Genomic DNA, 71024 nt, shown 5'->3' with positions numbered 1-71024 from the left:
TTTTAGAAATACATCAGCTATAAACATGAAGCATAAATAATAAACAATCACATAAATTAAAAATGGAAACTTTTTCAGTAAAAGCAGAACTCGGTTTTAACCTGTTAAACCCCAAAAACAACCAGATTAGTAAAGTGTGTCTTGTGCACACATGCAGATGCAGACTCACATCTCTTGTATTGTAAACAAGTCATTGTAGCTTTTTCATAACTGTTTTATGACACAAGTGGATTTAATGTGTCTTGTTTTGTCCTCACAGGCATCTTCATCGTGGAGCGTCCCGTGACTGCAGGGGCCCCTGAGGTCATCCGGATTCTCGATGAAGATGAAGGTAGGTACCCAGCCCTTCACATTCCTGATGATGATGTGGTGTTTGTGGGTCATGGTCAGGCTCCTCCAGTAGAGGCAGAGTTTGCTTTTTGAGGGTCTGAGTAGCGATGAGGAGTCGGAGGAGACGGACATTAGCTCAGTTTGGTCAGCTTTAGATGTTGTTATGGCTTCTAGTGAGGACTCTGGTTATGGTAGTTCAGTTCTGGATAGAGATGAAGTCCAGCAGCTTCCACCACCAGACTTCTGGCTGGCGGTAGCTCCTCCGGCCCCGCCGGGAGAGCTTCCAGAAGATCCCAGGCCTGCCCACGGGAGCGCTGAAGAGGTCGAGGATGTAGAAGAACCCACTCCTTCTACCTCGGTCCTTGGATCCAGCCAGAAGTGGACTGGAGAGCGCTTCCCGTACATCCCACCGAAGAGACCAAGATGGGACGACTCGGACGACTCCGACTCAGACTAGAGATTTTTTTTTTTCCAGTGCAGCACGACTGATTATCATTTCTGTCTTTCTTTCTTGAACTGGTCGACTGGAAACGTTTGTCTCAGGTAGCTTGTTGCACCAGGACTGTTTTTTACCAGGTCACCAGATGTTTGTTTTAGTCACCAAGTGTTTTATCAAGTCAGCTGAACTGGTGATGTCTTAGGTAGCGTCTGGCACCAGGAAGAGCTGGTAGAACTGGAGATGCTGATGTGGACGTTTCACCTGGGCTTCTGTGTCTGGTTGATAAATCTTCTATTTTATTTGGGTCCTGAGAGGATTTCCTTTCATCTGATGGAGCAGGCAGTCTGGTTTAGCATCACACATACACACACACACACACACACACACACACACACACAGACACACACATGCATATATATTAGTATATGATATTCTAACGTTCACTAAAAGATGTAAGCCTGGAACACAAGAGGCCATCGGAGCAAACAAGATCCCACCTGAGATGGATGGTGAGAGGTGGTAGAAGATAAACAAGAGACCAAGGAGGGCAGGAAGATGGAGGCTAAACTACAACTACAGTGGTGCTTCTGATAATCTGGTAGAGCAGATAGAGCAGGTCTTAGTGAGAAATGGGACGTTTACTTGGTGACATGAGCATAAGCTGGGGTTATCTTTGATCCGTATGAAAGACGAGGACGATAACATCATCTTCGTCATGTCCTTTCTGTTTCACTAACTGTTCTGTCACAAGAAACTGTTCTAAATAATGTGTAGAAAAGTTTGATTCCAGGTTTAGGAGGAGCTCTCCGTGTCTGTTTGTGTCCTCACGTCCTGCTGGACTGAGCTTCTCTGGGCTTTGTGGTCCTGCAGGAACCAGGAAGGAGCTGAACAGCAGAGCTCTGACACAGACGGAGCAAACAAAGGTTTTAGTGTTTAAATGTGCACGCGTTTGAAAATAGCTCTTTACAAAAGTTAAACAATAAATACTAAAATATTAAAGGCTAATAAAATATAGTCTAAACATGTAAATGATTCAAATTAACTTGAATATTTTAACAAGTTACTGTGCTGTTAAACTAAAGTAATAAAGACTCAGATTATTTACATTCAACATAACTTTAAGATTCACGGCAGAATAAAATTACGATGCGTTTGACCGCGACTAAAGAACAGATAAACATCGTAAAAGAACGAGAAGTTAATGAAAAGCGTAAAAGTCAAAGGAGGCTCTAAATCTGTAAAACGTTTATAAAATACTAAAATTAATTTAATTAGAAATATTTTTTTATTTTGACGGTTTCTTTTTTCCTGCTTCAAGACAGAATTTATGTTCCAACATTAAATGCTGTGTTGATGCAGGTTTTGCTTTACCGTCTCCGGTCGCCCAAAGCAAAAGGCTCTGGTAACGGAACTCTCAGTTATGAGACGGGGTTCGATTCCCTGCAGGGCCCTGCTGCTTATGCCGACTGAGACTAACGCTGTTTCACTACACTTTACCATCTACATAAAGATAAACTAGGTTCAGTTATTCATTTTAAGGAATTTTGTCATAAATCATCATAAAAATCTAACTTCCTCTAAACAGTGAAGAGCTGTTTGTCATATGTCACTAAAAAGATGTCTTACAGGGCAGCTCATGCCGCTAGTACGTCGCGATTAGCTGTATTTTAATCAACTTCGTATTCAATAATTACAGAAATTTGTGTTTACAGTTGCAGCAAAACGTCTGAACCCTATGTCGGAGTCGTACACACATTGTAACAAACGGTTTGACCTAAAATAATAACCTAAATCTATCTGGAACCGCTACCGGTCCTTCTGCACTCCAGACGAGTCCCGTTAGCATGACTGCAGCAACACAGCTAACTGTGTTAGCAAGGGGAAAAGTAATTTGGAAAGCTACGACACACTCACACGGATAAGATCTAAAAGAGGATCCACTTATTTCAACAATAGATCCTCCAGAGACCGGTAGAACCTCAGAACCATCCTGGATTACTACAAACACAAGCTAGCGTGCTACTGCAGCATCCCATTCAGGAGGAATTATTCTGCTGATCTATCGATTAAATTTGTTCTGGAGTTATTTCAATATAAACACGCAGCGGTTCAACTGGCAGCACGTTGTTTTATCTATAGATTAGTGAATTATATTGGGACGGTATGAGAGGGCTAATGGTCAGCTAACAACTCGTCAGCTGAGGGCTACAAGCTTAGAAATGAAATATTCATCTAAAGTAAACAAACTGAACTGATTTTGGTTCTGAAGATGTTCAGCATCCTCCCTGGAGTCCAGATCAGGCTCACGGGTCTTCTCGCCGTATCCCAGATCTGACCGATCTTGTCATGTTCAAGAAGCCAATGTGAAATGATTTGAACTTTATGACATGGTGCATCATCCTGCTGGAAGTAGCCATCAGAGGATGGGTACATGGTGGTCCTGAAGGAATGGACATGGTCAGAAACAATGCTCAGGTAGCCCAAGGCATTTAAACCATACCCAGTTGGCACTAAGGGGCATAAAGTGTGCCAAGAAAGCATCCCCCACACCATTACACCACCACCTCCACCACCAGCCTGCACAGTGGTAACAAGGCATGATGGATCCATGTTCTCATTCTGTTTACGCCAAATTCTGACTCTACCGTTTGAATTTTCTCAACAGAAATCGAGACTCGTCAGATCAGGCAACATTTCTCCAGTCTTCAACTGTCCAGTTTTGGTGAGCTGGTGCAAGCTGTAGCATATTTTTCCTATTAGTAGTGCAGATGAGTGGTACCCGGTGGGGTCTTCTGCTGTTGTAGCCCATCCGCCTCAAGGTTGTGCGTGTTGGCTTCACAAATGCCTTGCTGCATTCCTCTGTTGTAACGAGTGGTTATTTCAGTCAAAGTTGCTCTTCTATCACCTTGAACCAGTCGGCCCCTTCGCTGACCTCTAGCATCAACAAGGCATTTTCACCCACAGGACTGCCGCATACTGGATGTTTTTCCCTTTTCACACCATTCTTTGTAAACCCTAGAAATGGTTGTGGGTGAAAATCCCAGTAACTGAGCAGATAGTGAAATACTCAGACCGGCCCGTCTGGCACCAACAACCATGCCACGCTGAAAATAGCTTAAATCACCTTTCTTTCTCATTCTGACATTCAGTTTGGAGTTCAGGAGATTGTCTTGACCAGGACCACACCCCTAAATGCATTGAAGCAACTGTCATGTGATTGGTTGATTAGATAATTGCACGCACACACACACACACACACACACACACAGTCATTTACATTTTTATTAGGGCTGCACGATAAAAGGAACACCTGCAATATTCGATAACAGTGATTAATATTGCGATGATGATATTACTTGCGATAAATAAAAACTTAACTCAGGAACAAAAATAATCAAAATCAAAGAAATAAAAAAATTGTAAAAATGAGAAAATTGTAGCAAAAGATGTGAGGAAAGGGAAAAATAAAATGAAGAAGAAAAGGCGATCAGTGGATCCCAGGAAAAGAAGAATCAGCAAAAAGAGCAGAACAAAGCTAACTCAGGTGTTTGCTAACCATCAAAATGAAGTGCTGCCTGCCTCGGGGGCGGGCATCTAACCTGTGAGAACCCACCAATTTGGCCAAATGGATGAAGAGCTCTATTTGATTTGTTAAAAAAACATAATACTTCCGTTTGATTGACAGAATGCATTATGTTTAGCAAACATTTGAGCTGACCATTTGTTGCGATATTTATCTGTTCTTTGCGATATGCTGACATCACAATAACGATATATTTACGATATTAATCAATTAATCAATTTCCCTTCGGGATTAATAAAGTATTTTTGAATTTAATTGAATTGAATATATTGTGCAGCCCTAATTTTTATCAACATGTGTGTTTTAAACAGGAAAAACATTACTGTGTTTTGATGTAACAATAAATGTATAAATTATTTTAATAAAAAATAAACGCACCAGGAGTTTATTTCCTGACATTTTTGTTACATTGTGATGTCAGTGGAGTAAGAGTGGTGCTGCATCCGTCCATCTCAAACCACCTACAGGTGCTGTAAGCTCCACCTTTCTCCTACAGGGGGCGCTGTAACACCAACACAACAGCTGTGAGAAGCAGGGGTGCCTCATTTTAGTCGCAGATTTGTAGGAATAAAATCTGAATTTTCTGCCATTTTCCTCTTTATCATCAGTTCTGTGTAACCTTGCATAATAATCACTGGATTTTCTAGTTTTGTACATTTCTCCTCACATAAAAAAGAACATGTTGGTTGTCCTGAGTAACCGGATCAATCATGTGCCTTTATTTTTCTTTGAATAAAACTAAAATCAGGGCATCAGATGTTTGTTCTTTAACAGTAAGACATCAGTGACGAGGCCTCCTAACACACTTTGTTTTGTAGAGATGCAGGATTGTTTATGGTTGTGTAATTACGCTCCTTGCCTTGTCTCTGTCCTACGTTTGCCTTTCTGACTGAATGAACGACTTCCTTTTCCTCTGAAACTTAAAGTGAGGGTCAAGCATCGACATGGGTGGAGACGTATTTCATCCACACTTCCTGTTAGGAAAACGCTTCTGAAAGAAGCGTCTCCTGGCGGAGCGAGAGAGCAGCACTGAGGCAGTGATAAACCGCACATGTGTTTAGCACCATTAGACACTCATGTATACAGGTTATCAGCAAAAATAAGTTAATTTGGGCGTTACTTGCTCTCTAAAAATGTCTTTTTAATGGGATTTTGCAGTATTTTACAGTGATCTGAGTCCTGTCTGTTTAATTACATTGTTACTATTTCTGTATAAACGTTTTCTTTTAATTGTATTGTTCGCATTGAAAGGCATTTAATGGTATGAGTAAAACCCCCAATCTCCTGCTGGAGCCTGTGGCGGGGTGCTGCACCCTGAAATCTATGGCGCGGTATGGGGGCCAAAATTAAGACTACTGCCCAGCAGCAGGAGGCTATATAAATTCTGAAGCAAACTACCAACCTGATTAATGATAAGCTGGCGCCGGTAACTGAGAGGCTGGCGCTGCTTACTGAGGAATAGCACCTTTACTGGCGTTACTAATAGATACGCTAGGGACTAGCAGCCCTCGGCTGGTCATTGACTGATTCACACACTCCCTCTGCTGTCTATTAGCATGGATAGGCTAACGTTAGCCTGGACAGGCTGGTGTTAGCATTGGAGAGGCTTGCCATTAGCGTGCCTAGGCTGGCCACTAGATGGATTTCCTACCTCCTCGATGGACCATTAGCATGGATAGGCTGGCATTAGCATCGGAGAGGCTAGCCATTAGTGTGCCTAGGCATGCCACTAGCTGGATTTCCTATGCCCTTGACGGACCTTAAGCATGGATAGGCTGGCATTAGCATCGGAGAGGCTAGCCATTAGCGTGCCTAGGCATGCCACTAGCTGGATTTCCTATGCCCTTGACGGACCTTGCATGGATAGGCTGGCATTAGCATAGGAGAGGCTAGCCATTAGCATGTCTCGGAGAGTCACTAGTCAGCTAGTAGCCAGCCTAGGCACGCTAATTGCTAGCCTCTCCAATGCTATTGTCAGCCTATCCATGCTAATGGTCCGTCGAGGGGGTAGGAAATCCAGCTAGTAGCTCATCCCCACCAGTGTGTGAATGTGTGTGTGAATGGGTGAATGACTGATTGTGTTGTAAAGCGCCTTGGGGGGTTCCAGGACTCTAGAAGGCGCTATATCAAATACAGGCCATTTACCATTTACCATTTAGGCACGCTAATGGCTAGCCTCTCCAATGCTAACACCAGCCCGTCCAGGCTAACGCTAGCCTATCCATGCTAGTAGACAGCAGAGGGAGTGTGTGAACCAGTCAATGACCAGCCGAGGGCTGCTAGTCCCTAGCGTATCTATTAGTAACGCCAGTAAAGGTGCTATTCCTCAGTAAGCAGCGCCAGCCTCTCAGTTACCGGCGCCAACTTATCATTAATCAGGTTGGTAGTTTGCTTCAGAATTTATATAGCCTCCTGCTGCTGGGCAGTAGTCTTAATTTTGGCCCCCATACCGCGCCACAGAATCTGACCCAGGTTTAAGCTCTCCCCGCTCGTTGGGAGGGCTGCCAGTGTTGATATATTTCCCTTTTCTGACCACCAGGGGAGCTGAACAAGCACATGGGGCCGTGTTTTGTAGTGACTGCGGCTGCAGCAAGGTAAGATGAAACCTTAGCATGTTCACATTCACGACAGTTTTCATTTGGAAAATTGTTTTCATTCATCAGATAGTATTTACTATAGATCAGAATAAAACAATAAACGTTGTTAATTATACAGAGCAAAAGTTAAGACTTCTATATTTACAGGTGGTGTGTTCATGCTTGTGGCAGTTTTTTGTCTTCATTACGCATTTATAAACCAGAACCATTCTTGCAAAATTAAACACTGTTAATTATTTAAAAACAAAGTTGAACCTTGTTCTCTTGGTGAAAACGTTTAACCAAAAATTAATTATGAGTTTTTGAAAACGTTTGTGTAATACCCCTTAATTTGACAAAAGGGGCGAAGTTTGTCCAGCATTGTATGAGAACATAAACGTAGCATTTTGTTATCAAGCACAGTGTGCACAATACATTTTTACCCTCAAAATTAAAACATAAAATTCCAAGTCTAATTAATCAGAAGAGTCCACTTTAAGGCTGGGTGATATAGCCTAAGATCAATATCACGATATATTGAGGATTTCACCTCGATAACGATAAATGGACGTTAACTACAGGTATGCGCACAAACAAAAGTTGTCCACTAGATGGGGCTGTCACATGTGTTACATTGAGTCACATTTTTACGTGACTCAAGGTGGTACAGATTCTTAAAAATACATGAACTTGGCCAGCCTACACACATCTTTTCTTCGTCTTCGTCTTCGTCTTCCTCCGCTTATCCGGGTCCGGGTCGCGGGGGCAGCATCCCAATTAGGGAGCTCCAGGCCGTCCTCTCCCCGGCCTTGTCCACCAGCTCCTCCGGCAGGACCCCAAGGCATTCCCGGACCAGATTGGAGATGTAACCTCTCCAACGTGTCCTGGGTCGACCCGGGGGCCTTCTGCCGGCAGGACATGCCCGAAACACCTCCCCAGGGAGGCGTCCAGGAGGCATCCTGACCAGATGCCCAAACCACCTCAACTGGCTCCTTTCGATCCGGAGGAGCAGCGGTTCTACTCCGAGTCCCTCCCGAATGTCCGAGCTCCTCACCCTATCTCTAAGGCTGAGCCCGGCCACCCTACGGAGGAAACTCATTTCGGCCGCTTGTATCCGCGATCTCGTTCTTTCGGTCATTACCCAGAGCTCATGACCATAGGTGAGGATTGGGACGTAGATCGACCGGTAAATCGAGAGCCTGGCTTTCTGGCTCAGCTCCCTCTTCCCCACGACAGATCGGCTCAGCGTCCGCATCACTGCAGATGCCGAACCAATCCGCCTGTCGATCTCCCGATCCCTCCTACCCTCACTCGTGAACAAGACCCCGAGATACTTAAACTCCTCCACTTGAGGTAGGACCTCTCCCCCGACCCGGAGGTGGCAAGCCACCCTTTTCCGGTCGAGAACCATGGTCTCAGATTTGGAGGTGCTGATCCTCATCCCAGCCGCTTCACATTCGGCCGCGAACCTACCCAGCAAGAGCTGAAGGTCAGAGCTGGATGAAGCTAGGAGGACCACATCATCCGCAAAAAGCAGAGACGAGATTCTCCTGCCACCAAACTCGACACACTCCACACCACGGCTGCGTCTAGAAATTCTGTCCATAAAAGTGATGAACAGAACCGGTGACAAAGGGCAGCCCTGGCGGAGTCCAACCCTCACTGGGAACAGGTCCGACTTACTACCGGCTATGCGGACCAAACTCACGCTCCTCTGGTAAAGGGACTGAATGGCCCTTAACAGAAAGCCACCCACCCCATACTCCTGGAGCGTCCCCCACAGGGTGCCCCTGGGGACACGGTCATAAGCCTTCTCCAAATCCACAAAGCACATGTGGATTGGTTGGGCAAACTCCCATGCCCCCTCCATCACCCTTGCAAGGGTATAGAGCTGGTCCACAGTTCCACGGCCAGGACGAAAACCACATTGCTCCTCCTCTATCTGAGATTCAACTATCGATCGGACCCTCCTCTCCAGTACCTTGGCGTAGACCTTTCCAGGGAGGCTGAGGAGTGTGATCCCCCTATAGTTGGAACACACCCTCAGGTCACCCTTCTTAAAGATGGGGACCACCACCCCGGTCTGCCACTCCCTAGGAACTGCCCCCGATGACCACGCAATGTTGTAGAGACGTGTCAACCATGACAGCCCTACAACATCCATAGCCTTGAGATACCCAGGACGAACCTCATCCGCCCCCGGGGCTCCGCCGCTGTGTAGTTGTTTGACTACCTCAGCAACTTCTGCCCCCGAGATCGGACAGTCCATCCCCAGGCCTCCCAGCTCTGGTTCCTCCTCGGAATGCGCATTGGTGGGATTGAGGAGCTCCTCAAAGTATTCCTTCCACCGTCCGACTATAGCCTCAGTTGACGTCAGCAGCTCCCCATCCCCACTGTAAACAGTGTGAGCGAGTTGCTGCCTTCCTCTCCTGAGGCGCCGGACAGTTTGCCAGAACCTCTTTGGAGCCGATTGATAGTCTTTCTCCATGGCCTCACCAAACTCCTCCCACGCCCGAGATTTTGCCTCGGCAACTGCCACTGCTGCACCCCGCTTGGCTATCCGGTACCTGTCTGCTGCCTCCGGAGACCCACAGACCAGCCACGCCCTGTAGGCCTCCTTCTTCAGCCTGACGGCTCCCCGAACCTCTGGTGTCCACCAGCGGGTACGGGGGTTGCCACCACGACTGGCACCGGCCACCTTACGACCACAGCTAGCAACAGCCGCCTCGACAATCGCAGAGTGGAACAAGGCCCACTCGGACTCAATGTCCCCCACTGCTCTCGGGACGTGGTCAAAGCTCTGCCGGAGGTGGGAGTTGAAGACCGTCTTGACAGGTTCTTCTGCCAGGCGTTCCCAGCAGACCCTCACTATGCGTTTGGGTCTGCCAGGTCTACGCGGCATGTTCCCTTGCCATCTGATCCAACTCACCACCAGGTGGTGATCAGTTGACAGCTCCGCCCCTCTCTTCACTCGGGTGTCCAAAACATACGGCCGCAGGTCAGATGATACGACTACAAAATCTATCATCGACCTGTGACCTAGGCTGCCCTGGTACCAAGTGTACCGGTGGGCATCCTTATGTTCGAACATGGTGTTCGTTATGGCCAAACTGCGGCTTGCACAGAAGTCCAATAACAAAACACCGCTCGAGTTCAGATTAGGTGGGCCGTTCCTCCCAATCACACCCCTCCAGGTCAAGCTGTCATTGCCCACGTGAGCATTGAAGTCCCCCAGCAGGACAATGGAGTCCCCTGATGGAGCACTATCTAGCACTCGTCCCAGGGACTCCAAAAAGGGTGGGTACTCTGAACTGATATTTGGCCCATAAGCACAAACAACAGTCAGGACCCGTTCCCCGACCCGAAGGCGCAAGGAAGCTACCCTCTTGTCCCCCGGGGTAAACCCCAACACACAGGCAGAGAGTCTCGGGGCTAACAAAAAGCCAACCCCAGCCCTCCGCCTCTCACCCGGAGCAACTCCAGCAAAGTAGAGTGTCCAACCCCTCTCCAGGTCTCGGGTTCCAGAGCCAATGCAATGTGTCGAGGTGAGTCCGACTATATCTAGCCGGTACCGCTCAACCTCTGCCACAAGCTCCGGCTCCTTCCCCGCCAGCGAGGTGACGTTCCATGTCCCAAAAACTAGTTTTCTTGTCCGGGGATTGGACCGCCAAGGCTCCCGCCTTGGTCTGCCACCCGATTCGCATTGCACCGGACCCTTCATGTTCCTCCTGCGGGTGGTGGGTCCACAGTTGGACGAGCCCATGTATCCGGTTCGGGCTGGGCCCAGCCGGGCCCCATGGGCAAAAGCCCGGCCACCAGGCGCTCGCTCACGGGCCCCAACCCCAGGCCTGGCTCCAGGGTGGGACCCCGGTAACCCTCCGGGCCGGGTACTCCGACTCTTCGTTTTAACCGCCATGAAAGATCCTTCGAACCGTTCTTTGTCTCACCCTTCACCTAAGACCAATTTGTCATGGGAGACCCTACCAGGGGCACAAAGTGCCCCAGACAACATAGCTCCTAGGATCATTAGGGCACTCAAACTCCTCCACCACGATAAGGTGACGGTTCAAGGAGGAGACACATCTTTTCATTTTTTTTTATTTATTATTGACACGGGAAAGATTATCTCGATAAGAGATGATACATTTTTGATTACCCAGCCACTGGAATGGCACCACCTGACCAGTGCTCACTCCTGGAGCAGAGGAAACAGCATCTGTCAAATTATTATTGTCAAATATGTTAAACAACAAACATAAGAACCCATTCCAAATGAACTCAACAACAGATTTAATACTTCTCAATCACCTTTATTAAATAATCTTGTTTTCCAATAATGAATTTAGAAAATGGACATATAAAAGTTTGACAAAATATATTATGAAACAAGGCAGTACAATATCTGACAGCATTTGAATAATCTACATATTTGACAAATGATTCTCCCAAAAAACAAATATAAAGTCATCATCATAAGAGGATGTGCATGTATAAAGTGTCAGCAGTGGGCGGTCATGCTGAGAAAAGACTCCATCAAAAATAAGCTTTAAAAATATGTCAACCAAAGGCTGGTCAACGTTTGGCAAAACAAAAGTTCATCATTTTACAATTACAGACAAAACTGAAGAAAAGACACATCTGGATTTAAAAAGGGCAATTCAGCGACTAAATTTGTGATTTGAAAAAATTAAACAAAAAGAAATACTTGCAGTTTCAACATTCACCAGAAATGCTAAACTAGCACCTTAATGCAGATTTTAATCCATCTGAAATGCCCTTTCTCACTGCAACCCTTTCACCTCCGGACACGAAAGGGAGCAGGGTCAGTTACAAAGACAACACGCTTGGACTCGAGCAGTAACAGGAAAAAATGACTGACACACAAAATGAAGGGAGGATCCTGCAGGTGTTTGACAGAGCTCATAAACCCTCCTGCTCCAGCTTTCAGAATAACAGCGTTAGGAAGACAAAGGGCCGTGTTAGAAAATCCATGTTATACTCCAGGAGTTCTGGAACAAATGTAATAAAGAGGTTACTGACAGAAAAAAAAAAACCCGGAATACTAATTTACGTTATTTCCAGCAGTTCTGAGGTAAACAATGTCTGCGTTGTTCTTTTAGAGAATCGGCCCTTAAATCTTCCAGAAAATTTTCTTTTTGTAGAGAACGTAGGAGATAAGAACCCAACAGGATGTGGCAACAAGGTTCTGGGTGAGGTGCTCGGTGTGCGACTGGCTGTTGGCCATTTTCCAGCGGAAAGGGAAGTACTCCTCAAACACCTCGTGGCCCACGTAGACTAGGATGGAGTTCATACCTGAGTCAGAGAGACGTGAATAAGAGCGACACAAAAGTTAGAGGAGTAGAATCCAGCCTTAAAAAGTGCTAGCTAAAAAGAAAGTCCATCCCATCATGTCTGATAAAGTCTCACCCGGGTAGCAGAAAGGAGCTCCAGACCACCACCTCTTCACATCCACGGTGTAGTAGAGCAGCACCAAGAGCACAAAGGCGAAACAAGCCAGTGTGGTCACATAGGACAGAGACCTGGAAGAGACAACAACAGAAATCTCTGCTGAATGTAGAGTGACTCCAGCCACAAGACCATAACATACATATTAAAATAGACTTGTATGAATGTGGAAACGAGACATTAGGAAAACATGCAAGTGTGATCCTCTTGTTGATGATGTCATCAGTTGCTTTGCACCCACATTTGTCTCCTTTTCTTCCATCAGGAGAACATGCACGCCCATCTGACTGTCTAATGAATGCCAATGCCAAGCTCACATTAATAACATAATTCGGTCAGCGTACTTCCATCTACGTTCCATAAACCGTCTTCGCCCCTCCCTTACCCCTCACACTGCCGCCATTCTCGTCCACAGCCTCGTCACCTCCCGTCTCGACTATTGCAGTTCACTTCTTTATGGTCTCCCCAACAAACTCCTTCATAAACTGCAACTGGTCCAGAATTCAGCAGCCCGTATTATCACCAGAACCCCTTCCTTTCACCACATCACCCCGGTTCTCCAGCAGCTTCACTGGCTCCCAGTTAAATTCAGGTCCATCTTCAAAATTCTCCTCCATACCTTCAAAGCAATCCACAACCTCTCTCCTCCATATATCTCAGACCTTATAAGTATTCACACCCCATCCCGTTCACTCAGATCTTCTTCTTCCATCCATCTTGCGGTTCCTTCTGCCCGTCTCGCTACCATGGGGAGCAGAGCTTTCAGTCGCTCTGCTCCTCGACTCTGGACTCACTTCCCCCAGACATCAGGAACATCGACAGTTTTACCCTTTTCAAAACAAAACTCAAAACACTCATGTTTAAATCTGCCTACAACCTCTGATTGTATTGAACTGTTTCTCTCTTTGTTTTTTCTTGTTTGGGTTTTATTGTTGTTTTATTGTATTTTATGAAGTATTTTCTGTCAAGTGACCTTGGGTGTTCTGAAAGGCGTTTTTAAATAAAATGTATTATTATAATGCACTGATGCCATGGAGTTCTGGATTTGTTGCTATTCTTTTCTGCTATATTGAGTTTACACACACACACACACACACACACACACACACACACACGCACGCGCGCACGCGCACGCGCACACGCACACGCACACGCACACACACACACACACACACACACACTAGTATTTCTGCAATTCAGTCATTTAAATGACTGAAAGCCTAAGCTACATATACTGATGATTTAGTGGCATGTGTTTACTGTCCAGCATGCTTTCAGACCCAGGAAGTTAATAATCACCCGATAAAACATTATGTTAATAAATACTAAAAAGAAAGCATTAGAGAAACTTGATCTTCTTAAGTTACTTCTAAGCAAAACAACGTACCACAAGTTCTTGTTTACAGGAATGAAACCTTCATCTGTGGAACATTTGGTCAAAAGTGCTGATATGGCTCCCTGTGTGACAAAAGAAGCCATCATTAGAGCAGAAAGAGAAAACACGACTGGATTGACGAGTCTTTATCTGGGGACTTTGGCTGATTTCTAAATGGACAACAGGCCGACTTACCAGAAAAAGGCCCCACATGAGAAACCTTGACATGATGCTTCTAGGGAGTTCTCTGTAGTGTAAGATTATCTTTCCAGCCTGAGGAGGATTAAAGAGTACAGCAGTTACTGTCCAGTGGTTTCATTTATCAAATCAGGGTATCTGCAGGTCCTTAAAAAGTCTTAAATTTGCTTTTCCAAATTTAAGGCCTTAAAATTCCTTAAAAATGACAAATAATCCTTAAATAGTTTACAAAGGTCTTAAATTACCAAAGACCCAATAAACGATTCTTTTATTTCTATAAAATTTTCGTGAATTTCTAGTTAGTTCAGCATTTTTTGTGTATGATACTGGCGTAAGTGGAACCGTACACATTCGGTTGGTTGTGAAAGGGGGCTACTTTTAGATGAGCACGCTAGTGGGAGTTTGCGCCATGGGGAAGTGCAACATTAATGGTAACTGGATGGCTAATCCCACGTTCACGACGTGGTTAGCACCGGATCCAGGCAATAGCTGGAAATTACAGGTTAAATTTAATTTAAAAAAATAGCTTGAATTTGGTCAAAGTGGCCTTAAAAAAGGTCTTAAAAAGTCTTAAATTTGGCTCCCGTAAAGCTGCAGATACCCTGTCCAATCTGATATGGAGACAAACCTGCAATCCAAGAAAAGCCATGAGGATGGAGTTGATGCTGCCCAGAATGCCTTCTGGATCGTACGGCACGTGAGTGGCATAAATCACCTGAAGGTTACCATGGAAACCACCGGAAATAACATGAGCAAAACGGTGGTGGAGCGAGTCAAACAGGAAGTTGACATGGAAACTAAATATTCCACAAACCCGTGATGACGGTGTCTGATAGATGTGGTTCTCTCCCAGCAGCCAACGGTCGATGAAAGCAGCCGCTCCACCGGTGCAGTCAGAGTACCGGCCCATGTCGCCGATCCCGCCCGGACCCAAATATCCTCTGGACCGAAACAAGAGACGATCAGAAGAATGATCCGTGTTGATGACAGCTGTCAGCTCTAAGATCTGCAGCACACTGCCGTGTTCGCCCAGACTGACTGGCTGTGGTTGAATCATAAATCACGCCGACTCTAAAAGGGAATCAGTAGCAGATTTACCTCCGACAATTATTTTCCTTAATGTCCATCCTGTGACTCATGAGATTTTATTACTGCTACACACACAAAAACCTTCTGGTGGCAGAGCACAGAAAGAAGGACCTCTTTACAGTTTTTACAAATCAGACGCGTTCCACTCACGTCGGACAACCCGGCACAGGAAGCAGAAAAGTCAGGAACAGCCACAGGGCTTCCAGAAGAAGCACACACACCCAGGCAGGCCAGTACAGCAAGACCTCAAGGCCTGGAGACCACCAAGAGTCCTGGAAAACACAAGCCGCATTTATTAACAATAAACTAACACAGCAAAACAACATATTTAGAAATGGGAAACCGAGCTGCTGACTGACTGTGGTGAGGACGTCGAGATGTCCTCTGGCCACAGTTAGGTCCAGACTGGCAACCACCAGGTAGGACCAGGAGAGGCGCTGCAGCACACCCGGGATCCGCAGGTTGTTCCAGGATACTGGAAGCATGAGCACAAACACCAGCCTCTAGTTAGAGCTCCACCAAAGACTCGTTCACTCAGTTTGCCCGTACGTACGTGGTCCTTGGCAGTAGTTTGGGTTAATGATGAAGACGCCAATAATGAAGAGCTGAACGCTCCTCCACACGACTTTCCTGAGCAGGGAGCAGCGGGTTGAGCCGGAGCGCAGCAGGGAGCTGACCGAGAGCGAGATGGATGTCCCCATGATGAAGACAAACCTGGTGGAGCACAACAAGACTCGAGCCTTTTAGAGCAGGCCGGGTTTGTTCAGATAACAACAACATCTGATTACATTTTACTAGGGATGCACCGATCAGGTTTTTTGCTGCCGATCACCGATACCGATCACCGATACCAATATCAAAGAATGCTAATCACTGATACCGATCACGTGGATTGGCCAGAAATTTTCTACAACATTATAATGAGTGCTACAAACTACATAATCTGGGAATAAAGGAAATGTAACCTAATCTAAAATGGTCTGGATTAGGGTTGTCACGGTGTGAAAATTTAACCTCACGGTTATTGTGACCAAAATTACCACGGTTTTCGGTATTATCGTGGTATTTTTTTTAAACGTGCTACATTTTCACACAATTAAATAAACCCTGTATGTCAGGAAATATTGTCCTCAGTTTGTGTCTAAATTTTGCCTAAAATGTGTTATTTTGTAATTATGTTGTTTATTTGTTTACATTTTTCCCCTTTAGTCTTTAAAATACCAATATTTGCCCATAACTTCTTATTTTATGTCTGTTTGATGTCATCATTTAAAAAAATATTAGATCAGATGATACTCAGTACTCAAGTAGCCTTCTAATCAGATACTTTTTTACCCTTACTTGAGTAATAAACCCTATATCAGGAAAATATTGTCCTCGGTTTGTGTCCTTCCAGTGAGCTTTGCAGATGTGGGAAAATGTCATCAGGCAGTAATCATTGTTAAATTCATAATTATTCTCGGAGAGAGACCAACTCTTATCTGCCCCTGGGAGCCCCGTAATGCATAGCGTCATTTCAACATGGGGGTGTCCGCGACACGGTTTATATGCAGGTAGCGGCGCTGCGGCTGCTTTATATAGCTACTCGTTGCATTCTCCCTCAACCCAAATCCTCGGATCACGCATTTTAGCTAAAACGCTAACGTTAGCTTGCCTTGCGTTGACTGTAGAGTTGTGGGTGATGGTCACGCAGATGTGTCATGAGATCTGAAGCGTTGCTGCCTTTCACAGACACTTTTTCTGCACGTGCTGCAAACAGGATAGCTGTCTTCTATCAGCTGTCCCTCGGCATTCTTCAAATATCCAAAAGATGCCCGTACTTCCCACTTTGTCTTCTTTGAGGGATAATAAATGTCCTCCTGAGCGCTGCCGTCTCCTCCTTTGGCCATTATTTCACCTTTAGCTTCAACAAAGTTTTGGTTGCAAACAACAAAGTGCGCATGTGCCACCGGCAACTTCAGCAGATGATACGGTGGCTGGTAAGGGTCACCGCGCCTACACCGCAGCCACGGTAAACCCACCCAGATAATATAGTTTTTTAAAAAACAAGACGGTTAATATTATTGTCAACTTTTTTTTTTTACCGGGGTTTACCGCTACACTGGTTACCGTGACAGCCCTACCTGATCGGTCTGCTTTGATCTATTTTGAAAACTCCGATCAAAACCGATAGGGGCGCTATCGGCCGATTACGATCAAATGCCGATCCATCGGTGCATCCCTACATTTTACTCGTAGACAAAAGGCAGAAAAATACATTCAGGTTGATAATTACTGCAGTTTTTTAGATAAACACGAAAGCACGGTTAGAGATGCTAAGGAGTCTAAATCGGTCTCACCAAGGGAAAACAAGATCTGCCACCGTAAGACCTGTGAAGAGACACACGGCGAATAAAGAAGGAGTTGTGACTCGGATCTAAAAACTGGAAATGAGGAAAGGCGAGGCTCACCGTTCCAGCTCTCATGTCTGAAGAACCAGTATCGACCCCCTCCATAGTTCACAAACACCATAATAACCAGGGAGATCCTGAACCAAAACAATAAGAACCAAATTACGACACCATTAAAGATAAATCTATGAGTCGGTTAAGAAAATCCACGATTTTGTTAAAAGTGTGGTTCACCTGCAGCGGTCTCTAGTAGGAACGAATACCTTTTGTGTCGTACTCTGGGGAAACAAAACACCGACGCACCATTTTCAGGAACTAGCAGAATGCCACATTAGAGCCGAGCATCAGACAGCAGAACTCGTTTCTGATTGGCTAACAGGCTAACAGTCATGACTCTGTTTGCTCTGCAACGTTGATGTTTAATAACACAAGCATGGAGGAGTTCTGCCATGTGGTGGAGTTGCTAATGCTAGCAGTTAGCTTCTACTAGCTAAAAGTTCTCTGCTGTTTCCTGGATGCTTCCAGCCCCGTTGTGAGTTAAAATAAGCGAGTCCATAAACGTTAAGTGGCAGTGTGACGTAGATCTGTCCGGTTTTTCTAATCCTAGAGTTTCACCGTCTATTTTCTATTAGAAGCTAAAGCAGGAGATAGGTGTAGGAGACTATTTTCATGTTCAGTCTGCATGAAAAACTCAGAGTGACTGAATATAATCAGAAATAATCATTAAAAAGTGTTCTTTCAGTGAACCACACCTTTAACAGGAGCACTAATATGTGACTCCATCGTCTCGCTTTTGTAAATCGGACTGATGAGGACAGACAGAAAGGAGCAGGTCTCACCCTCTAAACGTGTCGACAGAACGAAGCCTTTTGCTGGTGCTGGCTGGGACTGGGGAGATGCTGTCAGTAACTGGTGACTCTATCCGAGGGTAACCCAGCTCCTGGAAGTAGACGGGAACGTTGTTCTGTTAGAATTTAATGCACTGGATAAAAATCAGACGTTAAACACGGAAAATCCTTCAATGATGTTTCTGTTTGGCATCAGGAAAATAGCTTAATGACTAATGAGTTTGCAGGTTCATTCTAACGATCTCCAGCTCTGAAACACTTACAGAATTAATAAGTCTCTCCGTCTCCATGGAACCACTAAATCTGAAGACCAGACCCCTCACAGCACTGAGCCTGGGTGAGAAACGACACCACCACTCATGAGACACCGCGGACAAGGGACACATCTCTCATGACTCAGTTCTACGTCTGCATGGCAGGAAGGAAACTCATCCATCCGTTTTACATTTTATATTTTTATTCATTTCTAAATGACGACATTTCTACGGAGGCTGTTTCTATACAGGGAGTGCAGAATTATTAGGCAAATGGGTATTTTGTCCACATCATCCTCTTCATGCATGTTGTCTTACTCCAAGCTGTATAGGCTCGAAAGCCTACTACCAATTAAGCATATTAGGTGATGTGCATCTCTGTAATGAGAAGGGGTGTGGTCTAATGACATCAACACCCTATATCAGGTGTGCATAATTATTAGGCAACTTCCTTTCCTTTGGCAAAATGGGTCAAAAGAAGGACTTGACAGGCTCAGAAAGGTCTAAAATAGTGAGATATCTTGCAGAGGGATGCAGCAGTCTTAAAATCGCAAAGCTTCTGAAGCGTGATCATCGAACAATCAAGCGTTTCATTCAAGATAGTCAACAGGGTCGCAAGAAGCGTGTGGACAAACCAAGGTGCAAACTAACTGCCCATGAACTGAGAAAAGTCAAGCGTGCAGCTGCCAAGATGCCACTTGCCACCAGTTTGGCCATATTTCAGAGCTGCAACATCACTGGAGTGCCCAAAAGCACAAGGTGTGCAATACTCCGAGACATGGCCAAGGTAAGAAAGGCTGAAAGACGACCACCACTGAACAAGACACACAAGCTGAAACGTCAAGACTGGGCCAAGAAATATCTCAAGACTGATTTTTCTAAGGTTTTATGGACTGATGAAAGGAGAGTGAGTCTTGACGGGCCAGATGGATGGGCCCGTGGCTGGATTGGTAAAGGGCAGAGAGCTCCAGTCCGACTCAGACGCCAGCAAGGTGGAGGTGGAGTACTGGTTTGGGCTGGTATCATCAAAGATGAGCTTGTGGGGCCTTTTCGGGTTGAGGATGGAGTCGAGCTCAACTCCCAGTCCTACTGCCAGTTTCTGGAAGACACCTTCTTCAAGCAGTGGTACAGGAAGAAGTCTGCATCCTTCAAGAAAAACATGATTTTCATGCAGGACAATGCTCCATCACACGCGTCCAAGTACTCCACAGCGTGGCTGGCAAGAAAGGGTATAAAAGAAGAAAAACTAATGACATGGCCTCCTTGTTCACCTGATCTGAACCCCATTGAGAACCTGTGGTCCATCATCAAATGTGAGATTTACAAGGAGGGAAAACGGTACACCTCTCTGAACAGTGTCTGGGAGGCTGTGGTTGCTGCTGCACGCAATGTTGATGGTGAACAGATCAAAACACTGACAGAATCCATGGATGGCAGGCTTTTGAGTTCCTTGCAAAGAAAGGTGGCTATATTGGTCGCTGATTTGTTTTTGTATTGTTTTTGAATGTCAGAAATGTACATTTGGGAATGTGGAGATGTTATATTGGCTTCACTGGTAAAAATAAATAACTGAAATGGGTAAATATTTGTTTTTTGTTAAGTTGCTTAATAATTATAGCCTGGAAAGCCAGACTAAATAAATGTATTATTTAGTCTGGCCACGCTCCATTGACGGCTCTCGGTTGTGGGGCGGGTTCTACCGTTGTCTTTCAAATGATCTCCACATTCCACTGGACAATGAATGTGACAGAGGCCTTGTTCGAGATGAGCCAGTTCTGCGCAGATTAGATCACCGGTGATCGGCAAGCAGTGCATGCCGGTTAGATTTGTGTCCGACTTGATGCCGACTTGCTCTGACGTCATGACTACATAGGCAACGATAACCTTGTGAGATCAAGGCGGCCGCAGATTTTGGAGCAAGGCGCTGCAGTTGCTCTACACCGCCTGCAAAACCTAGGGGATGACGGGAAACGCCTGGCTCTCACCTGATCTAAGATCTGATTGGTTCATATTTTGATCTAAACATCCGGTGGTAGAACATGAGATGTTAGTTGGTCACACGTATTTGTAAATCATGTTATGTTGATGATGACAACTATATAGGCCACAAAGAGAAATGTGTTTTGTGTTATTTTGTCATGTTTCCTATGAGCACACTAAACCTACAGCTGATAACCTTTACTTATTAATAATAATTATTACAGTCATGTCTTCATATGCAATATATATCCACAAGCACGTGAGGATGTGTTTCAGCTGCTAACAGGCACCAGAATTACAACTGAAAATTAAACAAGTATGAACTCTAACGCGATATCTTCAGCCATCGTCACCCCCAAGCTACACATGTAGGGAAATCTGTCCGACTTAAACGCTGACTTTCAGCCCCTCCCCCTGCTGCGTCCGTCTGCTCTCGTCTGTTTTCCAGGCGAGGTGCAGCTCAACTCGAACACGGCCATACTCTTGTTTCACTCTGTTGCATCATCCCACCCACCAGGCATATAGAGTGCCCTGATTGGCCCACAAAACGGATAAAGCTCTGTGATTTGTTCACTAAGCAGATAGAGCACTATGATTGGCCCACCATTATGGACCAATCACAGCTCTTTATGTGTTTGAAACCCCTCTAGAGAGCTGTGATTGGCTAGCCAGAGTCCTGGTAGGAGCTGCGGAGGTTCCAATGGAGCGTGCCTTGACCATTCTTTGCAAAGCAAGAATTTGGTCTAGTTCACTAGGCTGTAATAATTATGCACAGTAATAGTCACCTGCACACACAGATATCCCCCTAAAATAGCTAAAACTAAAAACTACTTCCAAAAACATTCAGCTTTGATATTAATTTGTTTTTTGGGTTCACTGAGAACATGGTTGTTGTTCAATAATAAAATTATTCGGAGGCAGCAGTAGCTCAACAGGTTGAGCGGGTTGTCCAGTAATCGGAAGGTTGCAGGTTCGATCCCGGCTCCGGACAGAGAATTCTGCTGTTGTGTCCTTGGGCAAAACACTTAACCCACCTTGCCTGCTGGTGGTGGTCTGAGGGACCGGTGGCACCTGCGCTCGGCAGCCTCGCCTCTGTCAGTGCGCCCCAGGGCAGCTGTGGCTACATTGTAGCTCATCACCACCAGTGTGTGAATGTGTGTGAATGGATGAATGATACACTGTAGTGTAAAGTACTTTGGAGTCCTTACTCTGAGAGGCGCTATACAAGTGCGGGTCATTTATCATATTCCTCAAAAATACAACTTGCCTAATAATTCTGCACTCCCTGTAACTGGGTCAGTCTTTTTTCTATGACCTGCCAGTTTCTGCTGAGGTGGCTGATGATTACATTATGTACATGACTTATTACTTAATTACTGATATCTTTCAGTTTGACTTCATGCAGCACAATCTTTGAAGAAAAACTGGATAAAGGAACAAAAGACTTGCACTTTAAGCTAATACATTGTGATAGAGCAGCCAGGTGCAACTGTACATGTGGAAGAAAACCCATGGAACGTGTGGAACGTGTTAACCAGCCAAAAACAAACAAAAAAAAAAACTTTAACATACCATCAAAAGTTTGAAGAAAGTGGTCAACTCTAAAATATTACAGGAAAGTCAGAGAAAGAAAAGTATAAAGAAAATCTGGGCTCCAACTTTGGGAAATTTAAAAATAATTATTTTCTTTTCCATTTTACATGAAGCTGTTTTAGTTCTGATTCATCTGGAAGTTAGACGTCAGAGGGCGTGGAGGGTTAATCAGAGACCACCATGAGCCCGTGTTTGGTTATCCTGTTATTAAAACCAGACTAAACATGGCAGCGCTGTTGTTCTGGTCATCGGTCAGGAAAAACTAACCTAACAACAGCCTCATCCAACACGGTGAATTCCTATCCACAACAACAGGAAAAGCTGACATCAAAGGATCAAAAACTTTAAAATCAACTTACCCTAGTATTTTTCTTCCAATAAGAAACATCAAGGCTAATCCAACATAGATGGCAAAAGCAACCAAGATTGCTGTGTTAAAAAGAACAAGTGATTAAAACACAACAGCGTTCAAAACATCTGGCGTGTGATCATGTGACTCAAATGTATATTATTTATACACGCATTTGTGTTGTAAACGCTCACGTATGTAGCTGTTCACAGGGTCAGCATCCGTCACTATGGAGCAGCGTGAAGAATTGGTCAAATTTTTCATCCACAGAGAGTAGTTCCCATGCTCCCCAAAGTGGAACCGCAGCCTGGGAAGCAATACATTTGGTCAAAGCACGAGACAAACAGAAGAGAAATGCTCATTTAGATCATGTAGATCATTAGAACATTCAGCTGGTTTTGCAAGAAAACATCCACTTGGCACACAATAGCATTCATTAAGTTGTGATCTATCAGATAAAACAAACATTTCATTTACTACAAAGAAAAGTACAAAGTCTGCACAACTCAGCCTTTGTTTATCATAGAAGCCTCATGCTGGTGCATACAAATGAAACGATTGTGTTCATAAACATACTTGCAGAGCTCCAGGGTATCAGGTGTGCTGTTGAGCTGCAGCGTTATGGCATGCTGGGTGCTAACGGTGAAGTCAACCGAGCTGGACTGACCAGGGCTGGGCCGGGCTGGTATCACTCCAAGCTGCTGGTAGGAACACTAAAATGGAGGGAAATCAAAATCAAGATCAGACACACACACACACACACACACACACACACACACACACACACACACACACACTCAGGAGAGTATCTGCTGAGCTTCAGCCAACCTGGTAGCAACGCTCTGACCTCCAGGTCACCAGAACATCAGAATCCAGCTCATTGTTGACTCTCAGAAGTGCTTCATCCATCTTCAGGTCTAAACGCCTCTGATGACTGAAATCAGCTGCAGTTAAGACACAACGAGACGGGGCAGATCAGCTGAAATCCATAAACAAATCGATTGATGCGTGAAAACCGTGACTGTGTAGATGTTTGTGCAGCCTCCAATCCTCTACTCTGTAACTAATCAAATCCGAGCCACAGAATAACTCAGATGATCAAAAATCTAATTGTTGTTGTTATCCGGGTCCAAAAATAGAATCCAATGCACATGCGCAGAACGTCAAACCTCTTGATTTAGTGTTTACGAAGATCCTAAAAAGGTTCTGGATCATATTTAAGTTTTTATTTTGAGTTTAACGATTTAAATATTGTAATTCATACCGATGATTGGTGGCTAACTCACAGCCTCTAACCCGTCCGGATGAGGAAAGCATGTGAGAAGGGCTGCTGAGCTAGAAGATCACATGCTGGGATAATCCATAAAACATCCCTAGAGGGAAGTTTAAATGCCTGTTTTGTGCTAAAGGCTGATTTAGCTACAAGCTAACAGCTTTAATTTTAACCCGAGCATTTAGTCGTTTTTACACAGTGCTGCAGTGATACAAACATGAGGGAAAAGGTCGTTTATTTTTAGGCAGCTTTATTTATTTAGTCGGCATTAGCAAGCTGCTAAACAACCAGCTAAAACATGTTGACATTTATTTACTCACGAGTTAAAACGTCTGCTGTCAGGGGTACGACGCAAACAGCTACTAGTAAAGCGATAACAGCACGGAAACTATTATTAATCCCCTCGAAATGTGCCATGTTTTTCGGGTTTTTCGGTTCCCCAATGACGACTCCTGTGTTTTTCTTTGGTTTCTTTTTTTCCATTATACATTCTACTTCCTTGTTTTCACTATGTAGTGGAAGCGCGGAGGGACAAACTACCTATTCGAAATTTATTTTTCTGCAACGCCTCACAAAACAGATCAGATGTGGCTTATACAGTATACAATACAGGTTTTGTGTAAATAACATACTACTTTTTAACAAAGGGACAGCTTAGAGCAAACGTGAACAAAATCTTCAGGATGAGGACCAAAATCATCTAGTTTAAACTCCTCATGGGCCACACAATATGAAATAATAATAATAATAATAATAATAATAATAATAATAATAATAATAATAATAATAATAATTTAAAGTAAAAGCTACCTTGTGATTGGTTTATTTTTGTGTTGTGGGACATACCAATCAACATAGACAGCGAAATCATGGCCAACAGACCAGACATAATCATCAAAAACAAAGAAGAGAAGACCTGCCTCATGATTGATAAGACCATCCCATCTGAAAAAAATGTCACCACCAAGGAGCTTGAAAAGCTATCAAAGTACAAGGACTTGGAAATAGAAGTCACAAGAATGTGGGGGATGAAGACAGCAGCAATACCTGTCGTAGTGGGTGCACTTGGCCTCATCAAGAAGGGACTGGAAAAGAGAACAAAACAGATTCCTGGAAACCCAACTGTCCAAGAAATCCAGAAGATTGTTCTTCTCGGAAGTGCCCACATCATCAGAAGGATGCTTTCCACAAACTAACCCTGAAACTGCCTTAGAAGCATTGATTGATTCTGGCACTTCAGTGAAAGCATACAAATATACAAAAAATATAATAATAATAATAATAATAATAATAATAATAATAATAATAATAATAATTTAAAGTAAAAGCTACCTTGTTATTGGTTTATTTGCACTTCTCCAAAATAGGCAAATTATTAAATTTTGGTATTATTAAATACCAGATCACTAAAAATAGTTTAAAAAACTGTCTGCTTGAGAGGCGAACTTCCACCATTCTAGAAATTAGCCACACAAAATCACTCCGAGGGCCGCAAATGGACCCTGGGCCACATTTTGGACATACCAGGTTGGCTTAGAGTAAAGTATGGAGCCAGTCAGGGATCAGGTGGGGAAAATATGCTGAGGTAGTAAGTGTAATAAACCATGCACACAGATTTGTAATCGGTAGCTGTGCCAAGATCGTTGTCCCCTAGAACCAGTTTCTTCTAGCCTGGCAAGCCAGACTAAATAAATGTATTATTTATTTATGCAAAGCAAGAAATTGGTCTAGTTCACTAGGCTAAGTTTCTTCTGCTCAGGAGCACAGCTGGGCAGGCAGCGAGGGTCCAGAGGACTGTGCCTCAATTCCAACTAACTAAAAGTAGAAATATATCTTAATTTTATGAAAAATAAAAGATGAGTATCATTATGATATCATTGTCTGTGGGTGAACACAAAGTGCCATGTGAGTTGTTCATATGCATCACGGCGAAGCTGCGGGGGAAATATCGCCCTCTTGTGGTAATTTATTGGTATTACACAAAACTTGTTTTCAAAACTTGTGTTAGTTTTTTTTAATATTTGGGTAAGAATTTTCATTTAATAATGTAAGTCTGGCGATGATTTTTTGACAAACGAGTGTTGTTAATTTATCTTCAATATGTGGGTGACACCAGAAGGAGCTACAATGATTGTTCTCATGTGATATTAGTGCATTTCCTATAAGGAGTTCACCTCAAAGTCAAAGATCAATTCTCAGAAAACCTGCAGAACACTCAAGTGCTCCATTTCAGCCTCTACAGGCCTCACTTTGCAGGCTAAAGGTTGATTGTTGGTCATGACCAGAACATTAGAAAGCAGCTGAACAGGTCTTGTTCGACAGGCTAGTGGGAAAAAGCAGTGCTGAAAACTACAAATTAACAAGAAACAAATAACATTTTGGTCTGTTTGACTTTGCTAAAATATTTTCATTAGGATTTCCTGATGATTTCGTAGAAAAACATTATTTTAAGATATTATATTAGTTTAGGCTAAAAGTGGGCTATTTAGGGGACTTACAGGTGATCTAAAGTTAGTTTGAATATGGAACAAGTTAATAAAAAGAATACTTCTACGAGACAGTTAAAGGTGTGCAGAATGAAGGTACGGTATTTATTTTAAAAGCTTTATTTTAATGAAAAAAATATCAAATGTTTATTTTGACAGTCACATCACACCACTGTTTTCATCTACCAACTCCTCCCAGTTGGATGCGCCTGGAGAACCTCACCAGGGAGGCGTCCAGGACACATCCTAACTAGATGCCCGAGCCACCTGAACTGGTTCCTTTGGATGTGTAGGAGCAGCGGATCTACTCTGAGTAGATCCTTCACTCGTGAATGACTCACGTAAACTCCACTTGAAGGCATACCCTTTTCCGATTTAAGACCATCTTGGACTTAGAAAATAATAAAACTTATTTTCTAATTGTGAAACATCACTAAATTGCCTCAAGAGAACGGCATTTGTCCCTCAAGGGGTTGTTTTTAAAGAAGCTTAAAATAATTTTTGCTAATTCAAAGGTCAGCAATGTTAAATAAAATGGTTTATTGTAGTGATGTGTCATTCGCGAACGAACCGGCTCTAAGAGTCGGCTCTTTGAAGTGAACGACGGGAGCCGGCTCGTCACTGGGAGCCGTCCCCTCCCCTCTTGCTTTGGTGAAAGCTACAGGCGATTGGTCAACCTGTGTAACTGCGTGTCCAGACCGTCCACACACAGAGCAGTAGGGGCGGGGAAGAGGGAGGAGCAGACTCAGACAGACAGCAGAGCACATGCGGGTGGAGGGAGACGAGAGGGAATGAGGAGGAGGAAAAAGGCGAGCGAGAGGAGAGTGCGATGAAGACGGTGAGAAAATGAGCGCCAGCAGTCGGAAAGTGGAAATTTCTTAAAGTGTTCAGATATTAAATCCATAGAAATGATAAAAATTTGATATATTGCATGTTTTTATATTAGTAAATCGTTTTACATATAGTTTAGCATTATTTTGGTTATAAATGTACTCTACGCAACAGAAAATCTGAGGAGCCACTTGGGAGCCAAAAGAGCCGGCGCTCTCTAAAAAGAGCCGAAATTCCCATCACTGGTTTATTGTGCTTTACTAGATTCGATTACGGCATTATAATAAAGATCAACGGGAAGTGTAACCATTATTGTTTTTGGGTTGTTGATGTTGTAATGTTACTAAGTCACCAGGCAGTGAGAGATGTCCAGAAAGAGGAAAAGAAGTATAAATGGTAGCCTTGAAAGCGGTTTTCTTTCACCAGGAACACTATAAGCCATACTTCTGTTTAAATAAACAAAGTTTAAACATATTCAATGAGTGAAAATTTTAACCCAAATATAAAAAAAAACAAATTGATTTTTGAAAAAACGTTTGGTGAAAGACCACTAAATCGCCACAAGAGGGCGACATTTATCCAGCAGTGTCACCGTATATAAACGTTGTATCTCATTAAGCGTAGAATGTCAGACTCAGGTTTTATAATAACTTTATTCATAAACAAATTCAAATAAAATAAAGTACATGTGTCTCATAATGGCTGGACAATTTGGCTTTCTACTGTCACCTCATTCGAAACTCCTTCAGTGACGCATGCGCACATATGGCTTGGGCCACAAGGACGCATAATCGACAACCGAGTGTATCAACGCATCCTCCCATCGAACTCATTTACTCGCAATGGCAGACAAATCAACTGCTCAAAAAAGGTAAAACAAACAGAACGTATGTCATTGTCACTCATTTAAATAATTGTAAGTACTGCACAATAACGAAAATGTAGCCACACTGCTTTTTAGACAAGTGTTGTTAGAAGGCTAAGCTAGCAGTTGATGTTTTCTTCTGTGCTCTTTTTCAGCGTCAAAATAGCCGCTGGAGCTGTAGTTTGTGTTGAAAGTGAAATCAGAGGAGATGTTACCATTGGTAAAATGTTTTACATTTATCTTTAATCCGCAGCAGTTGTAAATTTCCGCTTACTGCTAATCTTGTGTTTACACAGGCCCGAGGACAGTAGTCCATCCCAAAGCTCGTATAATAGCAGACGCAGGACCCATTGTCATCGGTGAAGGAAACTTAATCGAAGAGCAAGCGCTGATCATTAACAGGTGATTGTTTTCTTTTGTGGTGTTTTATTTAATTCGGAATAGTGTCTGTTTCTGTGGTTCTCCGTGTCGCGCTGAAATCATCGTAACAAATACAAGTTTTTACTTTTTAGTTACCCAGAAAACATCACACCAGACTCTGAATCGGAGCCGAAAACAATGACTATTGGCACAAACAACGTGTTTGAAGTGGGCTGTGGTATCCTTGGGACTACTTTGTGCAGTGATTTCAGGCTCATTGTTAATTATAAGATACATTTTTATCTTAACTGAGAGCACCCAGTATCTCAAGCTCTGAAAATTGGTGACAACAATGTAATCGAGTCTAAAGGTGAGTGTTTGGTCAGATAGACATGTTCTTTTAGCGGAAACCACTGACTGTATCAAGTGTCCTTTTCCAGCTGACGTTGGTAGGAATGTGATCCTCACCAGTGGGTGTATCATCGGAGCCTTCTGTCAGGTTAACACCTGTGAGGTCATACCTGAGAACACGGTCATCTTTGGTTCTGGATGCATGAGGAGGGTTCAGACGGAGCGACCACAGGTATGGCTGCACATGCCGAGTAGGGCAAAGTAACAGCCTTGTTTTAACTTAGATTTCGGAAAAAAGAAAATTAAATTGTCCTTTAGTTTTTTTTAAGCATGATAGGGCTGGGCGATAAATCAAAAAGTTATCGTAATCGAAATGACTGATTAACCAATATAATTTGTGTGTGTGTGTGTGTGTGTGTCTTGGCACATTTGACCCTTTAAGCTGTACCACCTCGAGTCACATGACAACTTGACTAAACGCTATACACGTGACAGCTCCATCTAGTGGACAACTATTTTTTTTCGCACACATGTATTTATCGTCCATTTATTGTTATTGCGGTGAACTTCTCAATGTATTGTGATATTGACTTTAGGCCATATCGCCCAACCCTAGTAGATCACAACCTTTCCAAAGTCTAAACTCAAGTTTCATATTGTGTTTGTTGGAGCAAGATGGCAGAATGAGTACAAAACACAGATGAAAATATACAAATGTAAAGTAGAAGATACATTTCCCACATGTGATTTAAGCTAATGATATATACAGTTAGTTTGCTATGGTAGTCCATACAGATTCTACTAGGAAAAGGTGTCTCAAAGTGTACAGTCATAAGTTTTTTTCACTACTCTAGTGCCCGGGGTCTCATTGAAGTTTTAAATCTATAGATTATTTCATTCTTAACTGAACATTATGTAATGTTACATAACTTCTAGTATATTAACTCATTCACTGCCAGCGTTTTAAAATGTTTTCACTGTTTTTTTAAGAGTCACAGAACGTTACGCTCTATGATAACGCAAAAACTAACAAAACAAAGAGTATTCACCTCTTACATCAGGAAGAATCTGCATGTTTCGAGCATTATCCGTTCTGTCATAATCCGTCGTCGAATTGTGATCGGCAGAAGCTTTTCCGGTTCGCGTTGCAGCGGCCCAAAACGATCCAACACATGGATTTGCTGCTTCTTGATCACGTGACGTGTGACGTACGCAGATGAAGATCAGCTTTAGAGCTGAGGTGTTTGTTCTCACGGTGCGGGCGCTCTTTCAGACGCCCACACTGTAGAAAAAAAAAAAGAAAATGACGACTAAAGTCGTCAATGGCAGTGAATGAGTTAAACCACGTCAGGTTTTACCTTTTCATTTTTGGAGTTTCTAAAATGGATAAATTTGTTGAAACCGAGTGCAACAAGGTGGGAACTTGATATTGTTTCAGATCTGATCAAGCCTTATGTTTTATATGATCTCTATAAAACGAGTGTTAAACAGAGTACTGTATTCTATACCATAACATTTCTGTTCTTTTGTCCTTCCAGCCCCAGACTCTCCAGCTAGACTTTCTGATGAAGATTTTGCCGAACTACCATCATTTGAAAAAAACGGTTAAAGCGAGCCACACGACTAGCTAATAAGTTCATCCTAGCAAAACTGCTAAATTATGCTTAATTATGTTGCGATATAGAATAAATGTACATAAATAAGTCTTGTCTCTACTTGTTCCACTGATATTTTTTACTATAAACTACAACACAAGTGAAGCATTTCCTCTTCCTGCACATCACGGTTGTGTTTATGGAAAGTAAATCATTTCCATGCTGCAGATGAACTTGATGTATGGAAAGTATTATTTAAGACATCTGACACAGCCTTGTGTAACCATGTAATTTAATAAAATAATTCCAAAAAGCCTATTATTTTAAACTGCTATGTCATGATATTTCAAAGTAAAAGCACTAACTCTTGAAATTCCACAACATAGGGCTGAAGAGGTTTGATGCTGGGTGAGTAGTCAGTATTCACCTCAAATCTGCTTATAAGAAAATCAGGGATCCTCACAACTCATAAAATAAATAAAATGATGAAGAAAGTACCGACACATTTCAGCCTCCTTTCATTTGAACAGTTAAGGATGTGCTGCATGTTGTAACAGTTGTGGTTTTCTTGAGTCATCAGCACCAGTACAGAACACTACTCTCTTCCTCCAGAGTCCCCAAGTTGTTTCTGATCAATAAATCTGAAATGGATCCCACAACTCTGCTGCTACTGGCTCCATTTAATGAAAGACCACTGATCACTGGAGGGAATGTAAATAAGAGATTCTTTGACATGACAGCCAAGAAAAAAATCCGTATTAATGGTGGCCAGTGACTCCACCTCTGAAGTTTAGACTCCAGCAAACTGTCACTTCTTTCCAGGCACGCCATCTGAGTAGTCCTCCAGCACTCCTTCCAGGTGGTTGTTATGGGTTTTGAATTGTCTCTTCCTCTGCCCAGCCTGCTTCTTTCTCTTCTGAACTGGCATCTGAAAAAGGGCAGAAACTTAAAGTACTTATAAATATGCTGGCTTTATAACAAAAGGAACTACCATCAGGGTATCTGCAGGTTTATGGGTGCCGAATTTAAGACTTAAGACCTTTTTAAGGCCACTTTGACCAAATTTAAGCTATTTTCAAAAATAAATTTAAGCTATAATTTCCAGCTATTGCCTGGAACTGGTAGCCTAGTGAACTAGACCAAATTCTTGCTTTGCAAAGTTTGGTCTAGGCATGCTCCATTGGAACCTCCGCAACTCCTACCAGGACTCTGGCTGGCCAATCACAGCCCTCTAGAGCGGTTTCAAACACATGAAGAGCTGTGATTGGTCCATAATGTTGGGCCAATCATAGTGCTCTATCTGCTTAGTGAACAAATCACAGAGCTTTATCCGCTTTGTGGGCCAATCAGGGCACTCTATATGCCTGGTGGGTGGGATGATGCAACAGAGTGAAACAAGAGTATGTCACATTCTTTGTCCAGTGGAATGCGGAGATCATTTGAAAGACAACGGTAGAACCCGCCCCACAACCGAGAGCCGTCAATGGAGCGTTGCCAGACTAAATAATATATTTATTTAGTCTGGCTTTCCAGGCTATGGAACTGGTTCTAACCACGTTGCGAATGTGGGATAAGCTATCCAGGTACCATTACACTTGCACTTCCCCATGGCGCAAGCTCCCACTAGCTTAATCAGCTAACGTGCTCATCTAAAATAGCCCCTTTCACAACCAACTGCATGTGTACAGTTCCGCTTACGCCAATGTCATACACAGAAAAAAGCTGAACACTAACTAGAAATTCACAAAATTTTTATAGAAATAAAAGAATCTTTTTTATTGGGTCTTTGGTAATTTAAGACCTTTGGAAACTGGATTTAAGGATTATTTGTCATTTTTAAGGCCTTAAATTTGGAAAAGCAAATTTAAGACTTTTTAAGGATCCGCGGATACCCTGTACCATATTTTCCGGAGTATAAGTCGCACCAGCCATAAAATGTATAATGAAGAAGAAAAAATCATAAGTCGCACTGGACTATAAGTTGAATTTTGGGGGAAATTTTTTATAATTTTTCTTACAAAATCTGAGACCAAGCATTTCCCATTGGAAGACAAGTACCGGTAACAATAACAGAATAAACAATCGGGGCGCATCACCCCGCCACAGGCTGCAGCAGGTGATGGTGATGTTTGAAACCCTACCAGCGGGGCAGAGGAGCTGAAACCTGGACCGGAGCCGGCCCGCATCAGCGCGCAACGGTCTCCAGCAGGTGATGGCAGGGCAGGGGAGCTCATTCCTGGTCCGGAGCCGGCCCGCAGCAGCGCGGTATACATAATTTGGTATATAAGTCACTTAGGTATATAAGTCGCAGGACCAGCCAGACTATGAAAAAAGGTGCGACTTATAGTCCGGAAAATGCGGTATGTAAAGAATGTAAAAGTTAATGTGTAATAGAGGGATTTATTATTATTTTTTTTTTACTTTTTTGAATTAATTTGAAGAAATGTGAGATGAAGACACTGACCACTTTCTTTGGTCCTGTTTCCTGCATGGAGGAGATGCCTTGTTTCTTTAGGTACTCCTCAATTTTCTCTTCATCAATGGAGTCGACTGGAACGCTCCTCCACAGCTTCTGAAATTCTACAGATAAAAGACAACTAAAATTATATGTAGTCAAAGCTCAATTCTGGATGGAATGGACTGAAATCAGGACAGAAACAGCAGATTTTATAAATAACGGAAAGATAAGAGGTGTTTTATCATGTTCTTATTAGGGTAGGATGCCTTCTCTGTGTCAGTGATGAGGTCCTGTCTCAAGTGGAGGAGTTTAAGTATCTTGTTCACGAGTGAGGGAAAGATGGAGCGTGAGATCGATAGGCGGATTGGTGCTGCATCTGCAGTGATGCGGGCGTTGTACCGATCTGTTTTATCGATCAATCTACATTCCTACCCCCACCTATGGTCACGAGCTTTGGGTAGTGACCCTAAAAGAACGAGATTGCGGATACAAGCGGCCGAAATGAGTTTTCTCTGCAGGGTGGCTGGGCTCTCCCTTAAGCCCCCTTCAGACAGGCCATGAAAAACGGAAATGTTCCGGAATCTGTCCGTAAGACCTTTCTGTCTGAATACAAACATCCGGATAACGTGTTCCGGAATTTAACCGGACGAAGCCCCTAGTAACAGGTCCGGACTTGTTACGGACAGGGTGGCTGCTTCAGACTGGTGAGGTAAAGTTCCGGACAAGGGGGAGGGGGAGGAGGAGGGGACCGGGGGACGCTGTCTAGATAGCCTGCTGCTGTAGCATGCGGTGAACCATGGCAGCTCGCCTCCTACGGTACCGTCTAGATGCGCGACGGAGCGCTTCACACCGCTTCAGTGATTCCTTTAACCATTGAGCTTCATTATCCAGGTCTCTTATGTGTCTTCGTGTGCGCAGAATTATGCTTAAGCGCCTCGTGATTTTTATCTTATATATATCGCTATAGAAATGATATTTTCTTCTTCTTAACATGAGTCCGATCCCTCCCCCGACGCCGCTGTCAGACATCTGGAACTTTTCCCTGCTGTGTGAACGCAGCCGAAAGGACAAGTTCCGGTACAAAAGTGGTGTGTCTGAAAACACAGTTCCGGTTAAAAACCGGATTGAATTGTCCGCAAATGTTCCAGAATGTCTGTCTGAAAAGGGCTTTAGAGATGGGGTGAAGCTCGGTCATTCGGGGTGGGTTCAGAGTAGACCCGTTGCTCCTCCACATCGAGAGGAGCCAGTTGAGGTGGTTTGGGCATCTAGTTAGGATGCGTCCTGGACGCCTTCATATGCTCTGATTAGCTTTATAACGAATAAAGTACTTTGATTAATTAATGGAAAGCGTTCTTCTTCTCTTCTTCTGTCTCTTCTCCTGGAATGTAAACATACTGAAACCAGCATCCGACCTTGGCGATGTTACTGTGTGAAGGGGCAGCTGTTAAGGGCAGACAATAGGATCTTAATAACGCTACACTGGTGAGGTTTTCCAGGCTCGTCCAACTGGAACTCTGGAAGGAGACGTAAAGGAAGAACCAGGACACACTGGAGGGACTATGTCTCGTTTAGCCAGGGATCGTCTGAAAAGAGAATCTAAATTTAAAATTGCAATAGGAGTTTAGTTTACTCCAGCTAGCCTGGCAAGCCATCCTTTATATGTAAATATATAGTCTGACAGCTCGGTCACTGGGCAGAGTCTACGGTTAACTTTCAAACTGTCTCTGACCTAGACAGACCTAGCATCTAGACAGTGCTAGGAACAATTAAAGCAACAAAACGTGACATTGCTACGCAAATCAGTCAACAGGGCAGTCATAGTCAAAAAAGAAAAAGCAAGTAGATTATTTTTCAAAATAACCATACTTCATAAAGATCAACAGATTTCACCATTTGGAGAAAAGCTGAAGCAGAGGCTACAGGGGCTGATCAGTGACCTGATTAATCCAAGCTCTCAAAGATGGTTTCACCTTCCTGGCTATCCGATATTTGTTCTCTTTGTCTGAATTATATTCCGGGGAAGAAAATTATGACCATCTAGCAGAGGTTTCAGATGCTACAACTGACTCTGATGAAACGTCATCTGCCATAATGCTTACGCAGAAAAATCAAAGCCATGGATTGTTTACAATGTATTTCTGAGGGAATGCCGCGATATGATGTAACCAGCTGGGTAGCGTCAGAAAGATCAGAAACTATCTTGTGTTTTTGCAGCGGAAGTCAGATCTTTTTTCAGCAGAGGTTTTTAGACTTTCTACCCGTCACTGAAAGGAAATTACCTCTGGCCAGAAGCTTTAAGTACCTCCATCTGCTCATGTCTCATTGAGCTCTGTGATATGCCAGACCTAAAATAGTTTGGGCCAATGGTGAACCTGCTGAGACTACAACAAAGTGTGGCTAGATCGACCTTCGGAGCAAAACCTTTTGCTGCGGCTACGGTTTGGGCAGCAGTAGCTCAACAGGTTGAGCGGGTTGTCCAGTAATCGGAAGGTTGCAGGTTCGATCCCGGCTCCGGACAGAGAATTCTGCTGTTGTGTCCTTGGGCAAGACACTTAACCCACCTTGCCTGCTGGTGGTGGTCGGAGGGACCGGTGGCGCCTGTGCTCGGCAGCCTCGCCTCTGTCAGTGCGCCCCAGGGCAGCTGTGGCTACATCGTAGCTCATCACCACCAGCGTGTGAATGTGTGTGTGAATGGATGAATGATACACTGTAGTGTAAAGCGCTTTGGAGTCCTTACTCTGAGAGGCGCTATACAAGTGCGGGTCATTTATCATTTGACTAGGCTATAAAGAAGCTAAGTAAATTAAGATGTCCCGATTAAACTGTTGTCCACATTTCTGCCCCATTCTGAGCAAACTCGGGTATCGGTGTTGCGTTATTCTCTGATCTCTGTAGAGAGACAGAGTGGGACATACAGTCAACAACATCACCCACCTTCGTCAACTGAAAACTGACAATTCTTGTCATTGTAGAACAGAACCTTCTTCTTGTCTGGTCTTGTAACAAAGATGATCTGATCTCCCAAAGCCTACAGAGATACAAACATCTATAATTCCATGTTTGATTCTCGTATTTAAACACATCTTCATGTAAATTTGGGTCACCTTGATGGCTTTGGCAGCATTAGGGAGCCCCTCCTCCACATCGTCCAGTAGCACTCCACCCAGGCCAAGTTGGTCATGTTTGTCCAGCAGCCTCACTAAGGCCTTCTTGTCCTTCAGGTTGTACTTGGGCTTGAAGCCATAAGTCCCATCACGAACCTCAATTTTTGGGTTGTTGACCAATGCCTGAAAATAATAGCAGATATAACTACTGAGTCATAGATTTAATGGTACTAATAATGGTAATAGATGAAACGTAAAGTAAAAGTAAGATATGCAGAGGCTTTTTAACAAAAACATATGTTTGTCTATATAAACCAAATCATGTCAGATTCTATCGATCTGCTCTGTGGGGTACCCCAAGGCTCTGTTTTGAGTTCACTCTTTTTCTACTGTATATAAACCCTCTTGGACAGATTATTATCCTTTTCATAATGTCTCTTATCTATATGCAGATGATATTCAGCTGTAGGGATTCTGAGTTCTATAAACTGTCTGAATTACTAGTCTATCAGCCATCACCAGCTGGCTAGAAGAAAACATCCTTCAGTTCACTTCTGAATAACTCAACTCAACTCAGCCTTTATTTATAAAGCACCTTACAGGCATGAGCATGCCACCAAGGTGCTGTACAACAAAATAGTAAAACAATAAAACATATCGCTACAGACATATTTAAAACCACAAATGAGACTTGCAAAATATAAAACATTAACAACTGCTAACCCACAGAATTAAAAGCCAGATCATAAAAGTACGTTTTCAGCCTCATTTTAAAAACTGCTACTGATGGAGAGTCCCTAATAGTTAGGGGCATTGCTTTCCTCAGTTTCAGACCCGCAACAGAGAACGTCCTGTCCCCTCTTAACTTCAGCCTAGCCTTAGGAGCCACAAGCAGCAGCTGGTTCTCAGAGCGGAGTGACTGGGCCAGAGCATATGGCTGCAGCAACTAAGCCAAATAGGTTCCTGACTGGGACCAGGAAACGGGACCACATCAGTACGGTTCTGGCCTCCCTGCACTGGCTTCCGGTTTGCTATCGCTCACAATTCAAAATCCTCGTCTTTGTTTATCATTTCTTCCAGGGTGGTGGTCCCCCCTATCTAGCCACTCTCCTGAACAAACACTCCCCATCACGCGCTCTGCGCTCCTCTGACCAAGGCCTGCTCGCTGTCCCTCGTTCTAGGTGTCGTATTCGCGGGGACCGGGCTTTCTCAGTCCTAGCACCGTCACACTGGAACCAGTTGCCACCCTCAGTTAGGCTGTCCCCATCTCTGCCAGCCTTTAAGAGTCACCTAAAAACACACCTCCTCCGCTTGGCGTTTCCTGAACATGTTTGATTCGGCCCTCTATTATGTTGAATTTATTTCACAGTTTTCATTGGTTCACTCTATCCATTGTTTTACACATCTGTCCTGTACCAGAATGTTTCACCTTTTTTTGTAATTTGTATTTAGTAATTTAATTTGCTTTTATTTTTGAATTGCTTTTATTTTTGATTTATTCACTATATTTGTACTTCTACTGTACCATGTTCAGTGCCTTGGGCTTCCTGACAGGGTTGCGGAAGGCGCTTTATAAATAAAGCTTTGATTGATTGATTGATTGAAATAGGCTGGAGCCACACCATTCAGCGCCTTTAACACCATTAAATGAACTTTAAAACGAATTCTAAAATCAACAGGTAAACAGTGGAGAGCAGCCAAAATTGGTGTCACGTGCTCATGCTTCCTTTTGCAGTCCAAGAATCTAGCTGCAGCATTCTGGACAAGCTGCAATCGGGCTACAGTACCCTTACACCAAATAAAACGGAATCGCAATAGTCGAGTCGTGAGGTAATAAAAGCATGAACAACAGTCTCAAGGTCACGTCTAGATAAAAATGGCTTTACTTTAGCCAAACGTCTTAAATGATAAAATGAAGAGGATACTACAGTACCCACATGAGCATCCATGCAGAATGCACTGTCCATCTTCACGCCAAGGTTGACTGCTGAAACACCCATACAGGAGTTCAGTTTACCGCAGTCTACGTTGGAAAAATCTAAATGTTCACTCAGTCCAAACAACAGTGCCTCTGTTTTTTTTCCCATTGAGACACAGGAAGTTTTCTGCCAACCATATCTTAATTTCTGCCAAACAATCTCAAAAATCTTTATCGTGTGATCACCGGCGCCATCTAGAGGTAAGTACAATTGGCAGTTGTCGGCAAAGAGATGGAATCCAATTCCAAACTTTTGTAGAATGTCCCCCAATGGGAGAATATAAATGGGAAACAGCAACGGTCCCAGTATAGAACCCTGCGGTATCCCCCAAGGCAGAAGTGAGAGGGCCGATGAGGATAAACCAAATGTCTGCTCATTGTCCCCAAGAGCATGGTTCCCCTGACTAGTGAGAGCATGGTTCCCCTGACTAGTAAACAACTTGGTCATTTAACCTCTGATGTCAAGTTAAACTTGAGGAATTTGGGTGTTGTTTCTTCTCTTCAAGGCCACTCAAACCACTCAAAAACATTGGTCCGAAACATTTTCACCACTTAAGAAATATCTCCAAACTGTGAAGGTTGGTGTCAAAACATGAACTTGAATTAGTTATCCATGCCTTTATCTCCTCTCGTCTAGATTACTGTAACACACTCTTCACATGTTTTAACAAAAAAAACCTTGACCACCTTGCTTCAACCCCACCGCTCAGGTCCACAAACCAGAACCTTCTAGAAGTACCAAAGACCAGTCGAGGTGATCGCTCCTTCCAGGCTGTCACCCCCCGACTTTGGAATGATCTTCCTTTATCCTTCCATAGTATTCAGTCTGGTAAACTTTTAAAAAACAGCTGAAGACTATTTTATTTTAAGCTGCTTTAACCTAAAACTTTTGTCTTCTTTTTAAATTCAGACTTATAATCATATTTCATTTGTTTTATGATATTTATGATCATTTTATAACTTTATAACTTAGTTTTTTCTGGTTTTAATTTATTTCTGTTTTGATTAAAATCATTATGATTTGATCATTATGATTTTATGACCATATGACTCATTTTCTTTCTTATCTACGTGAAGCACTTTGTGATTCTCTTTCTGTGATGAGTGCTATATAAATAAAATGTACTTACTTTGATGTTTAAAAGACAAAAAATAATAAGAGGTAGTAGCTCAACTTTTTACTGAGTGAACAAAGCTGTATACTTACAATACATATCTATTATCGGAACAACTATTTAGTTGCAAATATGCCCTGTGTTACCCAGCCATTTTTAAAATTTAACATGAATGTATTTTTTTCTCACAAATTAAATATGATTTCACAAAAAAATTGCATTTTTATAGCAAATAAGTGTTGCCCCCAGTGGCACCCCAGTGAGATACAAGCTTTAGTCTCTTTTCCTAGTTCATCTTTTCAGTTTTAAACATATTTAACAAAAGTGGAAGAGATCATGTCAGGAGCTCACCTCGGTCATAAGCCACTGTTTCTGCTTCATACTGATGTCAAGAAGTTTGGTCTCATCCAGGATCTCTTCTAGAGTCAGGAAGTGTGTGTCCCCATTTTGGTGCCTCGTCTGTGAGAGAAAGGCAGAATTTCAAATATGGTTATCAGCTTTATGATATCCATGATGGAAATTGAGAGATGGGTTTATTCCTCTTTACCTAACACTGACAGCTGAAAAATTTGTTAAGCCTTCAATTGCACTTTTAAAATGTCGTGTGCAATTTAAAACTTTCAGCAGATGGCACAAAAAGTGCCCACAATCACAGAAGAGTGGTAAGTGGAGTGTGTGTCAGATAGCGATTTGATAGAGCCACAGCAAGATAAACAAGCTGTTTATGTACCCAAAGAAAGCCTCGAGACCAAATGTTAACACAGCGAACACGACTGACTCATTCAGCTGATACAATACACAACAAATCACGTTTTGGTGGAGCTTTGAAGGTCACGACGACAGTCTAATAGCTCTGCAGAAGGTGTTTTCCGAGTCTATGAGACAAAAACACTCCCATTGTCTCATTTGTGAATGCATACAATACATTCAATTGGATGCTAGTGTCAACAGAGATTTCTGTCCCTAAAATTGTCTTCAAATGTTGGTTACCTTCATGTAATTAACAATTTTGGCCAGGCAGCCAAACTTGTACCCAGAGCTTGCTTTAATGTTGATGTTTCCATTACTGGATTCTGCAGAGAAAAGGAAGGAAAATGTGTTTATTACATGAGAATTTACTGTGGTGAACATAAAGCATTCGGCATGAACACAGAAACCACAGAGCTGCTGAATATTTTCATGCTTCCCTCCTCCGTTGGCCAGGTCTGGACTGAGCATTCACCAATAAAAGCTGGAAACAGACACTGAATCATGAATGATTCATGCTGTGGGCGTGGGGGCTCTGTGGCTGTTCGCTGCACAGTGGGCTGGGTGCTGAAACCTGACAGGGCCACTAGCGAATGGCGCTGGGGTGGGGTAAAAGTAGAGAGCCAATGATCAGCTCAATGTGTTCAGTGGAGACATGAAGAGCTGCAAGAGTGATGGTGATGGAGGAGAAGGGAGGAGAAGAAGGGGAGCGGACGCACGGATGACGACTGGAAGTGCGCGAGTGCACCAAGAACAGGTCGATGCGTGACTGTGGGCGAGGGAGAGAGGAAGACAGAGAGCCAGAAGCAGGGGAGTGATCCGTTAACCTGCATCTTCAAAAGACAGAGCCAGGCACGCAGGTGAGTGGCTTTATTTTTCAGGGATGGATGAACCAAATGTTGATTAAATTATGTATAAAAATCCAAGGAAATAATCTTGGCTTCAGTCTGGAGCTACGGCAGTGTGTTTTCCAGCATTTAGTAGATGAATCTTAACAAATGCTTACATGCAAAAAACATGTTTTACTAACCCAACCCCTCTGATTGGATCTCTTGAACCAAATCCTCATATTTAGCAAAAAAAAAAAAAAAAAAAAGGGTTGAATTTGTCAGGTCAGATCCTGAGGCCTAGAACTGCATAAAAAACATCTGGATTAAATAAACATGGACCTGTCTGCACTCTTCCCTGCTCGAATAACAAACATCAGAATGTGTGTGTTTTCATGAGCATCACTGCTTTATCTGTTAGAGCAGCTGTAAGAAATTCTCAACACAAACCTAAAATATGTTTCTATCTAGACTCTGATTTTACTATACGAGTAGTTTACGTTCTAACAGTTCCTAAATAGAAGTACTTCCTTTGTATTTGTCTTTAATGAAAGAAACTAAAACCACACACAGTTCTGTCTAATAACTGCCATCATGTTAATGTTTTCAGTTAGGCTGGATGATTCGCTAGAACTGCACAGATTTTAGTTTTGAAACCCATTTTCAATTTTCATTATTGCCATTTAAATTCTGATTACCCTAAAAACATATGATTCTAGAAAAATAAGTTTTAAAAAGATAAAAATCTTTTGCGTAAATTGGTACTTCCTCATACAGAACAAGAAAAGTGTCTCAATTCTTTACTTCTGCTTGGTTCATGGACCAAATAAAGGAAAAAAGGTTCATTTTTTAAATTGGCCAGTAAGTGAATTTGGGCTGATTCTGACAACCGGACTTCTTTTAGACGTGTATCTAAATGATACCAGATTGTTAACAGTTAGAACATGTTACCGATCTGTCAGAGTAAAGGAAGGGCAGCATCATTTATGACAGCGGTTGTGAAAGTTAGAAATAAGATGTACAACTTGACCTTGAATAACAAAATAAAATAAACAGACGAGGATGGAAATAATAGGACCCTGCTGTGGGTCACGAAACGCCAAGTTTGGCATCTAAAATTAAAAACTGTCACAACATATATTGTGACATATGTTTTTGCCCAATCACTCACTCCTAATGCAAAAAAATATGTTTATGTATTTAGCAGACGCTTTTGTCCAAAGCGACTTACAAGTGATAATCAGCATGTTGCCCTTGAGGCTAACAACAACAATAACAACAACAACATTGACATCAGTCATGGAGAGGAGGGAACAAGGAGTGGACGGTAGAGAGGGGGGACGGGTGCAGGGAGGGTGCTAGTTTAGAAGATGCTCTCTGAAGAGCAGGGTCTTCAGGAGTTTCTTGAAAATTGAAAAGGAAGCCGCAGTTCTGGTAGTGCTTGGAAGGTCATTCCACATTTGTGGAACGATGCATGAGAAGAGTCTGGATTGTCCTGAGCGTGGTGTAGGCACTGCTAGCCGACCATCCTGTGATGACCGGAGCGGCCGGGCCGAGACATAAGCCTTTGCAAGAGGATTCAGGTAGATGGGAGCCGTACCGTAAATAATACGAGTGAAGATGGCTTTCATCTAGAAATGGGCAATGCCTAATTTAAGCATTGATATTCTTCAAAAATACTTCCTCTGTGGGGGCCCTCTGCCCCGGGAGCGGTGGTCGACTGTAGCTTCCTGGCCGCTCTATAGGTGGGGGGCTATGCTCCCCCTCCACTGAGCGCCCTGACTTAGTGTGGAACACCTGATGCTGCCGGGACAGACGGCTCCTCTGATGGCGTTTCCTTGCGTTACCTTACTTGGCTCATCTGGACTCAGCCTAATATAATTTTTACTTGTGTGCGTGTGTGTGTGTGAGTCTGTGTGTGTGTGTGTGTGTGTGCGTGTGCTTGCATATGTCTGTTAATGTTTTTAACCTGTTATGGGAATCTGGGGTCATTTTGTAAAGCACTTTGTTTGAAAAGCGCTTTATAAATAATCTGATTGATTCACATGACAGTTTTAGGATCTTAAGCAAGAGCAACAAGACTTGTAACCCAAGAAGACAGGTTCATTATCAGCAGCAACACTTGAGCTCCTCATCCTGAAGTAATCTGGGTCAGCTACCGAGGTCTCTGCACACAAGTGTGTGTTTGGAGCATGCATGTTCACACACACACACGTATATGGGAATAGACACAGTTCAGAGACAGAAAGATCTTTTACAAGACAGCAAATTACTATCTAAACTAGGGATGTAAGAAAATATCGATATGGCAATATATTGTGATATTTTTCCCCAGCAATATTATATCGATATTCAAAAGCCGTGTATCGGAAATATTGATTTGGCAATATATCGTGATATTTTTTCCTGCGATTATTAAATCGATATTCAAAAGCCGTGTATCTAATTCCTGAAAGAATTTACATGTAGGGCTGTCGCGGTAACCTCAAAAATGAAATATCGTGATATGAAGAAGCCCACCGCGCTGCATCATGCGCCACCGCGATTACCGAACTTCATTCAACTCAATGATGCATGTTGAGAAGGATGGCTGCACTGGTATCAAAACGAAACGTTACTTCGCTCCTTTGGGAGCACTTTGGTTTTCAGTACGTCAGCTGCTGTGCAGCCAGAGTCCTTGGCCGAGACAGAGCTGCCACCAGCGGCAAAAATAAATAAATAAATGCTCGGAGACCTGCTGAAGTCCCGGACAAGCACTGCTTCTGCAGCCGTCCCGAAGAGAGTTTGAGCCGAGCTGGAGCTCACTCGCTACCTGCAGGAGGAATGCATCCACCCTAAAGAAAACCCCCGTGACACGGTGGAGCAACAACCGGGAGAGATTCCCTTTGCTCGTCAGAGTCGCACGCAGGTACGTGTGCGTTAGTGCAACGAGCGCACCATCCGAGAGGGTTTTCAGTGTTGCTGCAAATGTTGCCACCCCTCTCAGATCCTCTCTCAAACCGTAGTTAACATGCTGGTTTTCCTTGTAGGTAACAAGGACGTGACCGAGCTATAAATCACCGTCATTCGTGTGTGTGAAAGTGAAATGATAGTGCGCCCGCCCCCCGGCGCGCGCGCGCCCGGTACATGCAATTTTTTATGCTTGATTTTAAACAACTAAACAAAATGGGGACTTGTTTCTTATTTGTTAGATGCTGCAGCCAAATTTGCATTTAAAAGTTTAACCTTCTCCTGAATTTTGTTGTTTTTAAGTTCAGTCGGACTCCGACTGTCGGAGAAACAAGCGTTACTGCGATTTGTGTTGTTACTGCCCTTTGATCTGCATTCAGTAAAGTGTTATAAAAGAAGGCACGGCAATTTTTAACCTTTTTTAAATGTGTAAACATTATGTTTAGATAGTACTGCAATAAAAAAGGGCTGCAATAATATCGCACACCGCAATATTAAGCCACCCTGAATCACCGCAGGGGGAATTCCTCAACCGTGACAGCCCTATTTACATGCAAACATTTGTGTATTTTCTTTTCGTTTTGCGCAATTCAATCGCCACCCGCTAGTTGGCAGCAGGGTTTTGTTTCCACCACTGAAATGTAAATCCCTCCATCATGGTTCAGATACCTCATGTTAAACATGTTACGTATCAGTTTGGACTGTTTATTGAACATTCTTAAAATAAACTCAGTAAAAAAATTGCTTGTAACGTCTGACTGAATGTATCGCAATATATCGTGATGTATCGTATCATCTCCCCTATATCGTGATATGTATCGTATCGCCAGAATTTCATAAATACATATCCCTAATCTAAACATAAAAATAAATGTTTTATTCAGACACCAGAACTCAAACGGCAGAAACATTTCTTGATGTTTTCTCTGTTTTCTCCAACCAGATATCATGGCCAACGCCACAACCATCATTCACTCAAGTAGCCTCCCATCGCACCCCGAGGTCGTCCCTCTGTCCCGCGTCTCCCTGCAGGTCCAAGAAGTCTACCCCTTCCACGACAGCTGGAACATAGCCTGTTTCATCATCCTGCTGCTGTTTATCCTCGCCGTCCTGTCCCTGACTGCTTTGGCCGTTCTCTATGAGCTGCTGGACTGTGGGTGCTGTGCTAAAGGGAAAACACACCACCAGCTAGAGGAGGAAGGGCCTGGAAACTGCAGCAAGCTCATGACCAACATCTGCAAGGAGCCAGAATCCCACACTGAGGTGGTGTAAAGGCAGGGATGAGGGAAAATCACAAATTTGGGTTTTGGATTGCTCCAAATCACAGCCACGACTCCATTTCCCAGAAAAATAAGACAATCTGAGGCTGGACACTTAAGAGATTAAACATGGCAAAATATAGAAAATTCAAAGGTAGAGCTTGAGTTTTTATTTCTGTCAAGAATATTCGCCAAGTATTTACAAGATTTTACAAAGTATATATGTAAAGAAAGGTGAAAATACTAGTGACTGGGCAACACTAGTGTACAAAAACAGACAAATGCTGTATTTATCATAGGAACTGTGGAAAAAACATGTTGCATTTAGTGGGATGATGAAGGCTTTCTGTTTTCCTTTTTTAAAGTAAAAGGTTTCATGCTTAAAATCTGGCAGAGGTAGCCGCTGCTTAGGATAAAACTAGCACTTCCTATTATTTGCTAAACTGAAGCCAGTGGTGTCAACATGTTTAACACAAGTTTGATGAGTTTATTATTTGCACAGTGACATACTTTGTGTAATGCTCAGTAGTGTAAAACACCATAAGCGTTGTGTGTTTTATATTTTAGCTCAAATAAAGATGGCAGAATGACAGCAAAACACATAGGTGGTTTTTAATGTGTAAATTATATCTCGATTATTACATTTTTTCCCAATTGTGTCCTACATAGATTCTGTGGTGCTGCGTTCAGCCATTTTCTCCCATGTGGGTTAACATAGTATGTCTGTTACAAAAATACACATTTGATACTTGTCACATTAAATACGCCAATGCATTTCTTATAGTACCATATTTTAATTTTGTTGTGATAAAAGTAACTTTTAATAGTTGTAATCACTAATAAACAGAACAAATTCGTCACTTGTTTGCATATGCAAACTTTGGAAATAAATTTGATGGGTAAATGTATTAAAGCAACTCTAAAGAGATCTAACACTGTAAGTTATTGTTTTGAAACTGGTTTCAGCGTTTCTTGGGCCAGAAACTTGAGCAATTTCACATTGAACAGCACTGTGGCCCTCTGCTGGCAGATCCACTCCATGACGACAGTGTTTGACAGGGAGGGGGTGTCATCAATACAGTTGACAATAATATTTTTTGTTCTAAAGTGTGGATCTGTTTACTTTGTGGCTAATTCAGTATCAGCTGGCACGTGTTAGCATTAGGTCGTTGTCAATGTTAGCTACAGCAGGTTGCAACAGGTTTGCTTATGAAAGTTGTAATTCTGCTTTCAACCAGTAGGAGGGAAAATGAGAAACTTAGGCCTAGTCCACACGTAGCCGGGTTTTTAAAAAAACAAATATCCGCCCCTCCAAAAACTTGCATTTACACCACCTCGTTTTAAAAAAAACTCTGTCCACTCGTACCAGGATAAATACGTTGTTAAGGACACGCCAGACCTGTAGGCGGCAGTACTTCTCCCGTTCTTAACCTCGTCCTTCGTCTGTGGTCTTCCGCAAGGAGCAGTAATTCCGCTTGCAAAAACAAACAAGCAAAAAGCGCTTGGACAATTGATAAAGCGAGTGCAGCTCTGAGGGCATTCATGCTGTCGGCTAGTGTAAACACAGGTCGCACACGTGATGTCAGCGTTTTTTTGTCGCGGAAAGTGACGTTGCGGACCTTAAAACTCCGGTTTTGTCTGTCCACACGCAGACACCCAAAACGGAGAAAACGCAGATCTTCACTTTGGCCGGAGTTTTTAAAAAGATCCGTTTTTGTGTGAAAAAAACTCAGTTTTCGTGTGGATGACAGGCCAAAACGTAGAAAAATATCTACGTTTTGGCAAATCCCCGGCTACGTGTGGACAGGGCCTTAAGTGTTGCTGTAAATATTGAGAATCATGACTTCCACAATCAGGCACCCTAGGTTTTTGCCATTTATTTATTAAATTCCTGGGTGTAATTGTGCACACGGATAGTGCAATATCAAAAATAAATATTGTTTGCAGCCCTAGAAATCCTAATGACATTGTTAATATTAAGGACCAACTCATTGTGGCCAGACAAGTACGACGACAGAGTTCTGCTACTGAGACATCAGGATCCACCAGCAGTGTGTTGGTTAGAAACTGCTGCTATGTGACATCTTGCAAGCTAAAAAGCCCAACTGTTACCAAGACAACAGGAGAAATTAGAAAGTGAGCACACACAGAAACAAGTTATACTCAGAATTACACACCAAACTTGGACTACATTAGACGACAAACTGATGTCAGTGTAAAACCACTGATTGTTTTGAGCTCATTCAGATATTTCATGGATGTGTCAGATAATCATGATTACTACAAATCCTGCAGTGAATAAGTCTAGACTCAACATCCTTGTCACATTTTAGGTCCAGACACATATTCTCTTCTAATCCTCAGCCTAAATGATAACTGTAGGTTACTATCAAATGTAACTTTTAAAATGTACATGTGATAACTTTAAGTTATTTAAGGCAGATGCTAGCAAACACAGATTTTTAAAAAGTATCTGATTTTCTAGATGTAAATGGCAGCAAATAAGGTGACAATAGAGATATGCAGCTACTGAGATCATGGCAGAAGCAGCAAGATCTGGAGTGGGGAATACGGTTTTCAAGACTCTCAAATCAGGTGTAACACTTTAAGTCACACTTGCTCTGTTTGTCACCTACATAATCTCAAAGCAGTAGTCCACTAGTCTGGCAAGCCAGACTAAATAAATATATTATTTAAATATATTAACTAAATCTGCAAAGCAGGAATTTGTTCTTGTTCACTTGGCTAGTAGTCCACATGCTTTAAGACTGACAGCAAACCAGCAACAAACATGGGATTCATAAACTTGCAACAACGGCAAAATAATGTTTACTGTGAGAATCATGAACCATGTTAAGAGCAAGTGCTTCACCTACCAGTGCTGTGTTTGGAGCCAGATGAGCTCTCCTTGTCTAGTTTTGGTTTCTTCTTCTTGTGTGATCCAGAATCGGACGTAGTCTGTCTTTTCTCTACAGCTGGAGTAGACAGGGCTCTCTTTTTGAACAGCTCCCTCTCTCTAAGTAGAGCCGGATCCATCCTGGCTGACAGGAGCAGAATATATTAGACACTTGCAGTCTGCGAGTAATATACCACAAACAAATGGATTCACATGTTTCTGATCTAACACTCATTTTTTAAAAATATTTAAAATAACTAATTGTTTTGTTTACATACCAGTGCTGTCATTTTTACACGGTGAATTGTCTCCCAGCTGTTTGTATTTCTCTTGAAAATATGGAAAGTTTTAATAAACTATTTTAAAGTTTTATTAAATCTTTTTCAGGTGTAGGAAGCTTAGGGGAATTAAAATAGTGCGTGTACCTTAACTAGACACCACCTTGTAGTTTTAAAATGAACCAGACCGTAACGAACACTGGTCAGTAAACCCCTATTACCGTTATCAAACTAACGTTATTGACTTATCTAACACAATCATGTTTAATTACGAAAAGTGCTAAATTACTGAGCAAACGAAACACAATTATACACTATTCTGGTGGCTAACGTAGCGTTAGCATGTTCAGTTAGTGAACGTTACCTGACACTTTGTTTCTCTTCACTCAGAACAAAAACTAGTTAGTCCAAAAGGACTAACTAATGACGAACGATACAAAATATATTACTCTCCAAATCGTGTTTTCCGTTGTTTCTGCGACTAAACAAATTACAGTTAGCAAAAAACTTCTCACTGATTTCTTCTATGTAACACTTCCGTTTCTTCTGTTCGACTACTCCCACATCGATAGGTAATCCTTGAACGTCATTGCGTCATTTCACACATGCGTGGAAAACATTTCAGTGATGCTTTTTTCGGACTCTTAAACACACATTTTATGATATATTGAAATATATTTTCCGGCATTTAAAAAAATGTATCATTTTTGTATGGAAGCCCATTCCTGCCACTCAGATAAAAAAACATTATTTCATAATTATGATTCAGCTATAGTGTTTATATACATATCTATATCTATGATGGCAATCATATGCGACTGGAGGTGAGCTCAAGTCGCCATTTTGCTGCTGCCAGGTCCTCTTGTGTGATAATATCCCAATTAAACCATATACCTTGGTATTACAATTCAATCAGAAAGGTGTATAAGCCAGATAAATACAGGGAATAAGATTGCTCAAACTGATAAATCCTTAAATCATTGGTTAATCAGCAACCAAATTAATTTAGGACAAAAATGGCAGAAGTAATAGTTCAGAAAATTATCAGCCTATAGCTCTGGCTAATGTTTTGTCTAAAGTGCTTGAACATGTTCTTTTGGACAAACTGATGCCATTTGCTAGAACTACAGACTCTCAGTTTTGGTTTAAAGTGGTGTGTTTACATGCAGCCAGTAACCCTTTAAAACCCCGAATATTCACAATAACCCGGTTCCGCAATGTAAACACCGCCAAAAACCCAGATATGCTCATAATATATATATATATATATATATATATATATATATATATATATATATATATATATATATATATATATATATATATATATATATATATATATATATATATATATGTATGAACTGTTAAATTAAAAGAGTGCAGGACTGGTTGCTTGGTGGGAAATCAGTTATTCAATCACCTCATGTATGCTGATGATTTGGTGGTATTTTCCCCATACAGTGCTGGTCTGCAGCAGCTGCTTGAGGTACTTAAAAGAAACATTGTCGTTGTTGTCTTCCTCCGCTTATCCGGGTATGCAGAGGTCACCACTGGCCACTAGGGTGTGTGGTGATCAAACCTCGAGAGAAAAAGGTGTATTCAGGGATGTGCCTGAAGTCACGTACATGTGACTATCCCCTGCAGGGACGTGCCTGAAGTCACGTACATGTGACTATCCCTGACTGTACATACTGCTGCTTCTCATTTGTATTGCTGCTGCTCCACCATCACGCTGCTGTCTATCCATGCTACTGTTCGACTTGTATCTGTAAGTCTTCACCTGCTTGTTAAGCTAATGTAAAGGTCACATTGATTTTCTCCAAAATGACTGTGCTTAAATTGCTCTGAAAAGCAAATAATCACATCAGCACCAAGAAACTTCATTTCCCATGATGCTTTGCACACGGAAGCATTGGGATGATGTCACCGCCTAATACCAGAAACACGTTCTGCGCATGTGCGGGAGGCCGTGGAGCTTTTCCCGCGAACTAAGACCATAAATCTTCAGCAGAGACAAAGAAACCTCGTTCTTTTGCCCAGGATACCTGGCGGTAAGGACACGCTTGTCGAACGCTCCGACTCCCTTGAGCACGCGGAAGCTCTAAGTGCCCAAGTTGAGCCACGCAACCGCTACAAAGCCACTCCAACTCCATCAGGACCTGACTGGGAACGAGCGGAGCTCCATCCAGCTCTCAGAGACGCTGTAAGTTGTCAAACTCAGCACAAAAGAAACTTCGTTCTCTTTGTGTCCAGCCCGTGGAGAAACACTCACGGAGAACGCCAAACAACGGAGAAAGCGACAACTCCATCAAACCGACGGACGACGCCAAACTGCGGAGAAACACGGAGAACCGTCAAATCAAACAGTGAGGGATGCTTCACTGTTCTGGTGATCAGAAACTCATCTCTTTCTCTCATTCTTTCCTTCTCCCGTTTCCTCTATAGTCCAGAATAAGCAATAAACCGCGTCTATTGCTTAAAAGTAGCTTCGTGTTTTCCTCTTTCGTTCCCAAACACGTCCGTCGGGTCATTTTGAAAGAATAAACTGCTTATTAATCATTGTTTGGTATCTTTAAATGTTTCCTACTATGGCCAAGTGGTTAAACTAAAAGATATTAATTCGTGATTAATCTTTGGTGAAGCTTCATGATCTTTTGAAATGTTTTGAGTGATTTAAGGTTAAGTTACTACTGATTCTAAGTGCTTTGGAAGTTAAAGTGCAAGTTGCCACCCACACTTTAGCCAGACAAAGGGGTCAGCCATCTTGTATTCAAGACTCCATTTTGAATCCATACACACGCACACACACACACACTCACCACTCCTTTGTGAGAACGGAGGACCTCATTCATACATCCTCCATCACACGCAAACACATCCATCTTCAATCATATCACATGGTTATTATTCATTTATGCCACTGTTTATTCATTTGACAAATTGTTCAATTAAATGTTATAAAATTCAGATTTTCGTCTCCAGTAGCTTTGTTGTGTCGAAGAGAAGTCTCTGCTCCAAGGATTCTACGAACTTCAAGAAAGACTGATAAGAGTTTTGGATTAAATTTTTCCCCGGTTGAAGGGGAATGGTGCCCCGTATATCTAAGATTAGCTTAATTAATTAATAAATCAGTAAATATTCCCATATTTACAGAATTTATTGAAGAATCCAAAAGTAAGTTAAAACTTACTAATTATTCGCTCCTAATAACCCCTACACATGGAAGGTCCACCCATAGAAATACACGTTGACCCGGCGGCAACGCCAAAGACGTACCTCACCGCGGCGGCTTTGCCTTTGCATTGGCAACAGAGGGTGCATGACGACCAACTTCGGGACGAGTCCCTGGGCGTCATTGAACGTGTCCCATATGGCGAACCAGTGACCTGGTGCCACCGGATGGTGGTCACCCGGAAGCATGACGGAACCCCCCGCAGGACCGTCAACATCTCACCTCTTAACAAGTTCTTCAAACGTGAGACTTTCGCAACCGAGTCCCCATTCCACCTGGCGTGCCGGATCCCGAAAGGGACCTGGAAGACTGTCACTGATGCCTGGAATGGGTATCACAGCGTACCCCTGCACGAGTCAGACCGTCATCTCACTACCTTCATCACTCCCTTCGGCCGCTGGCTTTACACCAGAGCCCCACAGGGCTTTCAGCCGTCTGGCGATGGCTACAATCGCCGCTTTGATGCGATCCTCTCCGACTTTGAACGGACGGAAAGGTGCATGGATGACACCATCCACTATGACACCGACCTTAAAACGCATTGGTGGAGAACAATCGACTTCCTGACGCACGTTGGCCGATCCGGCATTGTGTTGAACCCATCTAAGTTTCAATTTGCCAAGAGGGATGTTGATTTTGCCAGTTTCAGGGTCTCCGATGCTACCATCGAGCCCCTCCCAAAGTACCTGACGGCCATCAGGGACTTCCCCATGCCTACCTCGACCACGGACATCAGGAGCTGGTTTGGTCTGGTTAATCAGGTGGCCAACTACGCACAGCTGCGTGATATAATGGCGCCATTTAAGCCCTTTCTGAGCCCTTTCTGAACCCTCGATGCAAATTTGTGTGGTCACCCGAGTTAGAGGCAGCATTTCAGGCATCCAAGCTGGCCATCGTGGACACTATCCGGGCAGGCATAGAGATCTACAACATGGAGAGGCGCACTTGTCTCCGCCCAGACTGGTCCAGGCGTGGCATTGGATACTTCCTCCTCCAGCAGCACTGCACCTGCAGCTCCGGTGTCCCCGGCTGCTGTCCTGATGGATGGAAAATTACTCTGGCCGGCTCACGCTTTCTCTCCTCCGCTGAGCAGCAATACGCTGCTATTGAGGGGGAGGCCTTGGCTGTAGCATGGGGTCTGGAGCAGACCAGATACTTCACGCAGGGGTGCGACAACTTGGTTGTGGTCACCGACCATAAGCTACTGGTAAAGATCCTTGAGGACCGGACATTGGATGAGATAACTAACTCTTGCCTGTTCAGGCTCAAACAGTGCACACTCCCATGGCGTTTTGATATTGTGCACTTGCCTGGCAAGAGCAACTGCGCTGCCGACGCAGCCTCCAGGTATCCCTCGCCCTGTGGCTCTGATGAGGGCCGCTGCATGGGCGCATGGAACGTGACCGATAGCGAGGAGTCAGTGCATATGGCGTCCATTTGCAGCAACGCACTGGAGTCTGCTGCCATTGCATGGCCACTCCTTGCACAGGAGACGGCCACGGACGCATGCCTCTCCCACCTCCTGCACCTCATTGAAGATGGGGGCAGCATTGACCCAAAGGACCTGGCGCTGGCCGACCTGTCTAAGGTCTGTGAGTCCGTGTATGTGCAAGATGGGGTCCTGCAGTACTGTGACCGCGTCATTGTCCCCACATCCCTTCGTCGTGCGGTACTTCATTACCTCAACGCCGCCCATCAGGGCAAGTCGGCAATGGAACGACGGGCCTGCTCCATCATTTACTGACCTGGTATGTCAAATGACATCCAGTTGACCAGGGAGCGATGCGCAGACTGTAACCGCAATGCCCCCTCACAGGCGGCCCCACCCCCCATGTCTGCATCCCCGCCATCCACGCCATTTGAGGAGGTGTTCACAGACTTCTTCGACTACAGGGGTCACCACTACCTGGTCGTTGGTGATCGCCTCTCCGGCTGGGTGGAAGTCATGAGCTCTCCCGCAGGTAGCAATCTTGGGGGCTCCAATGGGCTTATCCATCACTTAAGGGCTTTCTTCGCCACGTTCAGTGTGCCCAAGGAGTTGTCAAATGACGGAGGCCCAGAGTTCTCGGCGGGGCGCACAGCGGACTTCCCCCGCTTATGGCAGGTCAGGCACTGAGTGTCCTCGGTTGGGTTCCCCCAGTCTAATGGAAGGGCGGAGGTGGCTGTCAAGACGGCGAAGCGCCTACTAGTCTCAAACACCGGCCCGACCGAGAGCCTCGACCATGACTGCTTTCTGCGTAAGATGTTGCAACTTCAGGGACGTGCCTGAAGTCACGTACATGTGACTATATAAATGATATTTTCTTCTTCTTGTTCTTCTACTATCCCTGACTGTACATACTGCTGCTTCTCATTTGTATTGCTGCTGCTCAACTATCACACTGCTGTCTATCCATGCTACTGTTCAACTTGTATCCGTAAGTCTTCACCTGCTTGTTAAGCTAATGTAATGGTCACATTGTCAGTATGCACGCTAAGCCGCACCACATTTGTTTACCTATTTTACCGCATTGCTTAGCTTTGGCCTTCAGCCCATGCTGCTGCTTCACGCTGCCGTTAGCGTCTGCTCACTCAGCTTTGTACGTCGCAGCAGGGCTCCTTCATCCTTGTCAATTAAGCCATTAGACATCGAGGAGTGTATTTCTTCAGGGTACGGGTTGCGGGGGCAGCATTCCAACTAGGGAGTTCCAGACCGTCCTCTCCCCAGCCACCTCCACCAGTTTCTCCGGCAGGACCCCAAGGAGTTCCCGGACCAGATTGGAGACGTAACCTCTCCAACGTGCCCTAGGTCGACCCGGGGGCCTCCTGCCGGCAGGACATGCCCGAAACACCTCCCCAGGGAGGCGTTCAGGAGGCATCCTGACCAGATGCCCACATCACCTCAACTGACTCCTTTCGATCCGGAGGAGCAGCGGTTCTACTACGAGTCCCTCTCGAATGTCCGAGCTCCTCACCCTATCTCTAAGGCTTAGCCCGGCCACCCTACGGAGGAAACTCATTTCGGCCGCTTGTATTCACGATTTCGTTCTTTCGATCATTACCCAAATGACCAAAGGTGAGGACTGGGACATAGATCGACCGGTAAATCGAGAGCCTGGCTTTCTGGCTCAGCTCCCTCTTCATCACAACAGATCGGCTTAGCGTCCGCATCACTGCAGACGCAAAACCAATCCGCCTGCCAATCTCCCGATCCCTCCTATCCTCACTCGTGAACAAGACCCCGAGATACTTAAACTCCTCCACTTGAGGTAGGACTTCTCTCCCGACCCGGAGTTGGCAAGCCACCCTTTCCCGGTCGAGAACCATGGTCTCTTGGAGGTGCTGATCCTCATCCCAGCCGCTTCACACTCGGCCGCGAACCTACCCAGCAAGAGCTGAAGGTCAGAGCTGGATGAAGCTAGGAGGACCACATCATACAAAAAAAGCAGAGACGAGATTCTCCTGCCACCAAACTCGACACACTCCACACCACGGCTGCTCCTAGAAATTCTGTTGGACAGAACCAGTGACAAAGGGCAGCCCTGGCGGTGTCCAACCCTCACCAGGAACAGGTCCGACTTACTACCGGCTATGCGGCCCAAACTCACGCTCCTCTGGTAAAGGGACTGAATGGCCCTGAACAAAAGGCCATCCACCCCATACTCCTGGAGCGTGCCCCTGGGGACACAGTCATAAGCCTTCTCCAAATCCACAAAACACATGTGGATTGGTTGGGCAAACTCCCATGCCCCCTCCATCACCCTTGCAAGGGTATAGAGCTGGCCCACAGTTCCACGGCCAGGATGAGAACCACATTGCTCCTCCTCAATCTGAGATTCAATTATCGATCGGACCCTCCACACCAGTACCTTTGAGTAGACCTTTCCAGGGAGGCTGAGGAGTATGATCCCCTTATAGTTGGAACACACCCTCCAGTCACACTTCTTGAAGATGGGGACCACAACCCCGGTCTGCCACTCCACAGGAACTGGCCCCGATGACCACGCAATGTTGCAGAGACATGTCAACCACGACAGCCCTACCACATCCATAGCCTTGAGATACCCAGGATGAATATCATCCAGCCCCGGGGCTCTGTTGTTTGACTACCTCAGCAACTTCTGCCCCAGAGATTGGACAGTCCATCCCCAGGTCTCCTGGCTCTGGCTCCTCCTCGGAATGCGCATAGGTGAGATTGAGGAGCTCCTCATAGTATTCCTTCCACCACCCGACTATAGCCCCCAGATGATGTCAGCAGCTCCCCATCCCCACTGTAAACAGTGTGAGCGAGTTGCTGCCTCCCTCTCCTGAGGCGTCGTACAGTTTGCCAGAACCTCTTTGGCGCCGATCGATAGTTTTTCTCCATGGCCTCACCAAACTCCTAATAAATAAAAAATACACCCATGTCAAGTTTTAAATGTAGAACTATAAAGACAAACCAAAAAATCTCAAATTTCAAATGGAGAAATAAGACTCAGTATGTTCAAACCATACCATACCAGTTTATTTATAAAGCACATTTAAAATAGCATGGCAGCTAACCAAAGTGCTATACAGGAGAGTCAAAGACTCAAACACAAGAACAAAGACAGCATAGAAATAAAATATAAAGCTAAAACATATACCACACATATTAAGGCATAAAAATACAATGAAATTTAACTAACCATAAGAGTAAAAGCGTTAAGAGATAAAAGAAAAGTAAAAAACTAACTGAGCAATGTTAGAGAGCTAAAAAGTACAGAGGAATGGCACAAGCTGCTGCTAATAAGCGTCATACTACTGACGTATGAAGACAGTAAAAAAAAAGGAAAAAAAAACTCGATTAAGAATTATCAACAAGGTGGCTTTGAATCAGTTGGTATGTTGAGAATAAACTGGATAAAACAAATTTTTGTCTGACCCCGATAACTATAGTTTCCATGTGGCAAGTGGTAGTCGTAACATAAATAAATTAAGGATAAAAAAGTTGCAACAACGCCAGCCTGGGTTGTATCTTGTATCTGAAACTTTAAAGAAACGGTTTACATCTGAATCGGAACCATGTGTGATTTGTGCAGAAAATGAGGAAACAATACCACACTTTCTTTTCTTGTCGTTTCCCCTCAGCTTTCTGGAGAAAAATTAGCACTTGGTTTAGAATTGGCCAAAGAGTTGTATAAGATCCCCTACAAACACTGCTTTATGTAGAAAATATACCTAAAAAATGCCAGAAGCTTATAAATATAATCTTGAGTTTGGGTAAATGCTACATTCATTATAAAACATGTCTGCCCTCTCCTGCTGGTTTAAAAAATGAATTGAGAATATATTTCCAAAGCTTTAAACGGTTGGACAAAAACCCATCTGTGGAAGATCTGCTCAAATGCTCTGGTGACTGGCTCCTACCAGTTAGATGCTGTATTCCCTACTGGATGCTGTAAATTGTTTTGATTGTTAATAAAGTTCGATATTTAAAAAACAATATCCTCTTGTGTGTTGCAGTGATATTAGGCCCGACACTGCCTCCTAGCGGTTTAGTAGAGTTTCTGCTTCACATAAACATATTTATCCACATTTACAAATTGTATCAAAAAGATCACAATAATGTGCAGAGTGCTGATTTAAAAACAATTTGACCTCCAAAAATTGTCCAAGTAATTTAGACAACATGCCATTATATCAACACTCAGTTTAGAGTAATAAAGCTCCCTATGTAAAGAAACAAGGTACGGGCTTTTTATGATCAGAAGAATTTTGGCTTTAGTCTGCTGTTGATTATGACTGTCTTTGTTTCAAGTAGTCATTGATGACGTTTTTTTTATTTGGAATAAACAAAAAATAAATGAACAGAATAAAATTTTCTGAATTTTAAATGTGTTTCAAAATCTGTCATTGACAAAGAACATGACACTATAACAAAGCAATTAAAAAGTATCTTACTGATGTATTTTCAAAGCATTTTATAACAGCATTTCTTTAGAAAGGAAATGTAGTTTTGTTTAAAAAAAGGAATCAGTGGTGATTTATCTAATGTTTCATCTTCTCATGCTGACACCATTTGATTGCATTACAGTGTGATTGGAAACAACTGAAAGCTATTTATCGATTGTACCTTTTCTCATGCACACACCATTTTTTTGTAAACAGTTTTGCTCAGATATTAACTGAATTGGTAATTCTGATCTAACGCTGACCTTTTAGGCTCTCCGCCATCTACTAATGGAAGATTTCCTGTCATGTGATAGAATAGAATTAGAATTCAACTTTATTGTCATTGCACATGTACAGGTACAGGGCAACGAAATGCAGTTTGCATCCATCCAGAAGTGCTTTAGCCGTGATATAGATGTATTACAATATATATTAGCAATAATATAGATGTGTAAGTATATTACAGAAATGGATCTATTACGTATGTTATAATGTACACGGTATGAATTATTTTATGAGTATTCTATGACTATAAGTATGTACAGGCTGTAGTTAATACAAGCAGTCCATGAGTTTAACGTGGGTCATATGTCAGGAGGCAGAGTTCAGGAGTCTGACAGCTGTTGGGAAGAAGCTGTTCCGGTACCTGGTGGTCTTAGTCCGGAGGCTCCTGTAGCGCCTCCCAGAGGGCAGTAGGGTGATTATTTAACTCTCAGTATTCTGAGTGCACACAACATATTTAATGACTAGCTAATGCTTAGGAAAGGGAAGGGAAAGTTCACTTTGTTTTCAGGCCATATTGATATTTGGCTCCAGTTTAAAATCAAGGTTCTCATCTGGATGGAAGTCAGAGAGGACCTAGAACAAGTAACCAGTACCAAACAAAAATGATCAGTTTAAAATGTTTGCAAAAAACAACAACCCTACATTTTCTTCCCTCTAAGAGGACAAGGACGGGCATTTTGTTAAAGTTTAATATTTTTATTTATGAGTTTGGACTTCTACTTTTTTGTGTAGCTGCCTTTTTTGCCCTTGAGGTTTTCAGCCACCGCTGTCTCCTAATCACCAACCACTCATCTGTTCAAGTTGGCTCGTTTTTCTTCCTCTGCTCATCGTCCTCTTCTACCTTCTGTTCATTTGTAGATCATCATTGTTGGTTCTGTCCTGCTCCTGGTGTTTCATCCCTTTTGCTCTTTCTGATTTTGGTGTTCCTATTTCAGCAGCATCTTTTGCTTTTGTCAGCATCTCAGACTGAAGCCAGGTTTCACTGACTGTCGAGACCATCAGCGGAGAGGAGAGGTAAGATGAGGTCACACATAAAGAGAAAAACACGTCAAAGCGGCAGATGGATGAATACAAGTCACATAACAGAGCTGGTGTCAGATCAAGCTGAATGAAAGACAGACACTTTTCTTTATTACTCATCTGCTTTAAATGAACAAGTTCTTGCACCAAAACAAGAAGACACAAGATTTAAAATGTAAGAAGCTTTTATGTTCTTGTGCATTGTGAAGGAACTTATCTCAACCTCAAAGCTCCTTAGATCTTAACTTTCAGTGCTTCATAGCTTTTTTCTCAGTTTGGTTAGCTTGACATGATGTCAGAGTGTTTTCTTTGTGAATTCCGTTGTTTTCTGAGACAAACTACATCAAAACTTTTGTGTCAAACAATCTCCGTCAGCTGTGTGTCTCATTTGGTAGTTTGTCAGATTAAAGCACCTCTGAAATAGCTTTTCACAACGTGTGTGTGTGTGTTTTTCCTGTGTCCTGTCCGGTTGTGAAGCAAACAGAATTAATGTCTGAATGCTGGTGACAAGTCCTACAGATTTACTCTCAGGTGGAGCGTCAAAGCCTCTGCTTTTAATGTTCACGCCCAGGGCCAGATTAAGACTTTGTTGTACCCTGGGCAACAATATTCAAGGGCCCCATCATCACGACCCAAGGATCACTATAGTCACATACAGAATATTTTACTGTAATATACAGTAAATATACTCAATACTTGAATGCCTGACATCACGTAACCCGCTCAGGGTAACCTTTGACCCACCTCGTGGACTGACCAATGAGGAGAGGGTCTTAACTTGAGACCCTCTCCTCATTGGTCAGTCTGCATGAGACTGACTCTCAACTGACGTTCAAAGTCATAGGCAGCGAAGCGTCTCTGTGCAGCGCAAAAGCCCGGGTGGACAGTTTGTCTAATATAGGGTGATCATATTTCCATTTCCAAACAAGAGGACAGGGGATCTGTGCCTATGACGTCACACTATGGCAACGCCACACAAACCACGTTGGGACCTATTTTTTGTAAGAACTAAATATCAGATTCTGCCAATAAAAGGGCTCTAAAAAATTCGTATGTAAATAATTTGCATATTTATTTCAAAATCTCATTTTTCTGCTTTAGTGCTGAAACAAGGTTTTATTAATAATAAGTTATTATACCTTTTGTTTTACTACAGCATCGGTACTCTTCCTGTGCACAGATTATTAAGGATGCTTGTTTCAGCTGTGAGATTAGACGATAGGATCAATGAAAAAATAAGTTGTCACACACTCACATGGTTTTGTTACTTTTTGCAAGTTTATAAAAGCAGCAGATGAGACAGCATGTCTGATAATTTAGTTTTTCATCTGATAATATTAGAACATGTCAGTAATGTCTGAGGGGCTTTTACAAACACTGTATAACTAATACTCCTGGAGAGGGTATGGATTACACAGGGGCTTCTGGAGAGCCCAGTTATTGGGGGGGCGGGGGGGGGGGGGTATTTTGCCGTGGCCCCCAAAATGTCTTGAAACGGCCCTGGGTGTGTGACTGAGTTTTGAAGTGACCTGAATTGTATCAGATATATAATTATTACATGTGTATAACTTATTGCTTTATATGTCACGATGGTCGACTGGGTACGGGAGTTGAACTCGGTAAGGATGTTTGACGTCTGGATTATTCGGTAGAGAACTCTGATCAGGGGTTTCAATGAAACGATGACTGAGTGAAGAGCCGGTGCAGCGTCTTCCATATATAGGCTTGGGTGTGACTGGGAGAATGCCGGGAGTTCCCGCGAGGAGCTTGCTGGGAAATGTGGTCCAAGATGGAGGCCGGTTAGCTGGGAGAGGCCGGTTTGGGGGCTTGGGTTCTGACAGGACCCCCCGGTCCTGGGACGGCTCCAGAAGTCCCAGGGCGACCTCGGCGGTCCAAGAAGTCAGAGACAAGGGCAGGGTCCAAGATGGAGCGGGCCGGCTCCCAGGAGCGTTCCTCAGGGCCGTAGTCCGCCCAATCGACCAGATACTGCCAGCCCCGTCCCCTGCGGCGAGCGTCCAGGATGCGCCGGACGGTGTAGATGGGCTCACCGTCGAGGAAGCGGGCAGGCGGAGGTGCCGGAGCCGGAAGCGGAAGGAGGGAGGATTCCACGTAGGGCTTGAGCCGGGAGATATGGAAGGTGGGATGGATGCGGAGACTCGCAGGCAGCCGCAGCCGGTACGTGACCGGGTTGATGACCCTTTGCACGGGGTAAGGCCCAAGGAACCGGGGAGCGAGCTTCCTGGACCCGGCACGGACACGGAGGTCTGCCGTGGACACCCAGACCTTATCCCCTGGAGCATATGAGGGACCAGGACGGTGTCGGCGGAGGTGTTGGTGAGAGTAACGGGCGTTAGCTCGGGTTATGGAGGCCCGCGCCTTTATCCAGGCGTTCCTGCAGCGCCTCACCAGGGATTGAGCGGCCGGCACCGCAACTTCGGGTTCCTGGTGGGCAAAGACCGGGGGCTGGTAGCCATAGAAGACTTCGAACGGGGACATCAGAGTGGCTGAGGAGGTGTGGAGATTGTGGGATAACTCAGCCCAGAGGAGGTACTTAGGCCACTGCGAGGGTTGGGCCGAGACAAAGCAGCGGAGGTACCGACCCAGTTGTTGGTTTGCCCGCTCCGTTTGGCCGTTGGTCTGCGGGTGATAGCCCGAAGATAGGCTGACTGATGCTCCCAACAGATGACAAAAAGCCCTCCAGAACCGGGCCGTGAACTGGGGACCACGATCCGAGACCACGTCGACAGGAAATCCATGGAGACGCACCACATTCTCCAGGAACAACTCAGCTGTGCGTCGGGCCGAGGGGAGGCCCGGAAGGGTGATGAAGTGAACAGCCTTAGAAAACCGGTCAGTGACCGTCATGATGGTATTAAGGTCGTTGACTGGTGGGAGCCCTGTGACGAAGTCCAACCCCACATGGGACCAGGGGCGGCTGGGTACCGGAAGAGGTCTGAGGGTACCAACCGAGGCCTGGTTGGATGTCTTGGAGCGGACGCAGATGTCACAGGCACTCGTATAGTCCTTTACATCTCTCTCCATACGTGGCCACCAGAGAGCTCGTTTGAGGAACCTAAGAGTCCGTGAGAAGCCCGCGTGGCCAGACAGGCGTGATGAGTGGGCCCAGGACAATGCCTCGCTGCGACAGGCCGTGGGGACGTAGAGCTGACCCGCGGGGGTCTCTGGAGGTGCTGGATCGTCTCGGAGGGCGTTTTGGATAGCCTCCTCCAGTGGCCACCTCAGGTGGGCCAAGAAAAGGTGCCCGGGGAGGATAGGTGCCGGCTCGGACGTGGGCGTTGGATGTGTGAACTGGCAGGAAAGGGCGTCCGCCTTCTGGTTCTTTGTCCCTGGGCGGTAGGCGAGATGGAATTCATAGGGCTCAAAGAAGAGGGCCCAGCGGGCCTGGCGAGGATTGAGCTGCTTGGCTGATCTGATGTGGGTCAGGTTCTGGTGGTCCGTCCAGATGGTGAACGGCTGAGTGGTGCCCAGTAGCCACTGCCTCCATTCCTCCAATGCCCACTTTATGGCCAGCAGCTCGCGATCCCCTACGCCGTACTTCTGCTGGGTGGTGGAAAACTTCCTGGAGAAGTAGGCGCAGGGATGAAGCCTGTCGTCGGGCCCGGCTTGGGACAAGATGGCACCGGCGCCAACATCCGAGGCGTCGACCTCGACCACAAAGGGGACTGCATGATCCGGATGGCGGAGGATAGGAGCCGACGTGAAACGGGCGACTAGGTGTTGGAAGGCCCGAACGGCGTCAGGAGTCAGCCGGAACGGTTGGCTCGGAGGGCTTGGTCAGGTGAGAGAAGTGAGAGGTGCCACAATGGTGCTAAAGTCCTTAATAAAACGGCGGTAAAAGTTGCAGAAACCCAGAAAACTCTGCAGTTGTTTCAGGCTCGTCGGGAGGGGCCAGTCTCTCACCACCTGGACTTTCTGAGGGTCCATGGTTAGTCCTTTATCTGAAATCATGTAGCCCAGGAATGATACGGACCGCTGGTGGAAGGAGCACTTCTCGGGCTTACAGAACAGGTTATTGTCCAGGAGCCGGGTTAGAACAGCGCGAACATGGTGGAGGTGTTCGGCCTCGGACTTGGAGTAGATCAGGATGTCATCCAGGTAGGCAAACACCCACCGTCCCAACATGTCGCGGAGGACATCGTTTATGAGGCGTTGAAAAACGGCGGGGCTATTGCACAGCCCGAAGGGCATTACCTGGTACTCCCAGTGACCGGTGGGTGTGATGAAAGCGGTCTTCCACTCATCTCCAGCTTTAATACGGACCAGACTGTAGGCGCTCCGGAGGTCCAGCTTGGTGAAGATCCGCGCCTGGGAGATGGCGTCCAGGGCAGATGTGAGGAGCGGCAGAGGATGACGGTCTTTGACTGTGATTTTGTTCAGACCTCGGTAATCGATACAGGGGCGGAGATCACCCTCCTTTTTCCTGACAAAGAAGAAGCCTGCGGCACCCGGGGAGGAGGAAGGTCGAATGAAACCCTGCTGGAGGGCCTGGTCAATATATTCCTCCATGGCTCTGGACTCGGCGGGAGAGAGAGAAAAAAGGCGCCCCCGGGGTGGACTGGTTCCTGGTTGCAGCTTGATTTCCATGTCGTACGGGCGGTGAGGCGGCAGGGTGGTGGCGCGCCGCTTGTCGAACACCGCAGCCAGGTCCCGGTAGGGCAGTGGCAGATTGGGCGGTGTTTGGCCAGTGTCACCGTCCGGGCGGTCTGGCATGGATGTAGGAGGAGAGAGGTGGGCCTGGCACTGGGTCCCCCATTCCAAAATGCGGCCCTGGGACCAGGAAATCCGGGGGTCGTGGAGACGGAGCCAGGGAAATCCCAGGATTAGAGGAGAGGAGGGAGCACATATGATCAGGAACTGGAGGGTCTCTCGGTGGCCTTGGACAATCATCTGGAGTGGCTGGGTTCGGTTTTGGATCGGATAGGGTTGGAGGGGCCTACCGTCCACCGAGGTCACAGGCACAACTCTCTCCAAGGGGGTCATGGGGATCCGTAGGCGCTTAGCCAGATCCATGTCCATAAAATTGTCAGCGGCCCCCGAGTCCAACAGCGCGTGCATCTGAAGTGAGGTCTCACCATGAAGGAGGGTAACATGAAGAAGGAGTCGATTTGAAGAGGCGGGGGCTGAAGGTGACCCAGGCTGAGCGACCCCGATACTCAGTGGGTTCCTTCGTTTCCCAAACGTAATGGACAGTTCAGGCGTCTGTGGTGGGAGGAGCCACAATAGGCACAGAGACCCTCGCGCCACCGTCGCTGTCTCTCCTCTGGAGGAAGGTGGCCTGATTGCATGGGCTCATCAGTAGAAGCGGGTCCGGGAGCAGGCGTGGGGGAACGAGGAAGAGGGCCAGGTGCCCTGGATGGGCGAGTGAAGGGCTTGGGCCGAACCAGAACCCGCTGATCCATGCGCAGCGCCAAATCGACCACTTCATCCAGGGTCTGGGGCAGTTCCTTTCCCGCCATCTCATCACGGATGTAGGTCGCCAGTCCCTCCAAGAAGACGGCTCGGAGGGCAGAGTCATCCCACCGCAGCTTAGCGGAGATGGTGCGGTTCTCCGACGCATAAGCTCACACCGTGCACTCCCGCTGGCGGAGCTTTAGGAGTTGTGTTTCTGCTCCCACTTCGCTGCTGGGTGGAACAAAAGTCTTTCTGAGGGCGGACACAAAAGCAGCATAGTCATTGCAAGCCGGTGATTTGGAATTATAAAGCGCAGCGGCCCACTCAGCCGCGCGTCCGGAGAGCAGGGAGGTGAGATGCGCCACCCGAGAGCGCGCAGTGGGGAAGCGCCCTGGCTGGCACTCAAACTGCATGTTGAGGGTGGCGAGTAGACCGTCTGGGCTCCCCGTCTCTCCTTTCCACCTCTCTGGGAGACTAAAGTGCAGCCCCTCTGTTGGTGGAGCGAGGGCTTGCTGCTGGAGAGCATGGAGGGCTGTGGATAATTGTAGGATGAGATCGGTCTGGGAGTTTTGTTTGGTGTGGAGCTGATCGATCAGGGCGTGGAGCTGAATGAGTTCATTTTCCATTTGCTCCGTCTTTCTTTTCATGCGCTCGAACTCCGCTGGATCTACGGACTCAGTCATCCTGTCACGATGGTCGACTGGGTACGGGAGTTGAACTCGGTAAGGATGTTTGACGTCTGGATTATTCGGTAGAGAACTCTGATCAGGGGTTTCAATGAAACGATGACTGAGTGAAGAGCCGGTGCGGCGTCTTCCATATATAGGCTTGGGTGTGACTGGGAGAATGCCGGGAGTTCCCGCGAGGAGCTTGCTGGGAAATGTGGTCCAAGATGGAGGCCGGTTAGCTGGGAGAGGCCGGTTTGGGGGCTTGGGTTCTGACATTATACAGGTAAAAACGTGTAGTGGAGATGAATCTACCTACATTTTACTTTTTGTTTTGTTTTCTTGTTTTTATTTAACTATTTCCTGTCCTGTCTGTCTCTCATCTTCCTGCATCTCCTCTAAAAACTCTCCAGGAAAACTGCTGCCTGGATTCTTACTTTTTCACCTCATCAGTTACTTTTGAGCAGATCAAAGGGATCTCCTCACCGCAAAGCGGAGAGCGCGTTTCGATGCTGCGCCAGTGAGGGGAAATCATCGCAGCACAGGTGATGAGCTCCGCAGTAGCAGAGTGCTTCAGGCACAAATAAGACAGAAAATAGAGAACATGAACGGACATGAACGATCGTGTGCTAATTATAGTTTTTTGGTTGCGCCACTTTGAGAATGGACCGTGCGCTGGACGCAGCAGCCTGGAGCGCTGTGCAACAACGCAGCGCTGTGCCGCTCTCTGTACTCTCTGCTCAAAAGAGTCCATAAATGATGTAATATAGGTAGAAAACTTTTTTCCAGCTCCCCTGGATGTGTAGGATATCCAGCTCCCCCATAATTCGATCCCTGCTCCTGGATGAAAAGCCGGACATTTTCATCAATACAAGAAACCCCAGTCCGCACGCCCCAGGCAGAGAGTGAAAAGTGGACATGTCCGGGGAAAACCGGACGTATGGTCACCTTAGTTTAATATAAAGCCGGAGATTACAGATACCGTATTTTGCTCGTGCCCTTGCTGCCCTGGGCCCTTTAGAGTTCGTGGGCCCTGGGCAATTGCCCAGTTGCCCATATGGTTAATCCGGCCTTGGTCACGCCTGATACTTAAAACTTTATTGTTATTGTTTTTTGAGTGCTTTGTAATTCCGACCAGACACGGAGACAGAGGTGAAAGATTCCACAAAAATAAACAATCAATGATGAACAAGAGTCTGCTTCTAGACCTGCAGAAGGAGAAAAAAAAGACAAACAACACACAACAATACAACAGGAGCAAACAATCACTGCGTCAACCTGATGAGGAAATATTAAATCAACATTGTTTTATTGAACAATCACACGATAATAAATCGCAGTGCATTAAGTGCCAGCCACAGCCTCAAGGGATGTGTTGAACGTGCCCAAGTCCATACTTATGAGAGCACCATGTGAGCACCTGTGTGTGTACACGCGCTTGTATATGTAAGGTTTCTCTAGGAGCGTCCAATGGAGAGCGTGAGGGGCCACAGATCTGCCCCCCAAAGATGTGTAGGAGAAGGAAGGAGCTCCAAGTCTCAGAGATCCAGGAGCTGCCCCAGAGCGCAGGGACCCCAGGGAGACTGCAACCAGAAAAGTCCCTGCATCCCTCGAGAGGCGCAGAGGATCGTCCCGGGGGGCCACAACCAGCAGCCGGCAGAGTCCCGGGAGATATCAGCGGCAAGCCCACAGGCCCGCCCGCAGCCTCCCACCCCCAGCCGGCCAAGCCCAGGACCCAGCAACCGGGGACCCAGGGGCGACCACCCCCGTCGGGGACCCAGCAGAGCCCAGGTACCCAGGTCACACCAGGCAGCCACCGGGATTGATCAGGCAGACGCCAAAAATCTTAAACCCCCTGACCCGGGAGCCACGAACACTCAGGCAGACCAAGGCACCACACTTCACACCAGGTGTTACAGGGAGAGGGGAGGCGAAGATAGCAGCAAAAGAAATCCCAGGAGAGGGGAGGAGTCAAAGGCCCCACCTGACATACACAATCATACACAAACACAGTCACACACTCCCTCCCTCACGCTCACACATGCACATACAACCTAAGACTCACAAAAATGCACGCCGGACCCACACTCATGCTCCCCATACACACCCTATTCACTCTGGTCCCGGTGCACATGGGGTACAACCATTACCGGTTCCCAGAGTTCGACCCTTTCTGCTGGGCTGCTGATGAGCAGTCTCTCCCGCCCAACGCCAAGCAAAGCAACCCACCACCCAGACCCCAGCAAGACGGCCGGATACCCCTCCTAGCCTCCAGCCCCAGGAAGCCAAGCGACAACAAAGGTGTGTTAAGACCCCTAGTTACCCTCCACCTGCTCCAATACAGTGTTGCTGTGTGTTGATGAGGTGTATTCGTGGCTGTGGTGAGCAGGCAGTGCAGGCATCGTCTGGCCTACGCCAGCTGATGCCACCACACCACCCCTCTTCCCCCCACAGCCCTCTGTGTCTAAGTGCAGTTTAAAATTGGAAGTGGGCACTGGCACCTGGGATGAGGCTGAAAGATCCCCTTGCCAACTTCCGTTGAATGTGCTTGCTCTCAAGGCCCTAAGTATGTGTTTGCGTGGAATGTCGTTGGTGGAAATGTTTAATGTGCAAATAAAATTGGGTGGCAGGCAGCCACAGGAATGCGGAAATGGGGTCCATACCCGCATCCACTGACTTGTCCACCCCCCAAAGTCCTATGTGCATGTTTGTGTGAAGATGTGAGGGAGCAGGAGGAGAAAAATGTGTGGGGATGGGGAGGAATGGCTGGTTGGCCTAAGCCCTCTTCCGTGGCTTTTAACAAGATCCTGTCATGTGCCGGGGTGAGTGCTCCTCTCATTTTTGTTCCATCTTTGAGCTGCTGTGTTTCAGGAGAGGGAGGCTCCAGCTGCCGCTCATTAACCATCAGCGGGTCCAGCTATAAGAGGAGGAGGAGAACACATTTCAACGCCGGATGATTAACTACAACTTGGTAGTTCCAGCTTTTTGTGTCTCCAGGTTAACTCTAGTGATTTTTGGATTTTAGAACCCTTGTGGGTATGCCTGTTCCCAGGATTCTTGGATTGTTTGTGGACCATACCTTGACTCATCAGGATCTCCTTGGACTTCTGAAGCTTCTGGAGCTTCTCTGGTTTTCCTGTGGCTCCTCTGATTGACTATTTGGACATTTCCATGATCCCGCTGGATTACTCACCTGTGCCCCATAAATCTCCTGGATGCAGCATTCACCGTTCTCCTCTCCTCCCTGCCGGCCCGCTCTCCTGCTCTCCTCGCGCCCCCTCTCCTGGACACCCCCTCTTGGATTCACCTCGGCACTCCACCTACCCTCCCAAATTCCTCAGCCCCCAGCTTCCCGTAAGTCTTTACTCTGCACCTTCCTAGTTTAGACTTAGCTCCCTGGACTCACCTGTTCCTCTGCTCTCCCCTCCTCAGATGCTGCGGTTCCGTTGCAATCCCCACTGGACCTTATCCAGTGCGCCCTCAGTTCCCGATTAAAAAAATAAATGAATTATTTAATTTTTCTAATTGACTCATGAGTGGTGAATTCTGCATGTCTTTGGTTAAACTTGTCCCCCAAACCATGTCAGATCCTTCTGTTTAAAATGTTCAAATTTAGCCACGATGGGACAAGGTCTTCTGCTGTCCAATCGTCTAGCTCCAAGGCGATGTACCCGGTGCAGCGTGATCTTTTGTACCGTTTCTTCAGGTATCTTTATTTGGGTATGGAGACAGTTCTTGATTGCTCGCAGTTCTCCGCCCCTCCCGTCTGCTCTGGCAGGCCTGCAACCACCAAATCATCTCTCATGCTACGGGCTTGAAGGTCCAAAACCGTCTCTTTGAGAATCGTGTTGTCCTGGGTGATCCTGTGTGTGTGTGGTTTGATCAGATTTGACTGAAACACTGAAAAAAGGCGGGTTGATTAATATCTCTTGTAACACCGTTGCATCGCTGCTCTAAATATTTGCACTTGATTTTAAGACATTTGATTCACATACATTGATTTAATGCTGAAAAACATAAAAACACAGTAAAGTAAACGAAATATCTCACTAGTATGATCTACAGAAAGCAACTGGATAAATCAGGTTTGCTGTGATTAGTCAGAACTGCAGGCTTTGGACATTTGTGGATTTGGTATTCAGATGAATTTGAAATGCAAACAGAATGCTGTATTTTCACTGTGTTTAATATCTATATTGTGATTAGCTCCTACTGTGGGGTGCTGATTTTAAAGGTGTGGTTTACTCATTTTTTGTAATACATTTGCAGTGTTCTCTAGTGTGACTCAGTGCCTTATGAATCATTTAAAAAACAAAAACGAAGATGCTGAAGTTTGCTGGTGCAGATGTGGGCTGAAAACACAAGCTTATTTTTGATATGTACACACCCCGCTTCTGATTGGCTAACAGAATGCGTTCATTCATGTTGCAAGTTCAGTGTCACCAGGATACTCTCCATTCTCTCCTTGCTGTGAAAAAAAAGCCTTCCTGTGAGCGGGCGCGAGCCAAGATGGGTGAGGCCATCAATGCAAATTCACAATTGTGACATAGATATGTGAGGATTTTCAAATCCTAGCATTTCACTGTATGTTCTATCAGGAGCTAACACAGGAGATAGGTGTAGAAAACAGTTTTCATGTTCAGTCTGCATGAAGAACTCAGAGTGACCGATTATGATCAGAAATAATAAATGTTTTTCAGTCAACCACACTTTAAAAGCATTACATTTAAAAACTAGCAGCTGCGTTTCATCACCTTTATCTTCAAATATCACAAAAATAATACATTAAATCAGCTCTAATGTTTCATCTAAGTGTTAAAGTCTGAATGTAAGAGTGACAGTTTTCAAATAAATATTTAATTTACATGCAAATTCAGACAGCTGTGAAACAAGGAGCCTATCAAAATAAAAGCTGAATGAAGAGATTGCCTGTATACATTCCTCTTGACTGTCTGTTTAACCGTGGATCGTTTATCAGCGTGCAGGAAAACCCCATTGATTCTGTAACCACAGATCTCCTGTGAATGTCGGCTGGATCAAATCTGCCTTTTAGAGTGATCCAGGACACGTGAGTCTGTGTCGAGGCATGGAGTCAGGATGTTAAAGTCTGTGTGGCTCTGTCACGAACTCCTCCAGCTGACTGCATTCCATTCATTCCTGCCACTAAAGTGGCGACTGACGTCATCACGCCGACACTACTTAAGGGAGTGCCGGCGTTTCATTCATTGCTCAGTCATCGTTCTCACCAGACTTTGCATCGAGTCTCCAGGCTTACCAGCCCTCTAAACCCTCAAGCTACACCGACAGGAAATAACCACGCCGGTTATCTCCGTCTCTCCGCGTCTGGGCAACAGAACTCTCAGTCACGCTTCAGATCTGCCAACGAACCTGACAGGCTCACACTATCCCTCCCAGTTCTCTATGATGGTGTAGATTCAAGCATCCAGGATGTGGTAATCCTAGCAAGATGAAGAAAACCTCAGTTTGATCCTAACAGAGAAAACCTCCAAGAACCGTACAAATCTGTACTATTTAAGTGAGAAATAAAACATCTTCAGGAATGTTTTAAAAAGTCCAGTTTGTTTTGTTTAGTTTGTTTGAACTTCTCATTGTTCTGAATGTTAAAGCCAGCTCTTAGAGACATTGGTCATAGGTTTGGGGGCTTTTCCCTGCTGCTGCAGAGTAGACCAGACGTCCTTCTGATGGCGTTGCATGGTAGTTGTGCAACTGCTTGTGTTTTAGCACCAAGAACATCTTTAATCTTGTCCAAATCCATCTGCAGAAATGCAACCATAGACATAATTCATGTGCATCCTGTCTGTAGACACTCATTAGCGTTGCACTCTCCAGGTTTTCAGCAAACAAACCACCTTCTGCTACGGCCAAATATTTGACTCATCAGTTCAGAGCACCTGGTACCATTCTATGTACCGTACTTCTTCTGTTTTCCTGCATAATTCAGCCTCTTAAGTTTGCACATGAGGGGGTTTTGCTTCTGGCTTCATTCTTCCCAAGAACACATCTGGAAAAACTCCTCTGGACAGCACAGGGTTCTGTCGTTTTGGAGCTGATACTGCTGGACGCCGTCTGATTTAGAAGGGAAGTAAGAATGATGCCTCTTTCATCTGGTGCACTAAGTTTCTGGAGCCAACCACCATGTCTTTGTGCTTCTTCAAAAGCACACCTTGAAACCCCAGAATGCTTTGAAATCTTTGCCTGGGAGAGACTTTGTTGATTTTGTGTGTACTTTAGTGCCTAAATCGTGTTTGTTGCTGCTGCGCTCAGCCTTGCCACGAAGTCAGCAACTCGTGACCTGAAACTGTCTCACTCTGGCAGCAAAGTTTGACTTTTCCTCGCCAAGTTTGAAGTCTCCCAGAGCCCTTTCTGTTTCCGTTAATGACTGTTTCAGTATGAACAAGTGGCCCATTAGCACCCATTTGGCACACTTGATTAATTATGTCTGACTTCTACAAAATCCCTGATTTTGTGCAAGTACCTAGAATCACACAATATCCACCTGGTTCAGAAACCTTTTGTTTGGTCTCTTTGCATCTGATACATTATTGACAAATAAGTAATTTATATTTATTAAATAATTCAGATTTTGCAGGATTTTTCCTGCACCTGCCCAAACCATTTCTATAGCTGCATATTTCAGTCAAGTGAGATTAATCTC

At 44.6% G+C, this 71024-nt stretch overlaps 4 protein-coding genes across 7 annotated transcripts; 2 read left to right on the top strand and 2 right to left on the bottom strand.

Moving 5' to 3' along the window:
* Positions 1–11626: 11626 nt before the first annotated feature.
* On the bottom strand, positions 11627–24295 carry hgsnat (heparan-alpha-glucosaminide N-acetyltransferase). 2 transcript variants are annotated; one of them, XM_015940650.3, is made up of 18 exons: positions 24064–24295; positions 23299–23414; positions 23047–23183; positions 22665–22777; positions 22481–22550; positions 18558–18627; positions 18286–18386; positions 17507–17583; positions 17396–17426; positions 15610–15770; positions 15416–15531; positions 15207–15328; positions 14782–14908; positions 14596–14682; positions 13965–14042; positions 13782–13852; positions 12356–12468; positions 11627–12241 (listed from the first exon to the last, which is right to left on the bottom strand). In XM_015940650.3, the coding sequence occupies exons 1-18, from the start codon at positions 24224–24226 to the stop codon at positions 12060–12062; spliced, it is 1935 nt and encodes a 644-aa protein (XP_015796136.3). In that variant the 5' UTR covers positions 24227–24295; the 3' UTR covers positions 11627–12059. The 2 variants fall into 2 exon arrangements, with proteins under 2 accessions (XP_015796136.3, XP_015796137.3); XM_015940651.3 differs by lacking the exon at positions 24064–24295 and adding an exon at positions 23735–23812.
* Positions 24296–27782: 3487 nt separating this feature from the next.
* LOC107372420 (dynactin subunit 6) lies at positions 27783–30734 on the top strand. Its single transcript, XM_015940656.3, has 7 exons — positions 27783–27931; positions 28081–28145; positions 28222–28327; positions 28438–28523; positions 28608–28655; positions 28726–28868; positions 30175–30734. Exons 1-7 carry the CDS (start codon positions 27903–27905, stop codon positions 30265–30267), a joined length of 570 nt encoding a protein of 189 aa, XP_015796142.3. The 5' UTR covers positions 27783–27902; the 3' UTR covers positions 30268–30734.
* On the bottom strand, positions 30507–48415 carry gtf2e2 (general transcription factor IIE, polypeptide 2, beta). 3 transcript variants are annotated; one of them, XM_015940653.3, is made up of 8 exons: positions 48207–48415; positions 47545–47709; positions 39877–39959; positions 39238–39345; positions 35794–35976; positions 35624–35717; positions 32696–32811; positions 30507–31159 (listed from the first exon to the last, which is right to left on the bottom strand). In XM_015940653.3, exons 2-8 carry the CDS (start codon positions 47702–47704, stop codon positions 31040–31042), a joined length of 864 nt encoding a protein of 287 aa, XP_015796139.1. In that variant the 5' UTR covers positions 47705–47709; positions 48207–48415; the 3' UTR covers positions 30507–31039. The 3 variants fall into 3 exon arrangements, with proteins under 3 accessions (XP_015796139.1, XP_015796138.1, XP_015796140.1); XM_015940652.3 differs by having other exon boundaries at positions 47545–47705; positions 48207–48409; XM_015940654.3 differs by having other exon boundaries at positions 48358–48375.
* smim18 (small integral membrane protein 18) lies at positions 40353–45266 on the top strand. The gene is made up of 2 exons (XM_015940657.3): positions 40353–40493; positions 44353–45266. The coding sequence occupies exon 2, from the start codon at positions 44358–44360 to the stop codon at positions 44679–44681; it is 324 nt and encodes a 107-aa protein (XP_015796143.3). The 5' UTR covers positions 40353–40493; positions 44353–44357; the 3' UTR covers positions 44682–45266.
* Positions 48416–71024: the final 22609 nt, after the last annotated feature.

The sequence above is a fragment of the Nothobranchius furzeri genome, chromosome 7 (genome assembly GCF_043380555.1).
Source record: "Nothobranchius furzeri strain GRZ-AD chromosome 7, NfurGRZ-RIMD1, whole genome shotgun sequence".
Lineage (NCBI taxonomy): Eukaryota > Metazoa > Chordata > Actinopteri > Cyprinodontiformes > Nothobranchiidae > Nothobranchius > Nothobranchius furzeri.
The sequence above is the reverse complement of the archived record's forward strand: the minus strand, read 5'-3'. Positions and strand labels throughout refer to the sequence as shown.

Coding starts and splice junctions, on each gene's coding strand:
- gtf2e2 (XM_015940653.3), bottom strand. CDS start 47,704: ATGGATCCGGCTCTACTTAGAGAGAGGGAGCTGTTCAAAAAGAGAGCC. Junction 39,960..47,544: donor TGGCTCCAAACACAGCACTG/GTAGGTGAAGCA, acceptor TTTTCTCTGCAG/AATCCAGTAATGGAAACATC. Junction 39,346..39,876: donor AAATTGTTAATTACATGAAG/GTAACCAACATT, acceptor TTTCTCTCACAG/ACGAGGCACCAAAATGGGGA.
- smim18 (XM_015940657.3), top strand. CDS start 44,358: ATGGCCAACGCCACAACCATCATTCACTCAAGTAGCCTCCCATCGCAC.
- LOC107372420 (XM_015940656.3), top strand. CDS start 27,903: ATGGCAGACAAATCAACTGCTCAAAAAAG. Junction 27,932..28,080: donor AAATCAACTGCTCAAAAAAG/GTAAAACAAACA, acceptor GCTCTTTTTCAG/CGTCAAAATAGCCGCTGGAG. Junction 28,656..28,725: donor CAATGTAATCGAGTCTAAAG/GTGAGTGTTTGG, acceptor GTCCTTTTCCAG/CTGACGTTGGTAGGAATGTG.
- hgsnat (XM_015940650.3), bottom strand. CDS start 24,226: ATGGAAAAAAAGAAACCAAAGAAAAACACAGGAGTCGTCATTGGGGAA. Junction 17,427..17,506: donor CAGACATGAGAGCTGGAACG/GTGAGCCTCGCC, acceptor GTCTCTTCACAG/GTCTTACGGTGGCAGATCTT. Junction 12,242..12,355: donor AGCTCCTTTCTGCTACCCGG/GTGAGACTTTAT, acceptor TCTCTGACTCAG/GTATGAACTCCATCCTAGTC.